A 72,089-nucleotide genomic window follows, 5' to 3' on the forward strand; every position below is an offset into this window, starting at 1 on the left:
TGTGTGATGTGTAATTGCATGCAAGTGATCAAGTGAGCATGAAAAGTGTGATAAGATGTGGATATTCGGTGATCCATTACGGGATCTTCCTAATTACACTATATTTCAATTGTTCCTTGCATGAAAAAGAAATGATGTGCGGATAATGGGCTGCTTACTCTTTCTCCTACTACATTATGTGTGACTAAAGGGAGGTGGAAAACACAAGTGTGCTAAGAAGACTTTCATATGCTAGCCCAGGTTCGCCTACAAGACGCAAGGGAAGCAGAGATTACTTCCGTATATGCACATCTCTTTCATATATGCACATCTATTATAAATGTGAAACTTCCAAATATAAACATATACGGAAGAAATGAACATATACTAAATAAGTGCATATATGTGCATATCTTCCGTATATACACGTCTTTTATGTATCTGCATCGTATATACATATATGGAAATTGTGCATATCTTCGGTATATCTGTAATTTTCTTGTATGTGCATATCTTCCGTATATGCACATCGTTTATGTATCTGCATTGTATATACGCAAATTCCATATACAAAAATTGTGCATATACGGAAGATATGCATCTCTTCTATATATACATAAATCTCATATATGCGTAAATTCCATATACAAAAATTGCGCATATACGTAAATTGTGCATATACGCAATATATGCGCATATCTTTCGTATATGTGCATCTTTTGTATATGTGCATCTACTGTATATGCGCAATTTCCGTATATTCACATATCTTCTGTATATGCGTAAATTTCTTATATGTGCATATTTTCCGTGTATGCACGTCTTTTATATATATGCATCTACCGTATATGCGCAACTTTCATATACAAAAATTGCGCATATACGGAAGGTATGTGCATATACGTAATATATGTGCATATCTTCCGTATATGCATAACTTTCTTATATATGCATATTTTCCATATATGTACATCTTTTATGTATATGCATCTACCGTACATGTGCAACTTCTATATATGGAAATTTTTCATATACGGAAATTGTGCATATACGGAAGATATGTGCATTTCTTTTGTATATGCGAAATTTTTTTATATGCACATATCTTCCAAGTATATGTGCAACAACTTCCGTATATATACATAATCTCCATGTATGTGAAACTTTAATATATATAACTTTTGTATATATGCATCTTTTGTATATGCGCAACTTCTGTATATGCACATATCTTTCGTATATGCATAACTTTTTTATATGTGTATATCTTCCGTATATGCATGTTTTTATATATGTGAATCTATAGTATATGCACAACTTCCATATACAGAAATTGCACGTATACAGAAATGTGCACATCTAAGAAAGTTATGTATATACAGAACATATGCACATATCTTCCGTATATGCACAATACGGAAATTGTGCATATACGGAAGATATGTGCATATCTTCCGTATATCCCTAACTTTCTTATATGTGCATATCTTCCGTATATACATAATTTTCGTATATGCGCAAATCCCATATACAAAAATTGCACATATACAAAAGTTGTACATATACGGAAGATATGTGCATATCTTCTGTATATACATAACTTTCTTATATTTGTATACCTTTTATATATGCACGTATTTTATGTATGTGCATCTACTGTATATACGCAAATTCCATATATGGAAATCGTGCATATATGCAATATATGCGCATATTTTTCGTATATGTCAATCTTTTGTATATGTGCATCTATCGTATATGCGCAACTTCCATTTATGCGCATATATTCCGTATATGCGTAAATTTCTTATATGTCCATATCTTCCGTATATGCACGTCTTTTATATATGTGCATCTACTGTATATGCGCAACTTCTATATACAAAAATTGTGCATACACGGAAGATATTCGCATATCTTCTGTATATGCGTAACTTTCTTATATGTGAATGTCTTCCATATATGTACGTCTTTTATGTATGTGTATCTACTGTATATGTGCAACTTCCATATATGGAAATTTTGCATATACGGAAATCATGCATATACGGAAGATAAGCACATATCTGTTGTATATGCGAAACTTTTATATATGCACATATCTTCCAGGTATATATGCAACTTTCGTATATGCATGTCTTTTATATATGTGAATTTACAGTATATGCACAACTTTCATATACAGAAATTGCGCGTATATGGAAATGTGCATGGTTCTCTTGGGCGTATAGGAGGGTAATCAAGTCACTTTTTCATGTTTTGACAATTAAAACCCCTAAAAAACTTTACTTGAGCATTCAGCTAGGCCAAAGGTCGTATAAGGAAAAAAATGTGCATATACGGAAGATATGCGCATATACAGAAGATATATACATATATAGAAGTTGTGCAGAACTCTAGTCTCCATATATGTGCATGTATTCCGTATATGCACTTCTTCAGTATAGGCACATAAGATATGCGCATATCAAAGCTGTCAAATATGCCTATATGGAGGATATGCGTATATACGGAAGTTGCACATGCACATGATATATACACATATCTTCTGTATATGTGTAGATTTCATATATACATTTCAAGTATATGTGCATATCTTTTAAATATGGGTATATACGGAAGATATGTGAATATACGTAAGATACCCCTATAAAGAGAATATGCACACATATAAAAGTTCTGCATATACGGAAGATATGTGCAAATAGAGAAGTTGAGCATATATATGGACTGTTGTGTATGCATATTATGGAAGTTGTGCACAACTTCTTTATATACTTAGCTTTTATATATGTGCATATACGGAAGTTTCACATATATAGAAGATATACGCATATACAAAATTTGTGCATATACGAAAGATATGCATAGCTTCCGTATATACGTAACTTTCATATATGCGCATATAAAAAAGTTGAGAATACCTTCAACCTTCTTATATACTCAACTTTAACCTCCATATATATGTGGATTTCTATTTATGTGCATATATGGAAGATATGCACATACATACAAGTTGTGCACATACGGAAGATATGCGATACGAAATATGCACATATACAGAAGTTGTGCTATCTCCGTATATAAAATTTATGCTTCTTTCGTAAATACACATATCTTTTATATATGTTCAAATCTTTCGTAAATACGCATAACTTCTGTATATGTGCACATTTTCCGTATATACGCAACTTCCGTATATGCGTATATATTTAGTATATGTGAAGCTTTTAGTATATCGTAATGATATGTTCATCCATGCATGCAACATCAAATAAGATATAAATATAAAAGTAACTTAACTTGTAAACTTGATAATTTGTAAATAATAAAAGCAAAATCCATTACAACTACATTAATCAAAAGTAAGGTTTTTAAAATTCAGTGAAGATGTTGTCATAAACACAAGTCTAAATTTATGTATTTTTATTCAAAATTGGTCCAACTATACATTTTTCTTTTTTACAAAATAGAACTTCATTTCCAACATAGATAATGGAATCTCATGCCCATAAATGACATAATGGAAAAACAACATCATGATCGATCTAAAGTATGGGTCTATAAGTCACCCTCGTCCCTCTTGCCACTCCCAGGTGGATTTCCAAATTGATATCTCTGCAAAAATTAGAATAATCAATTAGTTGTAAAAATTGAAAGGCATATAATCAATTTCATTAATTCATGATGATATTTTGATCAAATACTCATTCTCACCGTGAGAATCTGAGACAATGGAGAAGACAACTCTTCCTGGGTAGATGGTGGAGCACTTGGTGACGGATATAGGCATGGTTCAGGGGTGCTGGATAAAGGCATGGTGGAAGTGAAATAGGGAAAAGGTAGTGGGTGTGGGCGACGATACACCCCCACTGATTGTACGATAATGGGAATCACTGTAGGCCGAGGGATTAACCTGGGGGGAAATTGGAATGTTTAAGGGTAGACGATTAAAAAAATGAGAATGGTGGATGACTAAAGGGTAGGGGTGAGCATTGGGAAGGTATTATAGAGGTGGTTATAGGCATGGAAGAATTTATGAAGGAAAAAGGTGGTGGGTGTGGGCGATGATACATCCTAATTGGTTGTACAATAGGGGGGAGCACTCTTGCGGAGGATATTGGGATGTTAATGGCTGAAGCAGTGTTCCCCATGCTAGATCGTTTTTCAATATCATGTTCATCAAATAAACTGATTCGACAATTTGGAATGTTGTGAGATGTGGGTCCCTCAGTTGTAACAATAAAAAAAGTTCATATAGTTATACAAATGTATTGAACATGATAATATATCGCATTTAACGTAAAACAATGCATAGCATGAAATTTCCATACCAATATTGGGTATAATAGAATCTTGCATTATCTCAGGCGCGCGGTGCACATTTCTTTGTTTTTGAGAAGATAACTCCAATTGTTCATCCATTCTTTTTTTTCTTGCATGAACTCGTCCAACCCTTTCAAATTGTAGTTTATATGTCCTTGATTTTGACTTGCACCCACATCGCCTCCTTTTATTTACTGGACTCAAGAAACTATGTTTTGTCTTAGTAGTGATCTTGGATGGAGTTATAGTATTGAAAAACATTTTGTTGTATTCTTGACATGCTTTGTCTACCAAGTTGTTCAATGCATATGCTTGTTCCAAATTTGTAGGTATTATGGATCTCAATTTCTCATGAGTTGATGAGTTAACACGTTTCATCTCATCATCTTTAGAGAATGCACTATCTTTTCGTACATTGGTTGATTCAACATTATATGAGAAATTCTCTAAATCATCAATGCTTGTTTCATTATGATAATTCAGATTGGGAGGAGAATCAAAGCATGGCGAAAGCTCTGTTTGGATTTTTGGGCCCAATATAGGTGTTTCATTCAAATCAAATAAAATTCTAAGCCTTTCTGTAGTGGGATCAGTGACACCAAGTGCTACATTTTCACCCAAAATAGTGTTACTCACCAACATCTCAACTTTCAATACATGTTTACAGATATTTCCATTCAGGGCCCAATTGCAATTGCAAAAGTGTAGATTAGAACCCTTATATATGACATTGTACCCAATGTCACGAGTATACTTATTTTGGCTACAAACCCAATAATCATTACTCTTTTCATTAGGCACACAATCTTCATTTGGGATTTTCTTAGCTCTACACTTGGATGAATTCAATTGTTCCTGGATTTTTCTGGGTCGTACAAAACCAGTTTCTTTTAAACGGTGCATATGATTGTAATATAATACAACTTTTGTCAACAAAACATAGATTAACCAATCAACCCTTCTATGGCAGGCATTGTTCTTCTCACATAGGTACCTTTCCTTGATATACCGATGGTAAGATTCAATTGCATTGTTCGTATCTTGATTAGAATGAGGAAAATTTCTGTATGCTTTTTCCCACATATCCATAGAAAGAAATTTATTAGTTATCTATTAATAAGTATACATATGACATGAAAAATAGAGTCATTAAAACCAATAAGAAGCTTACATATTTTTTTGTTGGCTAACCAAGTAGTTTTAAAATATTCCAAAAACCTTTTTTGTTCACTGAATTCTTCAAATAAGATTTCAACTTTCTTTCTCACAGATTCATCATCTTTACACGTGTGCATGATTTCTCCTAAACCACTAAAAATGCGTATTTGGTTTTCCCTTCCTTGGACCTTGTTTTCAACATTTTTCAACCATGCACGACGAACATGCCACACACATAATAATACTTTACACTTAATTGAAGACATGAAATAACATAATTTTTAGAGAGATTATACATTAAAAATATTTTTTATGCCTCTTACAAAAATAATAAACACATCACCTCAACGCTTCAATTTCAATAGTAGCATCATCTGTGATGAAGGCAAGAACATGCCAATCTGGTCGCTCTTTGTTTCCAATTGCAAATAAGGCCAACATCCATTTAGAAAGATCAGCTATAGTATTGCGTGATGATATCACCCAAGCTACTAGAACTCCATTATGATGTTCATCGAAAACCATTAAGGTGTAAAGTTGATACTGCATTACAAAAAATGTGCATAATTATATTTATATAAGATACATGCATTAATATGAGGTTAAATAAATGAATTAGATTTAGGATAAATATGCACTCACTCCATAATTATTTGTACTAAAGGTTGAATCCATTGACAAAATATTATTGTGAGAGTATTTCAGCATCATTGAACACATCCACTTTGTTTGTATGCCTATGATAAAAGGGATATTTTCAACAAGATCTTGTCTTTGGTAGAAGAAAAAACTCTCTAGGTGTTCCTTATACCAGCGTTCTACATTGTTTGGATCACTTTGATCTTTAACATACTCTAGCCTTATGGTATCATTGTAAATGTTAAATATATATTTTCTTGTCATGTATGTATCTCGAGATATCCCTGTGTATAACTCACCAGATCCATCCTTCACATCAGAGATGAACTTGTCCCATATCATTGTAACATTAAAACCTCTTTTAATGAAATGTTGGACACTAGATCACATTTCCTTGTTAAATGTGGTGCATAATTGAATTTCATGGGCCTACCGATTGCATCTGTCCCATGACAAATAACATTGGATGTATCAATATGCCTACATGCAGTATATATTATTACAACATCATTTGGTCTCTTTTGAAGTCGTCGCACAAATAAGTGACATTGGCAACCAACTTTAATACTTTCATGTCGATTTTGGTTTGTCTTTGGATTTGATGATGCACTCCTAATTCTCCTTTTCGACCGTGGACCATATGAACACCAATAATTGTACGTAAAAAAATTACTACAAATTAGATATAATATTTATGCATATTGAAAAAATTATACGTATCTTGAAAAAGCATATAGAGACTCACACAACGTACTCCAAATATGTTGAGTAATTGGTGTGTTTGATATCCTCTATTTTTTTACTTCGATGATTCTAAAGAAGAAATTGAGTAGGTGCAATTTCATTTGATTCCTCTCCACTTATGAAATCATCAAGTCGACAATATGGAATAATTGCAACTTGGTCCCCATCAATCTCTGTCCATGTTAAGTCTTCTACTGAAAATTGTATCATATCTTCCAGGTCTTCAACTTCCAACTCGTTAATCCTCTCCCACTTAGTCATTCTTAAAATACCTATACAAATTGCATTGAAAATAATTTAGTTTGAGTAAATATTATGGTCCTGATCAATGCATGGCGTACTAATTATGGAAGTCTCATTTTTAGGTAAATATTTTATACTTTTCATGTAAACCACTTTGGGATTAAGTAATATTGAGGGGATCTTAGATGACATTGTACGATAAGTAAGATCATAAGATATTGGGTCATTAATAAGCTTAAATATTTCTGACAAATTTAGACTAACCATGTATGACATATGAATTCTTTCTGGAGGTGGTGCCACCATGTTATTGTCAAGGGGCGACTTGTGATGAGTCACTGAGCTGGAAGGGGTCAAAGGGAACTGCCTAACACTGACACATGAGATGGTGCGCTAATGGGTCCCTTCAAATAGGGATGAAAGGGAGAGACATAAAACCTCTCCCCAACAAAGCCCCCAATATCAAGAGTAAAACCACTAAAAAACTTTGTGAATTAAGACAAGAGGAAATCCCCTCTATTAAATCTTCTTTGAGAAAAAAATACACGGTGGTGGTGACTTAGTAATGTTATAGAATAGGATAGGGACTCAACTAGGATAGAATAGGATCAACTAGCTCAAAAAGACAAGACTCACCAAACCACACCTCATTTTGCAATCTAGTTCCTCTAGCTAGAAAGCCAAAGCCTATAACCATTGTCCTTGAAGATGGCATTGATTTTCATATATATTGATCAAAGAATTATTCCCCCTTAAAGCATCCAAGAAGTTAACCCTAGATAGTTTTTGGATACCTCCTTCACCCACTTTAGTATTAGAGCCAAAAGAGTGTTCAATGGAGTAATGTGAACCATACGCCTTGTTACATTCTAAAAATTCATCACCACCTTCAAATTTTGAAAACCAAAGTAAAATGAAGCCTTCAAAACTTCAAATAGTGCACAAGATTCAACATAATTAATTATTGAAATATCAAGAACCCAAAGAAATGCACTTTCAATTAATCCTATAGGATCTGTAATAACCCTTGTATCACCCACCAGCCCACTTTATAACATGATAATTAGTGAGTTAAGAAAATTAGTAGAGTTTTTAGAATTTTAATTGAATCATTAATAATTATTAATGGTAAGGATTTAATATTCTAGAATTTTTATGTTCTTTTTGTCTTTTTAATTAAATTGACTAATTAAAAAAAATGCCACATAACCAAGTGTGTTAGACTTGCCTTCGTTAATTTGCACCTAATCTACCCATTAGTACCATTTTTCTACCCATTAGTTCATTAGTTAATTTATTAATTTTCTAAGTAATAAAAATCATTTTTAAATAATAATAACATAATTCAAAAGCATAATATAGTTAGCAATTAAATATTAACATATAAGACCTCATGTGTGAGATAAACAACTCTTTCCATACAAAAATTTCACTACTTAATTTATAAAATAAAAGTATACATATCTTCCCCTCTTTTATATTCAAATATTAAACATATGAAATAAAAAAACACATAATGCTTAACCAACTTATTGGAGTTACAATTAACTAGTACTAATTTAATAAAATAATTGATTAAATATTTAAAATATTTAATTATTAAGGAGTTTACTATTCTACACTTATTCAATTATGTCTCAAAGGTGGAACGGTCCTTCATGCTAATGGACGAATTTAAGCATCTTTCATGAGATATTTGGGAACAATCACTTATACCAACAATTGATGGTCCCCAAAACTATAATTAGTACAATTTCCATCTTTTGTCATTTAAGAATGAAGCATCAAATGAATTTAAGTTAGTCGTCCCCATAATATCATTGCTCACCCTAGCTCACATACTTAACATTAAACAATGAACCAACTTAACATAAATTGATGCATCCCGCATCTTTGCTTTATTAGAAGCATAAGTTGAGGCTTATTTAGCCTAATAACACCCCACTTTTTTAATTAAGTAGATTATGGAGATTCCTTTACTAGATCTCAAGGTATGTGGTTAAAGATGATAATGAGTCATTGATAAAGGTAACTTTTAAGTGTAAACGCATAAGTTGACGCTTCTCGAGTCTAATAATACCCCTTTTTTTTTACATAAGTAAATTGGAGAGGTCTTCACCATGAGATGTCATGGGATTGAAAGTTGAGAATGAATTGTTCAAAAAGTAATATTAAGTTTAAGTTATTGTGAAACAATATATAAATTATTGTAGATATTCACCCAAAATAATTTATTATAGCCTACATTGTCGTTTTTGAATTTTTATTATTTAATTTATTTTTTGAATTTTAATTTTGTTTATTATTTTATTATTCAAATATTTAAAAATAATTTAAACAAAAAATAAGTAAATGGAAATATTATTTATATGATTTAATAAAAGATGTAATTTAGAAACTATAATATCAGAGAAATCTAATTAAAAAGCCGACTTATATTCTATTATCTTTTATTTAATTATGAAACTATACATACAAAAAAACGAGTATTTATTACAATGTTTTTTTTGACATTGTATTCTAAATGGTTCTTATGTTATGCTCTTAAATCTAACTCTGAAATGCTCTACTCAACCACGAGACAATACAATGCTAGAAAGATGGAACCCCCTCTCTTTCTAGTGACCTGGTGTTTAACATAGCTTGATAATGATTTTAGATTAGGGTTTTCACATGTCTCAACACTTTGTTAGTGTTAAATACATAGAAATATTGAAACCCATAAAAGAAAAAAATGTAAATGAATATAGAAATCATATAATTTAATACAAGATATAACTTGGGATGTCATATCAGAGAAAACCTAATTAGAAGGTGAGGCTTATAGTCTACTCTTTTTTATTTAATTAAAGAAACACAAATACAAAGAAAGGGGTATTGACTATCGAGTTGCCTATGACATTGTTGTCTATATGGTTGTTGCAAATTATCTTTCTCCTTTGTTTTGATCTCAAATCCCACTCCTAGATGTTGTGCTCAACTATGTTTTAATACAATCCTAAAAAGATGGAACCCCTTCTCTTCCTAGTGACGTAGTGTTTAACATAGCTTGGAAACTATTTAAGGTTTAGGGTTTTCACATTTTTCAAGCCACTATTAGTGTTAAGGTTTTGGACCTTTTAGGATCTTCTTGAATGTCCACACGTGACTAACTCCACATATTTAAGTAATGGCGTTGATGCAACATCCACTTGGTACCACCGTGTGAACAAGTTAGCTCAACTTGTGGGAGGCATAGCTTCTGCATATGAAATTTGATTAAGGTGATTTTCACATTGTTTGAAAGCTAGAATTGGTGTGTAAAATGACATCAAGAGGCAGAGAGCTATGCTCACAAAGTTTTCATTCATTTCATATCCCAAAATAACTTTAGAGGGCTTTAAATACTAAATCTCAAAATTAAAACATATCATAAAATATGTCACAAAAGATGATTCCTCCAATTTTTCTACCAAAAAATATCAAAATAAATAATAAATTATCCAATAATTCGTTCTAAATCAATTAAAAAAATGTTTCGTTTCAATTTTTATTTGTAGAATTTATTTTAATGTATATTCAGGTGAAACAAGAATAGTTTCAATTTTTATTTGTAGAATTTATTTTAATGTATATTCAGGTGAAACAAGAATTGGAATGTTTTGTGTAGCATTGTCTTGTTATTCTTAATATGAAAAAGTAAAGTATTTATGTATTCTTAAAATGGAATGTGTGTCACTTTTGTGGTGAGGAGAGGAATATGTATAAAAAGAAATTACATACATAAAGCAAAATGAAAAATAAAGTGTTATTTTTCCTTTAAGTTAAGCTATGTGATCAATCAAACAAGGAAAATAGTTTTAGTTTGTTTTGCGTATGATAAAAGGTCTTATGAAGACCTATTAGTCCTTTCCACTGTATAAGTAATTGGGCCTTGCGGAGATATCTTTTATGACGAGCACTGGGGCTATGTCCCGAAAGAAATGGTGACGCTTCCAGCAGCCAAAAAATGACGGGTACTGAGGCTACGTCTCGAAAGAACTGGTGACGCTTCCAGCAGCCATAAAACAATGGGTACTGAGACTACGTCCCGAAAGAACTGGTGACACTTCCAGTAGCCAGAAGAATCAACCAAAGTATTGAATGAGGCTTTAGTGCTTCCCACACCTCCACCTATAAGGAAAGATACCCTAAAATTTGGCCAATAGGATACCTCCGTCTCACGGAGATAGTAGAGTCTTTAGCTTCTTGGTAATCGGTTATCAGTACTGAATATTATATAGGTCGAGTAGCCCCATATAGTATTGCACGCACTGAGCCTAAGCCGAACCCCCTCTGAATTTGGTCTTTATGCTACCTCGGTAGTCTTTTCCATGGGATGATTGAAGAATTTGAAGCACCCTAAAAGACAACTTCTATGTTTCAAAATGTAACATGACCATGGCGGCTTATTGGATGCCTACCCCCAACAGTGCTAACCTAAACTATAAATTATTTTGTGGCCCATGTGGGGAAATTTAGTTTGTTCAAGTTATGATTGCTTTTAGGTGTCTTCCTTCACTTATGGTGTGAAAAATTAATCTTAAATAAACTAAGTACAAAAGGTTTTTATACTTGATTCCCTTTTTTCAAAGTTTAGAGTAGCTTAGTGTGTGTAGTAAAATGTGTGTGTAAGTGACAGAGTGAATATACAAAATTTGTAGTCATGTGGATATGCGATGATCCTTTACAAAATTGTCTACTTACACTAAGTTATGTTTGTTCCTTACCTACAAATAAAATAATGTGTGGTTGATGGGCCACTTACTTCCTTCCTATTACACTATGTGAGCCTAAAAAGGGAGATGGAAAACCGAGTGCTTTGAGAAAGATTTCAGATGCAAGCCGAGGATCGTCTAAAAGACGCAAGCGAGGCAGGGGCTACTCCCTTCCTTTAATAACCGTAGTTCCTAGTCCCAATGCTAATGAAGTAAAAATGCTTTGGTTAGTAAAAAATATGGGTGGATATTGGGCCACTTACTCCTTTGCTAATTAAGCTATGTGACTTAGGTAAAATAGCAAAACAAATTGAAAAATGTGTGGATTATGGCCACTTACTTTTCCTCTTAATTAAGCTATGTGTAAAATGTAAAAATTTTAAAGTAAAGGCTAAGTAATTGCCCTACTAATACTAATTATTAAAACAATCTGAACTATCTGGAAAAAAATTGTAGAGGTGAAGGCAATTCACTAAAGGTTGCTAGTCACCCACGAAAGAAAAATTACAATGATTGTTTTTGTTCTCTGTAAACAGTGGGGTTAGGCTCTGCACAAGTGAATGAACCGTGTGTCAATCTGCAAGAAAATGATAAGTGTTAAGCCAAATTATAAATATTAAGAGTGAAAATGATTATAAGCAATATGCATTATCAATGTTCTAAATTTAAACTTATATGATTAAGGAACAACGTATTTTATAAATGATACTATACTATAGATAATTTGACTAAAATTTACAATCTCACTAAAACAAATTAGTATTGAAGAACTAAAGGAAAAATTTATACCTTTATCAAAAATTCAATTAAATTAAATGACATCCTAAGCAATAACACAAGGCCCTCTGAAAGGAAATTAAAGTAGAGTATAAAGAATATCAAATTACTTTGCAAAATAAATGTAGAGATAAAAAATTATACTAATTATATGTTATTAGTCAATCCAAAATGCATTATGTAATATTTTTTCTCAAAATTTTGGAAATGAGTGGATATTTATGGTAAGAATGTAGCTCGAATACAAAAGAGGAATAATCAAGAAACCAAGTCTACTAGAACCATTGTCCACACCAAGTGAGTGTTGGGAAGAGGCCATAATGGATTTTATTACAATTATACCAAAGTATGAAGGAACAAATTTCATTATGGTTTTGGTGTTTTGACTCACAAAGTATGTCCACTTTTGTAGAAAAGAAGCATCAAAATGGTTTCTGAAGAACAATCTGCAAAGGAAGAAAATCGCTGTCAAAGTAGAAACCCACCATGAAAAGCGTTGCAGACATGATGAGCAGGAGACAACCTTTAGAATAGACTCATTCACCCCTTATTGCTCACTCAACTTTATTGTGACACAAACACGTAACGTAGAAATGTCAAAGGTAAGGCAAAAAGGAAAAAACGTAACGGTATGATGTCAATATATCCATAAAATTGATATATATATATATATATAAGATAACTATCTTCATAAATAAGGGAAAATTGGATAAAGTCACCATATAAGATGACTCATCAATAGTATAATGATATATCTTATATATCATTAAATCAATAAATCAGAACAAGATCCAATAAGGCCCATGGATGGTTGGTTCACTCATGTTAATTTTGAAGCAGAAAATATTCAAATAAAATAATTATATTTTTTGAGGCCTAGTTTAAAGAGATAATTTTTTAGTATGACCCATGATGAAATTGTAATGTTCCATCATTTAAATTATATATTTAAATATGATATAGATTTAATACATTAAATTTTTTATGATATATTCCATTAAATAAATTCAATAGTTTAAAATTATAATTATCTCAATCTGGGTGCGATCATACCAGTGTTAATGCACCGGATCCCATCAGAACCCCGCAATTAAGCGCGCTTGGGCTAGAGTAGTACTGGGATGGGTGACCTCCCGGGAAGTCCTAGTGTTGCATAATTATCTCAATTTCACACACTGAATTAAAAAATCTTAAAAAACAAAAAATATGATTAAATATAAAATAGATTTAATGCATCAGAAAAATTATGATGCATTCCATTAAATAAAATTAACAACTTAAAATTATAATTATCTCAGTTTCACAAATTGAATTAAAAAATCTTAAAAAAACAAAAAAAAACATCAGCATTAAACTACACTTCATGTTAAAATTTATAATGAATTATATAAATATCATTAAACTCATCATAGAATTTAGGTAAAGAATTAAAAAATTAAAAGAAGAAACAACTCGTAAAATTTAATAATTTTAATAATTACCTTTTTAATTTTGGACAATCTCTTGATAGTATTTAACGGAGGAGGAATGGCACACTATGAATCCTTAGTATTCTATCCATGTTGGAGAGGGAAAAAAAATAATTCTGTTCAAATTTCTAGCACTATTCTATTGATTGCTCCTACTGATGTGGATGAACAAAAATGAGTCTAATCCTATATCCAATATAATTCTATGTATAGTATTCAAAACTGATGTAAGAAGTGTATGTATGAATTTGGGGTTATACTTTAAAAAACTGAAGGCACTGTTCTTTGTCTTGTAAACTTCACTTGATTTGTCTGTAGATCTTCCAGTGTACCATACACCATAGTTATAGAATTTTAGTGTCAATAATAACCCAAAAATGTCTTTGTAACATCCACACTATGGAAATAAGGTGGTTCAAAATATATCTGACACAGGGCATCACAAGCACCTAGATATGATGAACCCTTCATTTCAATGCTACCCATGGCTGCTACTACTAGCTACTGATATGAGAAGAAAAACATTTTCACTGCAGCTTCTATTGCCTGGAAGGCCAACAGAACATGTATTGTTGCAGCATGATAAGCACCTGAAGTGCCATGTGAGGGAAGTCCATGTGAATGAAACAAATGCATAAGTGCCTCCTGGAGCCTTGGTCCACCCTTTGGATCAGCCTCAACACCCATGACTTTGGGTACCAGATGCCTTAGTTTCTTGCATACATTGTAAGGTCTCTGAGGGGGGTAGACCGAAGGCAATATGCGCCTGCAGGCGTACTGGTGCTGCTAATTGCCAACTGGTGTTTAAGGCGAAGGAAATCATCTGGGTCCATCACTAGAAGCAAATTCACAATTTCTGTGAGCATCTTCCATATCCTTTCAACCATCCAACAATCTGCGGATGCTCCTACGAAATCCCCAAAGTCTATTCTTTGATATATTTTGTGCAACAATTCTTGGCCTACAAATACCTAGGCCTCAAAGATCTGGAGGACATTGCAGAGTGTGGCATCTTCTGGATTATGGAATTGTTTATGTTGTTTTAAAGAGTGCAAATATCTTGGCTTGCAGATTCTATCATATTCAAGAATAGGCTTACCTGACAGATTTGGTTCCCCCAGACCTAAAGTGAAGGGAGTCCTCTGCATATGGCCTTCAATGGCAAGCCATATTCTAGAAACCATAGCTTCAGATCTTTTCCATGTACCCAAACGAGGAAGTAAGCTCTCTTCACTTGTTCTGCTAACCACAGGTAAAGCACCAGGTCTCTGCCATATCTCATGGGCAACTTTCGTAGCAAGAACACCACTACTTACTGACAACTGAATAGTGGGAACCTGCTTGTCATCTTCACAAATCATTGAAATCAACTCAATCTGGGAACCAATTAGGGATTCAAGCCTTCTCTTACATTCCTCTTTGTCAATGTAAGTCCTTGTGTCACAGAGGATAGATGAAACAAGCCGAAAGGAAATCTCCAATCACTGTAAGGCAGCGTTTACCAACCTCTCTCTAGACCAACCAGGCCATTCCTTAAATTTCCACATGGCACTGAGCTCGGGGAGATGCACATACTGCTCGTAACCCGCACACTCCATGGGGGAGGGCTCTATGGACTTTTCAACAAAGGCAAAATAGGATTCCATTTATTTACAGGACATTTTTCCCCTGCAAACAAAACCAGGAGAGTAAAGACACCAATGCTCTCCGCATACCATAATCTAAAATGGACGACATAATAATATATATACCTGCATATATGTGTCTAAAATACACACCTCAACTAATGGGTATATTAAATATATATAAGATTCCATTTTCTTAATATGCCTTGACAAATATGTGGAGAATTCAAAATGATGATTAGAAATGAACAAATAGCCGAATAAAATAACCTAGGGATATGACAATCACTTTTAGCAAAACTTAAAGTTGAAGAAAAGAGAATATGAACAACATATTAGCAGAGGTGTTACCTATACTTGTTGACATGGACAAGTCACTAAATCAATGTTACCCCAAATTAATACCTTAAATGCAATTTTATGGATACAAACCAAGATTTGGTTAAATAATTGAATAGAATGAACTATTGTGTACAAATACTATATCAAGATGACTACACAAATAATGTGTTGAGAAACTTAAAGTTGAAGAAAAGAGAATATGAATAGCATATTAGCATAGGTGTTACCTATGCTTGTTGACAAGAGATATATTCAAATTGGGATTTAAAAAACAATGCTTCATCCAATATATTTTTGAGTGAATGCATATGACAAGTGGATGCATTGTTGAACAAGTGTACAATGATTTTTGAATCCCCAAAAATTTGTAGATGTCCTTAGTCATGAGCAAGTGCAAAGTGGAGCACCGGACGAAGAGTAATAAGTTTAGCGAAATTATTTGTACCAGTCCCCAAACCCAATTGCAAGCTATAGATATGGTTTTCAGTTTGAAACAGAATACCCCACATTTCTGTTCTTGAGCAGCACCATCAAAATAGTCCCATGATATATTATGGTTTATAGCTTCATGGTCACTGATCGGACAAGTGATGCATTATCATCATCATGTATTTCATGGTATGCGATATAAAATCACTTTAATATATAAATTTAAAATAATATTCATTATAATTATTTTCTATTTTATTAAATTATGTTTTCAATTTATCATATTTATGAATTCTCATGGGCACAATTTCTTTGTACACAAAAAAAAAAAACAAAAAAACGAGAGGTTGGAAAAAAATCACCCATATAACAAATCCTAAAAGCTACACACCACTTCAATTTCAAGTCACTGAACAAAAATTAGTCTCTCATGTAAGTATTACCACTCAGTTTTACGGGCAAAGCAAGCTCTTATGGCAAAATCCTAGTTTACTTATAAGTATGTTTTAACTTTTCCCTTGTTTCTCTTAGTAGCACGATATTTATCTTTTTCATGGAGACCGCTTCCCTTCGTCAGGTATGTTTTAGCTGTTAGAAAACTAATAAACTTAAACAGCGATTCTGCATGCGGAAAAAACTGAAAAGAATCACTGAAACTTAATACCCAGGGATACGAGTTACCTCCAGCCATTGGTGATGTTTTGATGAAGGCCACAGTCCACTTGCCTGCTACTTCTTCTGCACTCCAGTTTCAATCCAAGCAAAAGAAAAAGAACACAACTCTGCTATCTCAGCTAGATGGTGTAAAACTGAAGGGGATTGAGATATGAGCTTGGGGACCAAACAGATGAACATATAGCTAAGCTTCCATCAAGCTTCTAAAAGCTATGTGTTAGAAAAACCACAAATCAAGGTAGAGATCAGATCAAAGTGATGGACCACTTTAGTAGCTCCCAATTATAAATTTAGTAATTGCAGTTGATTTTCTTAACTTAAGGAAACTACTGCAGTTGGTTTCTATAAGTTAAGAAAAGCTGCAATTCCATAAATCAAGGTAGCTTTTGTGTAAAATCAATGGAGCTTAACATTCTCCCACTTGGTCCATACTTCCAAACTTAATGTCTCAAAAACCATTGACAATTTGTATTAAGTAATAGATACATGAATCATGGCGATAAGTCCTCTTATGACGAGTATTATCTTCCATGTATTACTATGCATTTATTCTTATTATAATTTATGTGGCAACAATATCTTAATGAATAAACCTTATGTTTATTCTTGGTCCTTCTTAAATGAATTTTCTCAAATCAACTTAAAGTGCACATAAATATGAGAAAAAACATCACAATAATTAAGAATTTCATTAACATTGTCCATACAATGAAAAACTGCATAATGGAACCAAGTCCCATATTCAATACATGATCCTTGAAATTAAACGGTGGCATGCCCTTAGTCAAAGGATTAGCGATCATTAACTCAGTGCTGACGTGCTCAATGACCACTTTATTTTCTTTAACACGTTCCCTTATAGCTAAATACTTAATGTCGATATGTTTATTTCGACTCCCACTTTTTTAGCCATAAAACCAGCAGCTAAATTATCACAATATATTCTCAATGGCTTAGAGATAGAATCCATAATTCTAAGCCCAGAAATGAAATTATTAATCCATACACCATGTAAAGCAGCCTCAAACAGGATATACATAAGCATGTAGTCTTTGGTCCCTTGAAGGTACCTCATTACTTTCTTTGCAGCTCTCCAGTGGTCTAAACCTGGATCACTCTGATATTGTCCCAACATTCCCACAACAAATGCAATGTCAGGTCTTGTATATACACAACATAATCATTAGGAATTGCTGATCTCTTAGGTCTAGTAGATCTTCTTAATGTTGTACCATCATCTTCCTGAGAAGTATGTGGTTCAACTTGTTGTTCAAAAGTTCTTGGCAACTCTTGAACTCCTTGATCTACTGGAATATCGTCAGCAGCTTGTGGAACTTCAACAATTGGTTGTTCAACACCAGTTCGTACTTGAGGGGTGCTATGAATAATAACCAATCTATCACTTGAAGTGGAAAGTTGAGATTCTGAATGATCTTTCTCAGAAACTATGTTTCTGGTTTGATCGCTCCCACTGATCAAGTCATTTTCAAGAAACTTTGCATTTCTTGATTCTACAATCCTAGTGATGTGAGATGGACAATAAAATCTGTAAGTATGTATGATTTCTAATATGCCTGAATTCCTATTGGCACCTTTCTTTGACTTGTTGGTCTGCTTTCCCTTTATGCAGTCCACACAAGTCTCAAGATCAGTAAAATCTAGAATATTAAGTATTCCTTCATTTACCAATCTTTTAATTCTATCTATGGAGATATGACCTAGTCTCTGGTGCCATAATTTAGAGGAAAATTCATTAATAACACATCTTTTAGTGCCAGTGTGAACATGCATTGAATCATATGTGACATTGTTTTGTAAATTAATGCAGTAAAGACCATTAGACAAAATACCATTCCCAACATAATCAGATTTATAGAATAGACTGAAAGATTTTTCTGAAAAGTTTAAGGAATATCCAAAAGGTACAAGCCTTGAAACTGAAATCAAGTTTCTAGAAAAACTTGGAACATAAAAGGTCTTTTCTAACTCCAAAACAAAACCACTACTTAAAGCTAAATAACATGTTCCTATAGCTTCCACATGCGAGCCCATCTTGTTTCCTGATAAGATGCTTTGCTCACTTCCCACTGGCTTCCTTAGGTTCTGCAAACCCTGCAAGGAATTCGAAATGTGAATTGTTGATCCAGAATCAATCCACCATGTGTTAATATTAACGTTAACCATATTAGATTCATAACAAACAAACGAGATTAAATTACCTTTGTCTGCAAGCCATTTCTGATATTTGGCGCATTCCTTCTTTATGTGTCCCTTCTTCTTACAGAAAAAACACTTGGAAACCTTCTTGATATCGGCTTGGGGAGGTGCTTTACCTTTCCCTTTCCGATTGGCTTGAGATTTGCCCTTTCCACGCGTTGCCAGCATTGCACTCTCTCCCAGTTCCATCACCAGTCTCTCTTCCTCTTGAACACACATAGTCATGAGTTCATTAATTGACCATTTATCCTTATGTGTGTTGTATGAGATTTTGAAAGGTCCATATTGGTGCGGAAGGGTGTTCAGGATGTAGTGCACCAGGAAAGACTCCGATATTTCAACCTCGAGTTTCTTCAATTGAGCCACAGTGTCCCTCATCTGCATGATGTGCTCGCGCACACCTTTCACACTGGTGAGCCTCAGGGATGAGAACTTCATGATTAGGGTGCTTGCTAGTGCCTTGTCTGAAGAGACGAATTGTTCATCAATGGCCTTCAACAAGTCTCGGACCTTTTCATGCTGATCAATGGAACCTCGAATACCAGCTGAAATTTTAGTCTTAATGAACATCATGCTTAGACGATTGGATCGCTCCCATCGTTCATAAAGCGCGATGTCCGCTGCAGTGCTGGTATTAGTGAGTGCCAATGGTTCATCTTTCCTGATAGCATAATCTATATCCATCCACCCTAAATGAAGGAGAATCCTCTCCTTCCAAATCTTATAGTTATCTCCCTTAAGTTCAGGAATGTCACAACGAATTTCAGAGAAATTTGCAGGTTGTACTGCTGCATCAAAATAAAGGATCACATGCTTATGTTAAAATTGAGGCTTAATAACTTTCATGTTTTACCAATGTAAATCATGCAAAAAAGAATTGAATCAAATAACATGAAAATTGCCTGTGGGCTAAATTTTCAATTCAAACAGACTCAATAAAACTTTATGAACTTTCATGTTTTACCAATGTAAAACATGCTAAAAAGAATTGAATCAAATGACATGAAAATTGCCTGTGGGCTAAATTTTCAATTCAAGCAGATTCAATAAAACTTTATGAACTTTCACGTTTTACCAATGTAAAACATGCTAAAAAGAATTGAATCAAATGACATAAAAATTGCCTGTGGGCTAAATTTTTAATTCAAACAGATTCAATAAAACTTTATGATAAAACTTATTAATTCATAACTCCTGTGGGTAGGTTATGAAATTTTATCCTAATTAATCACATAAATATAATAAAAATTCCTGTGGGATAAAATTTATTATATTCAGTGTAATTAATTACAATTTAATGTCTAAATAATCTTTATGTGATCTTGCCAATCAATATATAATTTTATTTAATTAAAGATGTTGTGGCTATTATCTAATTAATTAAAATCATATGGATCACTAGACATTATTTTTGTTGTATAAACAAAACTTAACCAGAGAGAAAAATAATGTTTACTGAAAGGAGTAAGTCAAAATGACATTTTAATAAACTCCATATAACTGTAATATTTTTCCAGCAAAATCAAATTTACATTCCTTAGTCTAACTGTCCCATAATTTATTTAAGACTAATTCTTAAATTAATTACAAAATGGGCTCTAAACAATTTGCAAACAAAACTGCAAATTTGAAATATTATTTATATATATTTATATAAAATTTCATGTGAGCCTCCATAATTAAATATAACTTCAAAATAATAAAATAAAAATTGAACCAATATGGATTTCAACCTATTGTCATTACATTGGATATTCATTAGTAAATGAACTAATGTTCATTTCAGCATTATTGGAATTATTTGCAAGCAAATCCAATTAATAACAATTTATAATTGATGTAATTATAAGTCCTCCTTTCACGAATAACAATAGATCATAATGCCAACATTTGACCTGAGCATGTTTTTCTATCCAACAAAATCTTTACAGAAAACCAAAACAGTGAAATTTGTCCAAGATTTCCTAATCAAGGATTTTTGCATTCTAATTCTGAATGTTACTATTTATTATTTATTATGTTAATTCTAATTCTGAATTAACATACCTATTCGCTTCTTTGAGGTTTATAGGGTTGTAATACCCTAAATCCCGCTCATTATAGTTTAATAGGAATTAATCAGAACTATTACCAAATAGGCATGCCTCTTGGTAATGGAGGTTCCATCAAATTGGAGTCGACACGGTTTGTTTCAAAGCCATCACAATAATATCAATCATAAACCAAGAATAGCATCCATGACATGCGTGAAGAGTAACATGTAAAGAAACTCAAAATTATTTTATTTAGGAGGGAAGATCCTAGAAGCTTATGACATAACTTTCGAAACAAGCATATACTGGTCGGTCATTGTGGCTTTCGGGCATTCACCAAACAATAATGAAGGAAATGGAGTATGGGGTTTTATGTGCATGCAGCTTTAATGGAACTGGACAGGCTATATAGCGAAGTGAACCAGGTTTCCAACAGTGAATAACCGTCAATATATAGAAGACATTACAGAATCAACTCTCAATAATATCTCCACAGAGGATCCATATAAAACACAAGTGTGATGTTGGATCTCTTCATTAGCACTGTTCCAGAATAATAACCAAAATTGATAAATCAGCAAAGCCAAATCAAACCCAATACAACCAACCACGGGCTGTAGAGCAAAAGGCCTTTAAGCCCTAAAAAATTCAATTGATTTTCATCAAAAATAGAAGCTAAACAAAATACAATGAAAATGAAACAGAGCTAACCAGGATCAACTAAGTAGATTAATTTGGGCCTTGATGAAATCCAACGCAATCACCATTAAATTTAAACTAATTTGCAGCAGATGAATGGAACCTACAGACATATCTTTGATGAACAGAAAAGTACCTGGGAACCCACACTACCGGGCGTGCAGAAAAAAGTTTACAACATAAAAATGAATCCCTGCGCCTTCCTCTTCTCACACTGAAGCCCTTTAAAGCAACACACTCCATGAAACAACTAAAAAAAAAAACAAGATTGCTCAAGGGCACGATGCCAGAAAGATAGATTTCCTCAAATATCAAAAGCCAGATCTACGTCTGTGTGTGAGAGAGCATCCCGCAGCCATGAATTACAATCCACAGAATTAAGAGGGGAAGTATAGGCACGATTCATGGACAAGACGACGACGAAGAAAAATCCGAACTGACGCAGGTGTGAAGAATTCAACCTACGCTGGTAGAGGGCGTCGACAATTATTATTGAACCTAGACTCTATTTCAAAGCATTCGAATCGCACCAAGGCAGAGATAAACAAGATGCTCTGATACCAACTGTTAGAAAACTAATAAACTTAAACAGTGATTTTGCATGCGGAAAAAACTGAAAAGAATCACTGAAACTTAATACCCAGGGATACGAGTTACCTCCAGCCATTGGTGATGTTTTGATGAAGGCCACAGTCCACTTGCCTGCTACTTCTTCTGCACTCCCGCTTCAATCCAAGCAAAAGAAAAAGAACACAACTCTCCTATCTCAGCTAGATGGTGTAAAACTGAAGGGGATTGAGATATGAGCTTGGGGACCAAACAGATGAACATATAGCTAAGCTTCCATCAAGCTTCTAAAAGCTATGTGTTAGAAAAACCACAAATCAAGGTAGAGATCAGATCAAAGTGATGGACCACTTTAGTAGCTCCCAATTATAAATTTAGTAATTGCAGTTGATTTTCTTAAGTTAAGGAAACTAGTGCAGTTGGTTTCCATAAGTTAAGAAAAGCTGCAATTCCATAAATCAAGGTAGCTTTTGTGTAAAATCAATGGAGCTTAACATTAGCTACTTCCCTCTGCAATAGCAATAACAATTGTGTAAGTGTCAATTGTTTGCTTCCCACTGCAATAGCAATTGTATAAGTGTCCTTATAAAATGATATTTTCCTTTATATTGTGCTGTGTTCGAATTCTGGGTGTAAGCTGCCACTTGAAAATCATGTGTACATGTGTTATATGCTATAAGATCTGCAATTAATTCCTTATACGAGGATGACTTTCACCTTGAGTTGTGCTTAACGAACAATACATATATTTAAGAAATTATTGGCGCACGATAGTGTAAACGGTGCATGTGAAAATATACACTACAGGGAATGTTGAATGGAGCACTTAGGCAGGACATCTGATACTTGACCTCTGGTTGAGGGGGTCACCTACATTTTGAAGGCTTCAAAACTATAATTTGATACTGGATTGTGAGAACTACAATAACCATAAAAAGGTTGATCTAAACCTCGGTCATGTTACTGAATACGACTTCAAGGCTTAATGATGCGCAGAAGAAACAATAATGTGTAAAAACATAATACATAGACCATCATTCCAGTACAAGAATTCGTAAGTACATATTTTCAAGTATGTTGATTGGGATTAGAACCATCCTAAGGAACGTAAGGTCAAAAACTCAATAACCGGAGTTTCTCCAGCTGGAAGCACATATATTTGGTTGTTAGATTGTTTATGGGGTTATTGATGACCAAATTCATGCCAATATGGTGATATACAAATACATGAGTTCATTTATTGTTTCATGTAAAATATTTTTACAAACAAAATTTCCGGGTTGAAGATCGAAATGCAGAAAATTGGCTCAGATAGAGCTTAAAGTCAATATCCAAAAATCACAAATAAACTTGAAACATTAGATTCAACCTGAAAATGACGAAAAGAGAAAACAAAAATTGAAATAGTAGATTCTTCATCTCTGGATCAAAATCATCAAGCACGAGGCACAAGTACATGTGGGAAAATATAGGGTGCAGATTTTTTTTTTTTTGTAAGCTAAGGTAAAATTCTATTACTGAAATTGAAAACTATGTACATATACATATTGCCACCCGCCCAACAGGGAAACCGGGTGACCTCCTAAAATATATAACCGCCATCCAAAAGAAATAGAAGTTCAGTTCATCAAACCAGACTAAATATCCCGCTAATCTATCCAAAAACATACTATTAAACGCTGGAGAGAGATCCATACTGTTCAACACTGTTAACATTAAACTACTACTATCTGGAAAAGACACAAAAAAACTCCATGTAAAAACCTTTTGATGTCTTCAACTGCTGTAGCTACGGATGCATGGCATCATTCTTTACTGCATTTGCTGCATTTTCTGTCTTCACCGCGATTCCATTCTCTTTCAACAACTGTATGAGCTGATCCATTTTCCTGTCCTGCATTAGAAGGGTCATTTGTATATTTTTCAATTCTCTTTTGAATATTGGCATTCCCTGTGCAAGCTCAACCATTTCTACTGCTACTTGCTCCAGGGCCTTAGCAAGTAAACGCTTCATTCCCCAATATACATGCAGGGACTGCTTATAGAGGGACATCCGCCCTCTTGTATGTCCAGGGTCAGGTAAAAAGGTCTCCCAATCAGCCATCTCTGGATCAGAGTAATCTTGCAGAGCCTCTTCTTCTAACTTATCTATTATCCTGCGGATTTTGGAATTAGTTTCCTTGGTATAAGCGGCCTCTGCATCCTGTAATTTCTGTCGCATATCCTTCTTGCCCCGACCGCGAACACCACAACCTGAGCCCTCCTGAGAACCACGATTCTCTCCTCGCCCTGCATACCGCCCTCTGCCCCTAACACCTCCGCGACCCCTTCTCCCTCGACCGCGCCCTCGCCTTCCTTCGTCTTCCTCGTCAGCATTCTCAGAATCTATCTCCGTGTCTTCCGTGGCCTCCTCTCGAACCGAATGCCGCATCCACCTACCAACTTTTCCGCCGGAGTGGGTGGATCATTACAATATAAAAGATAGCAATCACTAAGAAAACATAATATTTGAAGTAAAGTATTTATAGCAGAGGAATCGAATAAACATAGCATTTTGTACAAAGATACTTCACAAGTTATATCTTCTGAAAAAAACACTAGAAAAACATGCAGATGAAGCTCTGAAACACTATATTCAACATAGGAAAAAACTTCTAAATTTAAATCAAGTGGCAAAGTTGGCAGAGAAAAACAAATTGGCAATGAGTTCTATGCATTAATTTAATTTAGAGTAAAACGCCTGAGGTTCAAATTACAAAGAGATTCAACTCGTATGAAACAAAATCACTGGACCACCATGTCTGACTATTATTTTTTTCTAATGTGTTTACTGTTTTCTAATGTTTTTACTGTACCAATCTGGTCCTAACATTACATAGTTTGCAGAAATAATATTTCTTTCATACGTTTCACTAAAGACAAAGGTTTTGAACGATCATGTCTTTTTCAAACTGCGCGACAACTAAAATTATGACCACCATTCATGGTCTTCCCTCTAAATATCAACATGAAAACGTAAGTACTTTCAGAGCGGGCATACACCATGTGTTACTTTCCAATTCTACCCACCATTCAGAGTCTTCGTTTTCATCTCTAGATAAAAATGTAAACATTGGTAGATAAACACATACCGCTTTTTTATCTTTTCAGTTCTACCCATTCCATAATTTGCTCTGTACTGTACCATTTCCAGTATCTTTGCTTCCACCAACTGTACAAAGATAATAAATATGTATTAAAGAGAACACCCAATTATCATACGAGAAAGGTGTCTTACCTGGATCTCAGAAGTCCCTGGTACAAACCGCCATGGCGTCATGGATTACAGAAATGGAACGATGAAAAGCTTTTACTTTGTGAAACGCAACAGATGCCAATTCAAATGATAAAATAGGAGTGAAATGAAAGGCACTCTTAGTCAGAAAGATATAGAGAGTAGCGTGTCAACAGTCTTATAAGTCACACCTCCACTGCAAAAACTTGCAGGCGTGCCACGCCACTGCCGTGTTTCATAGTCGATGTCCTTGAAACACGGGCGATGTGATGGATATGGTTTGGGCTCCTGATCTCTCAACGATTTTAATAATATATCAAACAGAAACTATTTATAAAAAACTCAAAACCTAAAAAAGAAATCGATTGCACTCTTTTTAAAATATCCAAATCACTTAGATTTTCTGGATGTTTAGATTTTATACTCTGACATGAATATTATTGTGCGACTGGCAACTGCGTCCTCGAAATTTGAAAAAGCTGTTGAATATCCAGATTCAACTTGCCATGAAATTTATTGTCAGGCCGACGACTGCGTACTCCAAATTTGAAAACTAGCGTACTCTACCTATTTGACAATTTGATTCAATGAATTTTGTATTAAATCTGTGAAGAAAAGGTTAAAATTATCATTTTGAATTGTAATTAAGTATGATTTGAGTATTTTGTAGGGTGTGAAAAGTTTTTTATATATTTAAATTATCCTGTAAATAATTAAAAACCAAAGTTTTTTCTTATAAAATTATATTATAAACAAGAAAATAATTAAAAATACAAACATCAAATAGCTAAATTGCGTATACATAAATGTAGACAATTTAAGGATTCAGAATGGGATATCATTAAAACACAGCGGGCTGAGAGATCATGTGAGATTGCAATGTAATTAAGTACATCTTGCTACAGAAACGCAAAAGAATAAATGCAAGTTGGTTTTCACAGTATCAACCCATGAAAGTGAGAAAACACAGGCGAGAGGTCGTACATGAATAGCAATGACCATTGATTTCGCTCGATATTGGAAATCGTGACAATGAAAACCTGATCCTGTGTCATTGTCTTTGTGACATCCCTATTCATACATATTTGGTACGGACATATTTTTATGGAGTAGTCTAATGAGGCGGAGGAATTGCCCGGATTCCATTCCCCTTTGGAAAATATTCCGGCTCCGGCCAGCATTCCTCCAACCCCTCCGACGCGCTCCGTTTATGATTTGATTGTCACAATTTGTCAAAATCAAAATCTTACGAACCCGATTGGTCACATCCTTCCTCCAGCCATGCGACCCTACTCAGCGCGTTAATGCAATGAATGTGGCAGGTGGTCGGCGTGAATTCCAAACCAGATACGAAATCGGGCAATTCCAGAACTCCTCAACCTCCCACTGCGCCAAAGCTCCTAGGTTTCATGTCATTTCTGGAAGCTACGAGGTCGTGAACATTGACTATGGCTTCAAGCTGCTCAACATTTTCGACCCCAAGATGTCAACCTGTGCTTCAATGCACAAGAGCGATGGCTTTTTCCTCGAAGAAGCCCACGCTCGGTACCTGCAGCCCACACCCGACAATGCCTTCATGCTGTTGGGCTGCTCCAAGGCCTCCCCGCTCTTTGAGGGCTTCCCCGACAAGCACCTTCCCTGGCGCAACGTTACAGGGATGGGCTACGACACCTTCTACGACTACCCTTCTTGGGTTGGGTTTGGCAAGAAGAGCAGAGCCACTAGGCCCCCGCCCTGCTGTGGGATCCCTTATTCCTCGATTGGCTCCATATATCTCTCGTGCCTCCAGTGCTACTCTTACGTCACTGTCTACAATTCGGCCCCCATCAAGGTCGCTAACCCTAGGGAATGGTCATATGGGATTCAGCTCAGCTTTTCTCTGCCAGAGGATTCAGACTTCTGCAGATCCTGTAAAACCTCCAAGGGCGTATGCGGTTATGATGTTGTGAAGGAGAATAATATTTGCCTGTGCGATGGCTGGAATTCAACCACTTCATGCAACACAGGTTGGATTTTACTCCACTTTGCAGATCTCATAAAAAAAATCCCACATTTGTGCACAACTCAAGTGAATTTTTTCTGCATTAGTGAATGATATCTTGGTAAACTGGTCCCTTTAACAAACTCATCTGTAAAAGTTAATGCATCTCATCAAAAAGAATTGGGAACCGAACCAAAAGATTCAGTAGTAAATATCTGCCCTGCTAACCCCCTGGACTACCTGGAAAACCCCATATTTGAGTGATCATTGATATTTTTATTTGGGTTTGTTGCAGGAAACCCTTCTGCAGGTGCAACTTACAATTACAGACCAGAGCTGCTTTCTTTACTGTTTGCAGGTTATTTTTCCCTCATAAGCTTCTCCTTTTTCCATGCTTTATATCATGTATTAGATCATAATTAATCCAACTATATCATAATTAATCTAACTACCTACAATTTGTGGTAGGAATGTTGCTTATCACAGCAATTTAAAGCCCAATCCAATGGATGATTTCAAGTCTGAACGCTTTTTTGCAATGGATATTTTGGGTCTGGAAGTGAATTCTCATAGATCAAATCTGTGATTTAGAAGCATGGAGAGGTTGGTTATTTGCCCTTCAAAATCATTCCATTCCATTGGAACAGAAATTCTCACAAAATGTAGAGAGATCTGAGTACAAAGGAGTTTTCTATCACTCCAAGATTTTGTAGTCTGCATAATGATGTGTGATTTTGGTTACATATACGGCTTGAATTCAGGTCCTTGAGTTTTAGAACTTAGAAGTAGTAAGATCACAATTTGGAAGATTCTGTGACACCCATTGGCTGCAAAATCTAGTACATATATTTTATTGGCAAATTATTCATTTGTATTCTTTGCATTCTCTTGACTGGTGATCCAAATACAATTAATATTGTAGACGTGGTCATGGTTCTGTTATTCATAGTGGAGCTTTATCAAGTTCCAATTTACCTCCTAGATCAAGAGATTTTAACGATGTTAAAATAATATACATGATAACAACACAAATGTTTTATATTTGTTGTTATAAAAAATGGTTGAGATTAACCTCCAGGCCATAATTCATGAATTTGGCAAGTTGGATATTGTTACTGAAACTTGAAGATTAACTTCTATTCCTTTGCATAGTGGAAGTGCCAGTATCATGAAGGGGCAGATTAAACCTCTATGAATTGTGCAATTTGTGTTTATTGATCAATTACATAGTTTGTTCAGATAATGGGCGATCAATTACACAGTTTGTTTAGATAATGGACGAGGTATCCATATTTCCCAGTATCTCTCGCACAATACTGTTCAATTTCATGTTCTTTATTTTGATTTGTTCATTTGCATTTGCTTTGATGGGGTGGTATTGGGTATATCATATCCGTGGCAAAGGAGCATAGAGGTTGTGAGGATATATATATATATATATATATATATATTCTTTTTATTTAAATAATAAAGAATTAAATAAGCCAGAACCTCACAAAGAGGTAAGCCAAAAGCATGAAGCATCGAAACTCTGAATTGATTTACTCAATTGTGACAACCTGATTGTTAAGCTTGAACCTCATAACCTCCTCAAAAAATTTGTCTGCAGTTTCTTGGCAGTGCTTCATTTGGAAAATTCGTATAATCAATTATTTTAGTTTTGGGTTGTATTTGACTAAGGACATTAATGTCATCATTTTTTGTTCAGCATTCAAAGGTGACCTCACTGTAATCAAAATATTTTCCAAGCAAGGTATGGTGAACAAGGAGTCCAACTGCAAGATAAAAAATACAATTTTAGAAGAAAAAATTAATACAAATATTTCATTAAGCTTTCCATTTTTCCAACAAAAACACTAACTAAAAAATAAAATGCAAAGATAGCAACCAACGTCCCAAACAATATGTTATAATTTAGAGATGAACAAGCTTACTTGTGCCAAGTTGTTTCTTTGTGACAGCGCAACAAACATGGCATCATGTACTTCAAAATTGGTTAATCTTGGATGGCTATTGAAAAAATCAACAAATTCCATCTCAGGAAAGGGCTGCAGTCTTTCTGCATTTCCACTAAACTCAATTTTCATTACCAAATGCTTCACATCAGTTGCAGATTGCAAAACTGTGTTTATAGCATCCCAACACCACTGCACTCCCCGAATGGATAGATACTCTAAATAATTCAACCTCATTTACTTTGCCTGGGAAATAAAACAATTTGAAATATTACAAAAGCAAAATAAGTGAGAAATAAAAATAAAAATATGCATTTAAAAGAAAATGAAATGAAACAAAAGAACTGAAAGAAAATATGTAAGAGCATCTAAAAACATAATCTGTAAACCTGCATTGTTTGCTATTGAAAATCGCCTTAGGGAGTGAATTCCCTTTATACGAATCCAAGCAGCGCCTTGTACTTAAAAGGATTGAAGTTTGGGAGCAGTGATGTTGACATAGAAATCACCTATACCATAAAAATCCAATTTGCATTGCTCTAGAAGCTGCAAATCAATGATCACAACTTTGACATCATCACAGCCTAGCAAAGCCAAACACTTTAGCATCGAACATGCATGAATGGTGCTAGATAAAGAAAAATCACGTGTACGAATACCAACTACTTCCATTGTATGAAGGCTCATGAAAGGGCTCCAATTTGGTGCTTGTAATAGATGAACACCCCGTAACTTGAGGCTTTCAAGATGAGGCAAGGAATAAATGTAATCAACCATAGTGAGAAAATTAGGGAAAATTAGGTACATGGCCTTTTACTAGAAGATTATCTAGCCGAAGTTCCAAGTGATTCAATGAATTGCATGCGTGTGACAACCAAGCTCGTAAGCTATTCCTAGAAAAATGGAAATAAACAAATAGCCCTTCCAATAAAGATGTTGAAAATACAATGCGGCTTACAACAACATCTGACACAATCAATCTCTCGTCACAAACACTTCTCAGAAAATAAAGGTTGTGAATGTTTCTCATTGCCTCTCTCCATTTTTTACTAACACAGTAACACATGGCCACATCTTTGGCATTCTTGACAAATGAGAGAATGTGTTGCACTACTGCATTAGGGAAACACATCCATAATCCCCCTCAAAGAATCACCATCGATATCCAGGTTGTCAGTCATTGCAAAGGTTGTTTGTTTCTCACAAACACCTATCAGGAATCTGACAATAACCCAGTAATGTCAACCTCCTAAAAACTAGTCCTTGGATTTGTACTATGGAAAATTTTCTCTTTAGGCCTTTTTATGAAATACTATTGAATTTCAAAGTTGTTATTAATGAAGACACTTTTTTCATGTATATAGAGAAAGGAACATGTTGGGAGATCCCCTCTCTAAACATTGTCTACCCATGGCTCCACGAGTCTCCTTTTCAGTAGAAATTTTGAATAATATAACACTTATTCACAAAGATTATCCCGATTATACACTATTTGAGGAATGCATGCATAATACATAACCTCCTCTACGTTGATCATCAATTTTGCAGAATTAAGAAACAATCGCATGCGCACATTGAAACATCAATCACACATATCAACACTGTATGTACTGGGGAAAGCATACAGCTGAAAATCTCAAACTATCTGTATATTATAATGATAGAGAACATGTAACAATACATATTACAATACTCCTCACAAGTACTCAGTACTATCTCCACCCGCTACACACAAACTAGCTCAGATCTGAATCAAGTCACATGTTCAAATCTCCTCCGCTGTTTGCCTGCCTCTACTGCGCAATCCAAAGTGAGAATAGGAATGATCCAAGCTCGTTTTCCTTGGCTTGTACTGCGCAATCCTCATTGGCAATCTCCATCATTGATTGTGCAAATCTCATGCACAGCTATAGTCACAACTGATAGTAGTCTCCAACTCTAACACCTGTCTCCATTGAACTGTCCATGCACTGAGTTAACTGATGTATTCTTTAGTTGCTTTATGAGTTAATAATTAGTGAATTAATTAATAATTAATTCACATCACTCATCACTAGTGTATTTGACAGTTAGACTAAATACAACTAGTTCAACTAAGTCAAACTGAACACAACTCCATCAACTCCTCAATCAACTCCACCAAACTCAATCACTTGAGTTCTAACTGAAGTCCATCATGCAATAGCTCAACTGACCCATAAGAAAAGCATATTTCCTTCTGGCAGCTGCATGTGCCACATCCGTAGCTCGAACTGAAGTGCTCGAAGAGGATAAGATAATGTTTATAGTCCAAATATTATTAAGAGCTAATAATATTCGACTGTTCTATTTTTAGACTGACAGTCTAAAAATAGATTCCGCCCATATGTCTAGAAATAGAAGTCCATCTATTTTTACCAACATGACCAATCATCCACAAATAGCATCCTGCAACTCATAGACCATGATCCATATGTCTAAAAATAGACTTTGCGCCAAAAATAGCCTGCGGGCCCACTTAGTGAAGGCGACTTCTTTTCATAAGCTCCATCATCTTGTTGCATTTTCAACACTCCCTCTCAGCAAGATATGGATTATCTGCAACCCCTATCCTACCTCTGTGGTATTCGAATTTTCTCCTAGTGAGCGCCCTCGTCAAGATATCAGCATCCTGATCCTCTGTGGGAATGTATGAAAGTAACATGATTCTCCGCTGCACACAATCTCTGATATGATGGTACCTGATGTCGATGTGCTTGGATCTATCATGAAATACTGGATTAGCCGAGAGTTTAATGCAACTCTGGTTATCACAATCAATCACAGTAGGCTCCAAGTGTGACCCGAACAATCCGACCAGGATCTTCCTCATCCATATAGCCTCGCATGCAGCAAAACTTGCTGCCATATACTCGGCCTCTGCTGAACTGAGTGCCACAGATCTATGCTTCCTGCTGTACTAAGAAACTACTGTCGACCCGACACTGAAGATCCCTCCAGATGTGCTCTTTCTGTTCGTTGGGCTCCCTACCCAATCTGCATTCGTGAAGCCACATAGCTTCACCTCATACTCCTATCTGTACCACAATCCATATCCCGATGTGCCTCTGAGATAATGCAATACATGCTTGCCTGCCTTCCAGAAGAGCTTGGTTGGCTTAACCATACCTTGTGAAAGCTGGTTAATAGCATAACATATATCGAGTCGTGTATTGACCAAATACATAAGCAACCCCACCAACTATCGATAAACAGTGGCATCCACTACCTCCGCTGAAGTAGCATCCTCCTTCCTCCAACCTCTAGGGAGAGGAGTATCAACAGGGTTGCAGCCATGCATGTTGAACTTCTCCAGTATCTCCCGAACATACTTACCCTGAGAAACAAATAGTCCATCACTGCGCTAGCAAATCTCCAATCCCAGGAAATAATGAAGGAGGCCCAAGTCCTTCATCTCAAACTCTCTAGCAAGATCCTCCTTGCATGAAAGTATCAACAGATCATCTCCTGTCAAAATCAAATCATCTACATAAAGTACAATTATAAGCAACTTACTCTCCACCACAATCTGGTATAGGTTAGGATCCACCTCACTCTTGGAGAATCCAAGTCCGGTGAAATAACTGTCTATCCGTGTGTACCAAGCACGAGGTGCTTGTTTCAACCCATACAGCGCTCTCTTGAGCCTGCACACATGCGACTCGCTGTTGAAGATCTCAAAACCTTCGGGATGCTTTATGTACACCTCCTCTTCAATGACTCCGTTGAGGAACACAGTCTTCACATCCATCTGATGAATGTGCCACCCCTTCTGCGCTAAGAGAGCAAGAATCGTCCATATGGAAGAATACCTTGCGACAGGTGCAAAGGTCTCCTCATAATCGATCCCCTCTATCTATGAGAAGCCTCGGGCAACAAATCTTGCCTTGTACTTCTCCACACTCCCGTCAGTTGCCTGCTTCCCTTTGTAGATCCATCTTGAACCCACCACTGATTTCCCTTCTGGTCTTGGGACAATCTCCCATGCACTGTTTCTGACAATCGAATCATACTCTTCCACCATGGCATCTACCCATGCGGGATCCTCCACAGCTTCCTCAAAAGAGGATGGCTCAATCACGACACATTTGCTCACAAGAGCCATGTATCCAGTGTACTGATCAGGTGACTGTCTCTGTCTGTGCAGTCCTGTAGGTGGTCCTACAACCTTCTCTGCATCTTGAGCCAGTCGCTCAACTTTTGTAGTGCGCTTTTGACCTCTGATGGTTGGCACTGCATGAGTGGTCTCTTCCACTCCGTGAACTTCATCTTGTGGCTGATCCACGTCCTGAAGCTCATTCTTAGGAACTAATAGCTCCTCATCTGCATGCAAGTGTGGCTCCCTCTCAAGCGAACACTTCATGGCTTTCTCCTCCTGAAATTTGATATCCCGTCGCACAATAGTCTTGCGACTGTCTGGCACATACACACGATAGTTGTGGGGCGTATCAGTGTACCCAACAAATATCCCAACCTCTGCAGTCGGCTCCAGTGTCTTCCTAGCATCCTTTTTCACATGCATGTAAACAGGAGAACCAAAAGTCCTCAAATGGGAAATATCAAGCCTCTTACCAGAATAAGCCTCCTCGGGTGTACTCATGCCAAGTATCTTGTGAGGACAACGGTTCTACACATATACTGCAGTATTGCATGCCTCCGCCCACAAGTGAAGGGGTAGGCCCTGATCATGCAACATCGCCCGTGCAGCACCCACGATCGTTCTGTTCTTCTGCTCAACAACCCCGTTTTATTGTGAGTTATGGGGAGCTATGAGCTCTCTTCGAATCCCTTCTGTGCTGCAGAAGTCCTTAAACTCGTCAGAGATGAATTCACCACCATTGTCGCTCCTAAAAGCCTTCACCTTCTTCACCGATTCCTTCTCGACCAGTGCTTTGAACTCACAGAACTTTGAGTATGTCTCGCTCTTCTTCTGCATGAAGAAGATCCAGCACTTCCGAGAGAAATCATCAACAAAGATCACATAGTACTTGTGCTTTGCTGTCGAAGCTACTGAGAAAGGTCCACACACGTCTGTGTGAATTCTCTCAAGGATCGTCGTGGCGCGACTATCCTTCTCGTGAAAGGTGGGTTTCACAAATTCTCCCAAAGTACACCCCTTGCACTGATCCGACTGCGCAAGAGTGCCTTTAGGAATCCCAGTAGAAATCTGCTGCAGTATCTTCAAGGCTCCATGGTGAAGGTGGCCCAATCTCCTGTGCCACAGCTCGCCATCATCCCGGCTCACCAATCCTTCTGCCTTGCATGCCATTGCTACACAGCCATCTACATGCAATTGATAAAGGTTCCTGACTCGAACCCCTATCTTCCGGGTTTCTCCAGTTGTCTTACTGCGCAGGAAAGCCTTTCCCTCGCTGAAAACAACATCATATCCCTTGTCTTCTAACATCACCACAGAGATAAGATTCTTCTTCAATCCTGGAACATGCATCAATTCCTTCAATACGAAGGGTTTACCAGACTCCCTCTCAAAGGAAATGGTACCGATACCGGTCGCACTGTATCTACCATCATCGCCCATCTCAATGTGCACTCCAAGATCTTTCTCATCCAGATCAGAAAACAAATCTCAATCTCCTGTCATGTGAAAAGACGCACCACTGTCCAAGAACCATACTGATCCCATCACACTTGATACCAAGCATGCGATCAGCGAAAAATCCAGCTCAAACTACGAGGCTAAGGCCTCTCCCGCTGCAGATCCAACAGCTTGCTTATTTTTCTTCTTCTGCGGACAATTTATGGCATAATGTCCGTGCTGGTGACAGTGAAAGCACTTCACCTTGGACATGTCCTGCTTCTTGCCTTTCGTATCGGAATGAGAAGATTTCTTGTTCTTCCCCTTCTTTGCTTTGGCAGCCAAAGCGCAATTTTTTTCATCAGATGCCTTTGATGAAGATCCATCCCTGGTATTCCGCCTGATCTCCTCTTGCACAAGATCTGACCAAAGTCTCTCCCATCCTAGCAATTTTTCCCGACCATTAATAGAGTCCTGATAGGAATTCCAACTCTTCGGAAGACCAAGGAGAGCCAAGCTCACAAAGTCCTCATCATCAACAGTCACCCCCACACTTCCCAGCTCATCCCGGCTCTGGGTGAACTTCGTGAGATACTTGGGCATATTGTCTCCTTTCTCACACTTAATGTTTTTGAGTTTATCCTTGAGCGCCAACTTCCTCTGGTCGCTCTTGCTTTGGAATAAATCTGTCAACGCTTTCCACATCAAGTATGGAGAAGCCTTTCCATGCAGGCTGGATACAATGTGATCCTTCACGCCCTCCAACAGAATCCTTCGACACTTTGCTGTCTTCTTTTGCCAAGCCTCAATGTGAGCAGCATTAGTAGGCTTTGGGACCTCAGCCTCTATGAATTCCTTCAACACATTGTCATCTAACACTGCCTCCATCCTGTCTTTCCATGCAATATAATTCGAGCTGCCTTCAAGGGCATACTCCAATCGCAATCCGTTGAAAGACATTTCAACTTCGACACCAAGAAAACGTTGCTGCAAATTTGAATTCCACGAGCTCAAAACTCAACCGCTTTTGATCTAAAATTCGTGAGAACAAAGTATTTCTCGTACAGAGATTGACTGTATGGGCTTTTACTGGATATCTCACCTTCCAAAAGAAGGATGAATCCAGAGGCTACCTGGCCCGATTACAGACTCTGCCTGAAGAAATAAAATGTGATCACTTTCTGAATAATAGATCTGATGATCAACTTCGCTCTGATACCATGTAGAAATTTTGAATAATATAACACTTATGCATAGAGATTATCCCGATTATACACTATTTGTGGAATGCATGCATAATACATAACCTCTTCTACGTTGATCATCAATTTTGCAGAATTAAGAAACAACCACATGCGCACATTGAAACATCAATCACACATATCAACACTGTATGTACTGGGGAAAGCATACAGCTGAAAACCCCCAACTATCTGTATATTACAATGATAGAGAACATGTAACAATACATAGTACAATACTCCTCACAAGTACTCAGTACTATTTCCACCTGCTACAAACAAACTAGCTCAGATCTGAATCAAGTCACAGGTTCAAATCTCCTCCGTTGTTTGCCTACCTCTACTGCGCAATCCAAAGTGAGAATAGGAATGATCCAAGCTCGTTTTCCTTGGCTTGTAATGCACAATCCTCATTGGCAATCTCCATCATTGATTGTGCAAATATCATGCACAACTATAGTCACAACTGATAGTAGTCTCCACCTCTAACACCTGTCTCCACTGAACTGTTCATGCATTGAGCTAACTGATGTATTCTTTAGTTACTTTATGAGTTAATAATTAGTGAATTAATTAATACTTAATTCACATCACTCATCACTAGTGTATTTGGAAGTGAGACTAAATACAACTAGTTCAACTAAGTCAAACTGAACACAACTCCATCAACTCCTCAATCAACTCCACCAAACTCAATCACTTGAGTTCTAACTGAAGTCCATCATGCAATAGCTCCACTGACCCATAAGAAAAGCGTATTTCCTTCTGGCAGTTGCATGTGCCACAGCCATAGCTCGAACTGAAGTGCTCCAAGAGGATAAGATAATGTTTATAGTCCAAATATTATTAAGAGCTAATAATATTCTATTGTTCTATTTTTAGACTAGCAGTCTAAAAATAGATTCCACCCATATGTCTAAAAATAGAAGTCCATCTATTTTTACCAACATGACCAATCATCCACAAATAACATCCTACAACTCATAGACCATGATCCATATGTCTAAAAATAGACTTTGCGCCAAAAATAGCATACGAGCCCACTTAGTGAAGGCGACTTCTTTTCACTAAGCTCCACCATCTTGTTGCATTTTCAACATTTTCCATGTATATAAAGAAAGGAACATGTTGGCAGACCCCCTCTCTAAGGATGGTCCACAGATGGCTCCAGGAACTTGGCATTGGTGGGACCATCAGGAAGGTTTCCTTGCTGAAGCCTTTTATTCTCTGATCTTCAAGTCTGAGCTGGTGCTGTGTCTAAAGATGGCTCCATGAACTTGCCAATGGTGGGACCATTAGGAAGGTTTCCTTGTTGAACATGATCCTTGGCTTTTTTCCTGATCGTTAAGTTTGAGCTGGCGCCATGATTACTTGTTGTCGTTTGCTTGTAGATATGAAATGGTTTATGGATGATTTGGTTACTGTTTTTGTGTGAAGCTAAGACTCAAGGGTCTCGATTTATATGGATAATTATATGATGTTTTGTCTCGGCCTCCATAAGGTTTCTTACCTGGAGAATCTATTTTCTAGTGTTATATTTGAAGGCTTATGTGGGAAGTTTCCTTTTTTATTTTTTTATCTCTTGGATTTCATTCCTGAATTTTGCTATGACAAGAGTAGTTTTTACTCTCTCCTTAAACACTATTTACTAGGTGCTGGAAGGCATCTATCAAATGTAATTTTTATTTTTTTTAGTATTCTGTGGGAAAAAAGGGCATCTAGCATTTTGGCAGTCCTTTAACCAGTTCACTTTTTCAAATTCATGATGAGGCAAGGAACAAATGTAATCAAGCTTAGTGGGAAAATTAGGTACAGGAAATTTTACTACAAGATTATATAGTCAAAGTTCCAAGTGCCTCAATGAATTGCATGTATGACAACCAAGCTCATAAGCTGTTACCAGAAAATGGCAATAAGCAATTAACTATAATGCAGATGTTAAAAATACAATGCGGCTTACAAAAAGATATGACACAGTGGATCTCTCGTCACAAACACTTCTCGAAAAATAAAGGCTACGAATGTTTCTCATCGCCTCTATCCATTTTTTACTAACACATCGTCTGACATTCTTGGCAAATTAACTCTCTCCATTTTTTACTAACACAACAACACATGGCAACATCTCTGGGATTCTTGACAAATGAGAGCATGCATTGCACCACTGCATCAGGGCAACACATCCACAATCCCCCTCAAAGAATCATCATCGATATCGATGTTGTTAGTCATTGCAAAGGTTTTTTTTCTCACAAACACCTATCAGGAATCTGACCATAACCCAACGATGTCAACCTCCTAAAAACCTTGGATATATAAATTTTATTTCTCTCTCCCCCTTCAATCATATATATGAAGAATTCCAATAAGAAACCTAAATGAAATCTCAAGAGCCCAAAAGGGCCTAGATTGCAGCTCGAAGAATAATCAAATCATAAACTTCATAGAATACATTGAGACTCATATCGTCAACGTATGAGGAAAGTTCAACAAATTCAATGAACCTTTTTTGAGCCAATACCTGATTTCAGTACCAAAAATATTTAAAATTAGAAAACCATCAAAATTGAAGCTTGAAACCAATGAAAAGAAACCTAGATCAGTCAAATACCTGAAACAATGTAAACTTTGAAACGAGAACTATAAACTCAAAACGGGAACTCTAGCCAAAAACGCCAAAAAAACATCAAAAACAGTGCTAAAAACGAAAAGTGTGTATACTGGAACGATGGTTTTTTTTTTAGGGACAATTTTGAACATGTTTTAAAAATGGCAGTGAAAACGAAATTTTCTTGCAAAATACAGCTTGAAAACGAAAAAGTGATGATACTGAAATGATGATTTTTTTTAGGGTCAATTTTTTTTTAGGGTAACTCCCCCCACCCGCAATCAGCCGACCACCCGCTCCCTCTCTCCACTCCCTACTCTACCCGCCGCCTCCCCATCCCTGCCCCTCCCTTGCCCCCCGCACCCCTCACCCCACGCGCCCCCTCCCCCTCATGCTCCTCCCCAACCTCCCCCACCTAGCCCCTCATGTCCCCCCACCTTACCTCGCCCTCACCCTACCCGTCCACCCCCTCACGCCCCCCTCGCCCTACCTGACCCTCATCCTACCCGCCCTACCCAACCACCACCTCACGCCCTCCCCACGCACCCCCTCACGCCCTCCCCACCATACCCGGCCCTTGCCCTAACGAATGTGTACCTTAAAATGTCGTTCCATTCCTAACCTTAAAATGTATACCTTAGATTGTTGTTTCATTCCTCAATATAACAATTGATCACGATGTTATTAATTTGTAACATGTTTCTAAGATTTCGTATATTTTGTAAAATAAATTGATGATGTATTATAACAATAATTTTTTTAATATAATTATTGAAAATAAAAAATTAAATAATTTTAATAATTTTACTAATAAATTATATAACATATTTCAATTTTCATTGTTATTATTGAAAATGATTGTTAATAAATTTCATGATTATATTTAAAAGAAATGATACATGAATTTTTATGTATATTGAAAAATGGATATGTTATGATAAACGATTACAATGCCTTTCAATTCTCTCCTACAATAACTTAGTAAAAAATTTGATCACAACATAAAATGAAAAAATATTATATTAAAGTTTATAAAAAATCATCTACAAATAGAATTCTCATTATCTCTCTCTAACAAAATATAATGCAATCATTAACTATCTTGACACTTTAATTGTATATTTTTATTAATATAAAGTTGTGTGTCTTTATTGTTTTTTACTCTAATTCAACTATATTTGAACTAAGAAAGAGTAGCTACTTTGTAGCCCTTCTAATTCAACTATATTTAAACTAAAAAAGAAAGAATAGCCACTCTGTAACCTTTTTTTTTAAATATACAAACCGGTTCTTACTTTTCAAAAATTTAAATTAAACGAAAAAACACTAACTATATTACCTTATTTATATTACAAATGTATAGTGTATTGTTATTATACATCAAACTTAAACTAAAATCTTGTTCTCAGCCTGAAAAGGTAAGAGAGGAAGTTTCCATATTTGAATTCCTTCTTGTCAGGTTCGACGAAACTTTTCAATGAAAGTTTAATTTAAATTTAAATTAAACGAAAAAAAACACTAACCATATTACCTTATTTATATTACAAATGTATAGTGTATTGTTGTTATACATCAAACTTAAACTAAAATCTTGTTCTCAGCCTGAAAAGGTAAGAGAGGAAGTTTTTGAATTCCTTCTTGTTAGGTTCAACGAAACTTTAATACGATTTGAGTGACGACGTGTCACTCTAAAACCGTGTAAATTTCGATAAAGATGAGTTGCCATTTCCTACACGGGTTGTCCACTTCGAGCGAAGGAAGTCGATACGCGTAAACTCTCGGTTTTGCCTTTTTGCAGCACGCCGTGTACAGCTCGGACAACAAAGGTTGCGAAGATTATCTCCACTCAGATCGCATGTAAATCATTTTTCTTTTCTGGGTCTTGTAAATCATTTTTTTTTTCCAAATTCAAATATTTTACATCAAGTTTAATTTGGTTCTGATGACTTGTCGAGCAAATTCAAGCAAATGAAAGGCGTTTAGAAATTGGTTTTGGATTTCTAAAATTTTTAATGATAATTGTTGAAATTTGGTTTGCTCATGGAATTATTAAAAAAATTCTAATTTTTATACACTTGTATGTTTGTAAATATATATAATAAAATTTTAAAAAGATTATTATGGAAGGAAACCAAAAAAAATTCGAAGCACGTGGAATTTTCTGTTCCAAAGGACGTGTTTTTCCTCGAATATGGAAAGAGCTATCCAGCCATATATTGGGTATTTAATGCCAAAAGAGGAGCACACAACTTAACGTGATAACACGGGAGCGGGCAATTTCGGCATTAAATAATATTTGCTCGCTCCCGTGTTATCGAGCTAAGTTGCGTGCTCCTCTTTCGGCATTAAATACCCAATATATGGCTGGTTAGCTCTTTCCCTCGAATATCATGTCTGACATGACGTTTTTATGGGGTTTAACAAATTTTATTCAGAACATTCTTATTTAACCGTCACTGTGTTAGTTCGCCTGGCAATTTAATGATCAGTGCACTTTTTCAATTCTTATTCTGAGCATTAATTCTTCCCTGGTAATTGAGTGATACGCTTGGGCGATTGTGCATTAATCCATTCGACTATAACAAATGTGAAGTGAATCATAAGAGCCATTCGACTGTAACAGACGTGAGGCAATTCATAAGAGCAATGGGGTTAGAAGAGGGAGCAACTGCTCTGAGAAAGAAGAGGCGAATGTGGAATAAGTTGAGGATCGCCATTTTCGTGATGAGAAGAGGACTGTTGAAGCGCAGGACATTGTTGCAGGAAGAATTGAGTGATACGCTTGGGTGATTGTGCATTAATCCATTCGACTGTAACAAATGTGAAGCAACTCATAAGAGCCATTCCACTATAACAGACGTGAAGCAACTCATAAGAGCCATTCGACTGTAACAGACGTGAAGCAACTCATAAGAGCAGTGGGGTTAGAAGAGGGAGCAATTGCTCTGAGAAAGAAGAGGCGAATGTGGTATAAGTTGAGGATCGCCATTTTCATGATGAGAAGAGGACTGTTGAAGCGCAGGACATTGTTGTAGGAAGATTTGCAGGTCTTGAGAAAGAGAGGATTTACAATTTTCGGTGGGCGGCGGCGCCACACCCCGCGCCACCCCGGCAGCCCGCCCGCCCGCCCGGGGTGGCTGGCCAATTCTGAGAATCGGCCGGGGTGTGGCGCCGCCGCCCACCCCGCACCACCCCAGCGGCTAGCCCGCCCGCCCGGGGTGGCTGGGTAGGGCGGGTCCGGTGAGGAGGGCGTGAGGGGGTGGGTGGGTAGGGCGGATCGGGTGGGGAGGGCGTGAGGGGGTGGGTGGGTATGGCGAGGGCTAGGTAGGGAGGGCAGGGTGGCGAGGGCGTGAGGGGGTGCGTGGGGAGGGCGTGAGGGGGTGGGTGGGGCGTGAGGGGGTGCGCGGGTAGGGTAAGGGCCGGGTAGGGCTACTAGGGTGGAGGGTGCGTAGGGTGAGGGTCGGGTAGGGCGTGTAGGGTGGGGAGGGTGTGAGGGGGTGGGTGCGTAGGGTGGGTAGGGTGAGGGCCGGGTAGGGCGTGTAGGGTGGGGAGGGCGTGAGGGGGTGGGTGCAGAGCGTGGGTAGGGTGAGGGCCGGGTAGGGCGTGTAGGGTGGGGAGGGGGTGGGTGTGTAGGGTGGGGAGGGGGTGGCCGTGTAGGGCGGCTAGGGTGAGGGTTGGGTAGGGCGAGGGGGCCGTGAGGGAGTGGGTGGGCGGTGTTGGGGGAGAGTAAGGAGGGGTGGGCCGGGGCAGGGCGAATGGGGGAGTGAGAGGGGGGAGGGGGCGACTAGGGTAGGGGAGTGTGGGTGGGAGGCGGGTGGGGTGAGGAGTGGGGGGAGGAAGCGGGTGGCCAGTCGATTGCGGGTGGGGGGCAGAGGAAGGGGCATGAGGCGAGGGGACGCGTGGGGTGAGGGGTGAGGTTGAGCGGGTGGGTAGGATAGAGGAGTGGGGCGGGGTTGAGTAGAGTGGACAGTGGGGGGCAGGGAGCGGGTGGCCGGCTGATTGCGGGTGGGGGGAGCGCGGCAACCTGCCTGCCTGCCCGGGGTGGCTGGCTGATTCTCAGTCGATTGTGGGTGGTAGGAGTGCGGCGACCCAACCGCCCGCCCTGAGTGGCGGGTAGGCTGGGTATGGTGGAGGGCGGGGAGGGTGCGGGATGGGTAGGGTGAAGGCTGGGTAGGGCGGATAGGGTGAGGAGGGCGTGAGGGGGTGGGCGGGTAGGGTGAGGAGGGCATGAGGGGGTGGGCAGGTAGAGTGAGGGTCGGGTAGGGCGGATAAGGTGGGGGCCAGGTAGGGCGAGGGTCGGGTAGGGTGGCGACGGCGTGAGGGAGTGCGTGGGGAGGGTGTGAGGGGGTGGTCGAGTAGGGTGAGGGCCGGGTAGGGCAAGGGGGGTGTTTTGGGGCTGGGTGGGTAGGGTGAGGTCTGGGTAGGGTGGGGAGGACGTGAGGGGTGTGCGGGTAGGGCAGGTAGGGTGAGGTCCAAGTAGGGTGGGGACGGCGGGCCGAGTAGGGGGTGTAGGGTGGGGAGGGCGTGAGGGGGTGGACAGGTAGGGCGGATAGGGTTAGGGTCGGGTAGGGCGAGAAGGGCATGACGGGGTGGGCGGGTTGGGTGAGGGTCGGGTAGGGTTGAGGGGGGCGTGAGGGGGTGGGTGTGGGGTGTTGGCGGAGGGTGGGAGAGGAGCGTGAGGGGGAGGGGCCGTGTGGGGTGAGGGGGGACGGGTAGGGTGGAAGGGGGGCAGGTGAGAGGGGGGAGATGGCGGGTAGGGTGAGGGAGTGTGGGGAGGGGGCGGATAGGGTGACGAGTGGGGGGAGGGAGCGGGTGGCTGGCGGATTGCGGGTCGGCGGAGGGGGGAGGCGGCGGGTAGGGAGGAGCGTGAGGGGGGACGGGCGTGTGGGGTGAGGGGTGAGAGGCGCAGAAACGGGGGATTGAGAGGGGGGAGTGGGCGGATAGGGTAGGGGAGTGCGGGGAGGGGGCGGGTAGGGTGGCCAGCCAATTGTGGGTGGGGGGACGGGGCGGTTGGGGTAGGGGTAAGGGGGTGCGTGAGTGGGTGGGGAGCGGGAGCGGGAGGGAGGGCACTGTGGGGGGAGGGTGCAGATTGGAGGAAGGGTGGGAGTGCGGGCGCTGTGTGAGGGAGGGGTGGCGGATAAGCTGGGAGGGGGCTGTTATGCGTTCAATGTTTGTAATATGTGATTTTCGCATAAATTTTTAAGTTAATCATTATTTTTTGAAAAAAAAAAGTGATTATTATTTTTTTGACATGAAATTCATAAAAAAAAAACTATTATTTAACTATTTTTAGTTAAAATTTTCGTATAAAAATTGTGATTTTCGCATGTCAATTGTATCAAAAAATTATCAAAACGCATAGTTTTTTAGTTATATTTATGTTAAAAATGGCTATTTTTATGTCCATTGTTAAAAAAATATTGTGTTTTAGAAACCATTATTTCTTGTGGATTGAAAAATTAGTTAACGATGTATAAATATGTAGAATATTGAAAATTCAAAATATTGATCTTCTTCTTTATATATGCAAAACAATAAAAACCTCACTACAAAAAAAATAAAATTAAAATAAAAACAAGAAAATATGAAGAAAAAGAACACTTCAAAAATTATTAAATTTACAAAATAATTATTTACATTTCACACATTAGAAAAAAATAAAAATAAAAAAAAAACCTTTTAAAAAAAGGGCCTGGTGTAGAATTACAACGTTTTTAAATCAGCATAAAAAACACTACCATTCTAAAATGCAATGTACATAAAAATATTTAGAGTGCCGAAAACTATGCTCTAAAAAACACGTGTGTTCTGCATCACCGCTTTTCAAAATCGGGTCACTTTTTTGCTATGTCTACAAAACGGGTAACAGTATGAGTTCCCGTTTCAAAGTTTACATTGTTCTGATTTCAGCAACAAAAATACTTAAAATTAGAAACCCACATAAAAACCATCAAACTTGAAACTTGAAACCAATGAAAAGAAACCTATATCGGTCAATGCAAAGGAAAAAACTACTCCTTTTCTCCTCTTTCAAAGTATATCGAAGGACTGGTTTTTAGGAGGTTGACATTGCTGGGTTATGGTCAGATTCCTCATACGTGTTTATGAGAAAAAAAAAACCTTTGCAATGACTGACAACATGGATATCGATGATGATTATTTGAGGGGGATTGTGGATGTGTTTCCCTGATGCAGTAGTGCAGCACATGCTCTCATTTGTCAAGAATGGTAGAGATGTGGCCATGTGTTGTTGTGTTAGTAAAAAATGGAGAGAGGCAATTTGCCAAGAATGCCAGAAATGTGGCCATGTGTTGCTGTGTTAGTAAAAAATGGAGAGAGGCGATGAGAAACATTCGCAACCTTTATTTTTCGAGAAGTGTTTGTGATGAGAGATCGACTGTGTCAGATGTTGTTGTAAGCCACATTGTATTTTTAACATTTGCATTAGGGCTAATTGTTTATTTCCATTTTTCTGGGAATAACTTACGAGCTTGGTTGTCACACATGCAATTCATTGAAACACTTAGAACTTTGACTATATAATCTTGTAGTAAAGGTCCTGTACCTAATTTTCCCACTAATCTTGATTACATTTGTTCCTTGCCCCATCATGGATTTGAAAAAGTGAACTGGTTAAAGGATTGCCAAAATGCTAGATGCCCTTTTTTCCACAGAATACTAAAAGCAAACAAACAAAAAATTACATTTGATAGATGCCTTCCAGCGCCTAGTAAACAATCTTCAAGGAGAGAGTAAAAATTACTCTTTGTCATAGCAAAATTCAGGGATGCAATCCAAGAGTTAAAAAAATAAAAAAGGAAAATTCCCACATAAGCCTTCAAATATAACACCAGAAAATAGATTCTCTAGGTAAGCAACCTTATGGAGGCCGAGACAAAACATCATATAAATCCATACCCTTGAATCTTAGCTTCACACAAAAATAGTAACCAAATCATCCATAAACCATTTCATATCTACAAGCAAATGACAGCAAGTAATCATGGCACCAGCTCAAACTTGACGATCAAGAAAAAGACCAAGATCATGTTCAGCAAGGAGACCTTCCTGATGGTCCCACCAATGGCAAGTTCATGGAGCCATCTTTAGACACAGCTCCAACTCAAACTTGAAGATAAAAAAAAAAAAAAGGCTTCAGCAAGGAAACCTTCCTAATGGTCCCACCAATGCCAAGTTCCTAGAGCCATCTGTGGACCATCCTTAGAGAGGGGGTCTACCAACATGTTCCTTTCTTTATATACATGGAAAAGGAGACTCCTAGAGCCATGGGTAGACCATCTTTAGAGGGGATATGCCAACATGTTCCTTTGTATACATGAAAAAAGAGTCTTCATTAATAGCATCTTTGAAATTCAATAGTATTTCATAAAAAGGCTTGAAGAGAAAAATTTCCATAGTACAAATCCAAGGACTAGTTTTTAGGAGGTTGACATCGCTGGGTTATGGTCAGATTCCTAATAGGTGTTTGTGAGAAAAAAAAACCTTTGCAATGACTGACAACATGGATATTGATGGTGATTCTTTGAGGGGGATTATAGATGTGTTGCCCTGATGTAGCAGTGCAGCACATGCTCTCATTTGTCAAGAATTCCAGAGATGCGGCCATGTGTTGTTGTGTTAGTAAAAAATGGAGAGAGGCAATGAGAAACATTCACAACCTTTTTTTTCGAGAAGTGTTTGTGACGAGAGATTGACTGTGTCAGATGTTGTAAGCCGCATTGTATTTTAAACATATGCATTGGAAGGGATATTTGTTTATTGCCATTTTTCTGGGAATAACTCACGAGCTTCGTTGTCACATACATGCAATTCATTGAATCACTTGGAACTTCGGCTAGATAATATTGTAGTAAAAGGTCCTGTACCTAATTTTCCCACTAACGTTGATTACATTTATTCCTTGCCTTATCTTGAAAGCCTTAAGTTACGGGGTGTTCATCTATCACAAGCACCAAATTGGATCCCTTTCATGAGCCTTCATACAATGGAAGTTGTTGGTATTTGTACATGTGATTTTTCTTTATCCAGCATCATTCATGCATGTTCGATGCTAAAGTGTTTGGCTTTGCTAGGTTGTGATGGTGTCAAAGTTGTGATCATTGATTTGCAGCTTCTAGAGTAGTGCATATTGGATTTTTATGGTATAGGTGATTTCTCTGTCAACATAACTTCTCCCAAACTTCAATCCTTTGAAGTACAAGGAGCTACTTGGATTCGTATAAACGGAATTCACTCCCTAAGGCGGCTTTCAATATAAAACAATGCAGGTTTACAAATTATGTTTTTAGATGCTCTTACATATTTGCTTTCGGTCCTTTTGTTTCATTTTGTTTTCTTTTAAATGGATATTTTTATTTTGATTTATCACTTATTTTGCTTTTGTAATATTTCAAATTGTTTTATTTCCCAAGCAAAGTAAATGAGGTTGAATTATTTAGACTATCTATTCATTTGGGGAGTGCAGTGGTGTTGGGATGCTATAAATACAGTTTTGATGTGAAGCATTTGGTAATGAAAATTGAGTTTAGCGGAAACGCAGAAAGACTGCAATCCTTTCCTGAGATGGACTTTGTTGATTTTTTCAATAGCCATCTAATATTAACCAATTTTGAAGTACATGATGCCATGTTTGTTGCACTTTCACAAAGAAACAACTTGGCACAAGTAATCTTGTTCATCTCTAAATTATAACATATTGTTTGGGATGCTGGTTGCTATATTTGCATTTTATTTTTTGGTTAGTGTTTTTGTTGGAAAAATGGAAAGCTTAGTGAAATATTTGTATTGATTTTTTCTTCTAAAATTGTATTTTTTATCTTGTAGTTAGACTCCTTGTTACCATACCTTGCCTAGAAAAGATTGTGATTACAGTGAGGTCACCTTTGAATGCTGAACAAAAAATGATGACATTAATGTCCTTAGTCAAATACAACCCAAAACTAAAAGAATTAATTATACGAATTTCCCAAATGAAGAAATGCCAAGAAATTGCAGGCAAATTCTTTGAGCAGGTTATGAGGTTCAAGCTTAGCAATCAGGTTGTCACAATTGAGTAAATCAATTCAGGGTTTCGATGCTTGATGCTTTTTGCTTACCTCTTCTGGGATGTTCTGGCTTATTTTATTCTTTATTATTTAAATATAAAGAATATATATATATATATATATATATATATATATATATATATATATATATATATATATCCTCACGACCTCTTTGCTCGTTGGCTACGGATATGATATACCCAATACCACCCCATCAAAGCAAATGCAAATGAACAAATCAAAATAAAGAACATGAAATTGAACAATATTGTGCGAGAGATAGTGGGCAATATGGATACCTCATCCATTATCTAAACAAACTGTGTAATTGGTCACCCATTATTTGAACAAACTGTGTAATTGTCAATAAACACAAATTTCACAATTCATAAAGGTCCAGTCTTCCCATTCATGATTCTGGCACTTCCACTATGCAAAGGAATAGAAGTTAATCTTCAAGTTTCAGTAACAATATCCAACTTGCCAAATTCATGAATTTTGCCCTGGAGGTTAATCTCAACCATTTTTATAACAACAAATATAAAACATTTGTGTTGTTATCATGTATATTCTTTTAACATCATTAGAATCTCTTGATCTAGGACGTAAATTGGAACTTGATAAAGCTCCACTACGAATAACAGAACCATGTCCACGACATCTGCAATATTAATTATATTTGGATCACCAGTCAAGGGAATGAAAAGAATACAAATGAACAATTTTCCAATAAAATATACGTACTAGATTTTGCAGCCAATGGGTATCACAGACTCTTCCAAATTGTGATCTTACTAATTCTAAGTTCTAAAACTCAAGGACCTGAATTCAAGCCGTATATTAACTAGAATCACACATCATTATGCAAACTACAAAATCTTGGAGTAATAGAAAACTCCTTTGTACTCAGATATCTCTACATTTTGTGAGAATTTTTGTTCCAATAGAATGGAATGATTTTGAAGGGCAAATAACTAGCCTCTCCATGCTTCTAAATCGCAGATTGATCTCTGAGAATTCACTTCTAGACCCAAAATGACTCAAAATCTCCATTGCAAAAAAGCTTTCAGACTTGAAACCATCCACTGGATTGGGCTTTAAATTGTTGTGATAAGCGACATTCCTGCCACAAATTGTAGGTAGTAAGATTAATTATGATATAGTTGGATTATTTATGATCTAATACATGATATGGAGCATGGAAAAAGGAGAAGCTTATGAAGGGAAAATAAACTGCAAACAATAAAGAAAGCAGAGCCAGTCTGTAATTGCAAGTTGCGCTTGCAAAAGGGTTTCTTGCAACAAATCCAAATAGAAATATCAATGATCACTCAAATATGGGGTTTGCCAGGTAGTTGAGGGGGTTGGCAGGGCAGATATTTACTACTTGGCAGGCAGATATTTACTACTGAATCTTCTGGTTTGGTTTCCAATTCTTTTTGATGAGATACATTAACTTTTACATATGAGTTTGTTAAAGGATTAAAATCCAACTTGTGTCGCATGAAGTGGTTGAATTACAACCATCGCACAGGCAAAGAATATTCTCCTTCACAACATCGTAACTGCATACACCCTTGGAGGTTTTTACAGGATCTGCAAAAGTTCGAATCCTCTAGCAGAGAAAAGCTGAGCTGAATCCCATATGACCATTCCCTAGGGTTAGCAACCTTGATGGGGGTCGGATTGAAGACAGTGACGTAAGAGTAGCACTGGAGGCACGAGGGATTCAGGGAGCCAATGGAGGAATAAGGGATCCCACAGTAGGGCGCAGGCCTGGTGGTTCTACTCTTCTTGCCAAACCCAACCCAAGAAGGGCAATCGTAGAAGGTGTCGCAACCCATCCCTGTAACATTGTAACAGGGGAGGTGCTTGTTAGGGAAGCCCTCGAAGAGCGGGGAGGCCTTGGAACAGCCCAACAGCATGAAGGCATTGTCGAGTGTAGGCTGCAGGTACCGAGCGCGAGCTTCTTCAAGGAAAAAGCCATTTCTCTTGTGCATTGAAGCACAGGGCGACATCTTGGGGTCAAAAATGTCGAGCAGCTTGAAGCCATAGTCAATGTTCACGACCTCGTAGCTTCCAGAAATGACATGAAACCTAGGAGCTCTGGCGCAATGGGTGGTCGATGAGTTCTGGAATTCATTCCGTGTCTGGTTTGGAATTCAAGTCGACCACCCACCACATTCATTGCATTAACGCGTCGAGTAGGGTCGCCTGGTTGGACGGAGGATGTGACCGATCGGGTCCGTAAGATTTTGATTCTAATGGATTGTGACAGTCAAATCAGAAACGAAGTGCGTCTGGGGGGTCGGAGGAATGTCGGCCGGAGCCGGAAGATTTTCCGGGCGGGAACGGAATCTGGGCAATTCGTCCGCCTTGTTAGACTACTCCTATTTTTATTTTAGTTTGCCATTTTGGTGAAAATCCCTTAATTGTTCATGTTTGGTTTGTATGTAGGATTTTATAAATTATTAGCAGTCAAATGCATACTCTGTGTACCCTGAAAGTATTAGGGGTGGTTTATTTACCCTATGTTTTTGGAGGTTTTCAAATTTTTAGTTAGAATGGGAGAAAAAAAAATTAGGTCAATTTTTTATATATAGAATTGTGGAAAAATTACAATTCACCTTAATAATTCCAACCAAGGAAATTAAAACAAAAAAATATATAAAATTAACACTACATTCCAACCAAATAGATTAAACCAAAAAATATGTTAAAATAAGCATTACACAGTGTTATCATGGAAGAAAAACAATCACCTATAATAAAATTAGTAAGATGGCTCGAGGCTACAAATTCATATTTCTAAAAAATTATCATAGAAGAAGAACAGTCACCTATAATAAAATTAGTAAGATGGCCCGAGGCTACAAATTCATATTTCTAAAAAATTTGGTAAGTTCAGTCCAATTATCTGTCACCATTGTTTTAACATTTTTGTTTCATCACACCTCCACAATATCACTGATTTCTGCCTGATACTCTTTCTCGGCAAGCAATATTTGCTATGCTATTGGGTATTTAATGTCTCTAAGATAGTATGTGACAGTACCAGATGCCATGCTAACCATACATAAAACCATGCTATGCATCCGAAGGCACATCTGAGATGTGACACGCTGAGCATGCATGTTACTCCATGTTTTCCGATGGCTCCATTTTTCTGAGCACGAGGAACGTGACACACTGAGCATGCATGTTACTCCATGTTTTCCGATCGCTCCATTTTTCCGAGCACGTGGAACTTGGAATTAATGCAATAAATGTACGTATGCCACGTAGCATTGGTTTGCCATATAACTGCATCTGCTATGAAATACGGACGACAAAATGCGAGATACAACCATACAAATTTGAATTTATATTTACCGCTAGAAATTTGAAATTATATATACCACTCAGCAAATGTTTTCTTGCAGTTGCTAGATATTTGTTTCCTTTATGCGAGACATTGAAATGGCTTAGGTTCCGCAGCAGGTCGAGCCCAGTGGGTATCTGACCACTGAGCCTGTTACGATTCGAGTTGTGCGCGCCATAGTGTCGGGCAGTGTCGGGCAACGAGTGAGAGCCGAAGGTATTTCACCTGTGAATCTGTTGTTGAATAGAACGATTATGCGCAAAACTCGGCCGGTCATGCGGTTGATCATCAGGTTCAAGATGTTTGAGCTGCGTGAAGGTCTTCGGAATGGGGTCGGTGAGTTTGGGACAGGTCGAGGTCCCGGAGTGCGGGGAGGGTTTCCAACTCTCGAAGAACCGGGTCACTCAGATTGTTTTTAAAGAGATACAACGAGTGAAGGCTTCGCAGTTCGCTTAATTCGACTGGTAGAGTCCCCGAGAGGCCTGAGGATGCAATGTCCAGGTATCCGATCTTGGCCATGTGGCCTATTTGGGAGGGGGATTTTGCTAGAGAAGGAATTGTAGACGAGCTCGACACGCTCCACATTGCGGAGTTTCCCCAATTCCGGAGGGAGAGCCTTAGTGAGATTATTGCCCGCGAGATTAAGAAATGTGAGCGTGGCAATCGAGCCGAATGAGGGTGGAATTCGTCCTTCGAAGAAACTCCCCGCTAAATTCAGACGTCAGAGAAGGGGCAGCTCTGCGAATTCCGCGGAAAGCGGACCGACGAAATTGTTGTTGTAGGCATTGAATTCCACTAGGCTTTTGAGCTGCGAGACGCCGACTGGAAAATGTCTGAGGAATTCGTTCCGGCTGATGTCCAGCGATTGAAGTTCGCTGAGATTGAAAATGGCGGGCTGGAACTAGCCTGAAAAAGGATTGGTGCTCAGATTCAGAGTCCTGAGGTCAGATAACAATTAAATTTGAGCTGAAATTACTCCGCCGAGTTCCTTGTTGGAGAGATCCAGGCCAGTTATCACATTGTTGCTGTGATCGCATATGATGCCTGACCAGAGGCAAGGATTCGACGGGCTTTGTATGCGGCCCCAGTCTTTGAGACTGTCGGATTTATCGATGATACCAGATTTGAGAGCCAAGAGCGCCCGCGTCTCAACATTGTGAACATTATTATTTCCTGAAATAACAAACTGCATTACACAGAGCACAAGCATCACAGCAATAGCCAACTTTAAAGCAATCATAATTTCTGCTCTTCACAGAAACTACTGCCGACGGAATCACAGTTCTTTTGTGTTCACCGCAAGAGTGAGCAGGTTCTTTTGTGTTCAGCGCCTCCACGTGCAAATGCCAACGCCGCAGAGGGAGAGGCGCAAGTTGATTGCTTTGACTGTAAGCAACTGGTGCATATCATGTATATATTCTTCTCCATCGCATTCATTTGAATGCATTTCTTCTTACTCACGCAAATATTGCAATTGCAATTATTCTGGTCCTCATCACTGACCCAGAGTAAATTAGTTTCAATCTCTTCATAAAAGCAATGGATGTCAGGGCTGCTACTGCCATGGCCAAAGTTAGCGGGGTTGTCCATGGAGCAGAAGGTCTGTGTGGGTTATTGCGCCCTCTGCAAACAAACTTCGGAAGATCAGTTCATGGGACGTCAAAAGCTAATTCCCAAATTCAGTACAGGATCATCTTGAAAAGAACTGCTATTAAAGCCGCGAGATCTAGTGACAACCAATTTTGCTCAGGTACTTTGATGTTTGATCAGATCATCTAGAACTTTCCACTTTTCATAAATAAATATCTAACTAAGCATTACTTCCATGTCTATCCGTCTGTGGGTATGAAATCCAGATTATAGTTGAATTTTTATTTTCAAAAACACTTCCATTACCGGTGGTCGAAGTAGAGTGGACGCGGAGATGATAGTGTTGAAAAAATGGATTCAGGAGTTGACGATTTAAGAAACAAATTACTTGCCTCCACAACACTGGATGAAGTGGGAGGAGTGGTCCGTTACTTATGCTTCAGATGTTTGTAAATTTCTGCTATGGTTGCAGAACATGTTGATTAACACCAGACCCGTCTTTGCCATCATTGCTTTGGATCTGATATTGTTGAGCCTCCTTATATTTGTGTTGCTTCTCCTCTTTCTATTCCTTCAAGTATCGGCTCCTCTGATCGCATTGGCTATGAAATTTGTGACCAAATTATTACATGTGTAATGCTGGTATACAAACATGTATATACATCATTCATATGTTTTGTGAACACCTGCTATTGGTATTGATCTAAATCAGTTGGCCACACTGGTTTTCTCTTTGCAAAACACTGTCTATTATGGAAGTTACAGAAATACCGAGAGACTCATGATAGGGCTCGTATTTTTCAATATTATGCAAAAATTTCGGATGGATGACATACAATATCTGCATAACGACTGTAGAATATCTTAATTCTGAATTTATAAAAGGATTGAATGATGAAATCCATTGACGATGGATGCACGCTTATAATCTCTATATATCACTGTACAATCTGTCTCCTATTTTTTAACGGTATACTGGCTTAATTCTGAATTTATAAAAAGTTTAATGATCAAACCCATTGACGATTGACGCAGGCTTGTAATTATTTCTTCATATCAATGTTATGTGCCTCTGCACAATCATGCAATACTTCTATATTTTCTTTTGATAAAATTTATTTTTATTTTTATTTAAAACAATTTCACATGAGAGGTGTCATTGCTTTTCTATGCACAAAATAGTGACATAGATAAAGATTTCAACACCATACATACTTCATGCTGTTGAATATTATAAAGATATTTTTGGAGGATAAGGGTCCTTCAATTTTCCATGGAGGATAAGGGTACTTCAATTTGCCCGATGCAAAGAACTCCATTTCCTTAATCCCTTAGCACTTGCTAGATTGGAATTTTAAAGTGGAGGAATTGTATAGGCATCAAATTTCAAGAGAAAGTTCACATTTCAAATTAAAAGATTAATTACATTTTCGCTTTTCAATGTTCACAAATTAAAATAAATTATTATTTTCATATAAAAATGATAAATATTTTAAAATTTTGTGTATATCTTAAATATCACAATTTGTATTGTGTTAAATTGTGAAGATCTACGAATCTTTCTTAAAATACAAATCTCGTTTAAAATATGAACTTTAAGCACATTTCAAGGATCTTTAAAATATAAACTTTAAGTACATTTCAAGGAGTGCACATAGATGACATTGGTTCCCCTGTATTACAATTTATATAGAAATCATATCTATTTGCTTAAGCTCTACACATAAATCAGATGGGGAGAATTTCATTGGATCATTTACTTATAATATATATAGGAAACATATGGAGGAAATTAAGTAGAATCAATTACCTTTTCATCTAATATGGATATCATTCCTCAATACAATGAAATTGTTTTTCTTTCTTACAAGACTCAATCATTCACATAATTGCAATGAGTTTAAAAAAATAGAAATAAAGATATAGTATTATTTTATAGATATCATTGTAATCTCCAAAAAAAAACAAAAAAAAAACAACAACTATTTAAAACCAAACCAACAACCACAAAATTTTCCATAAAATAAATATAACTTACTAGAATAGTTTTCCATAAGAATTATGGAGTCAATGATTAGTGCACATGTGCATTCCTATGCATGACACTATTTGTAAAAGAACATAAAACTGACATTATTTTTAATCAACAAAAATGTATGAACATTGAAAATGGGATAACAAGGAATCATAGCTGCATTTAATAAAACTTGATCTCAATTGTTTTTTGTCATTTCTTCAAAATAAATCGGCATAAATAAAACATGTTGGTGATATTCATAAATGCAAGAAAGCTAAGAAAGTAGTAAATGCAATCAAAGAGTAGGATGTAAGACAATTTGCATTTTTAAATCCAAACACTAAGAGGCTAGGGTGTTGATTGGAATTGAAATTGTTTTTATCTACGGATAACAAAATATTTCACCACCACCAAAGTTTTGATCTTCATTTCCCTTTGATAAGACACAATTGTAATAAATTATCAAGATATGGAGAGAAACTGTTAGAATTCATTTTTCTAATTGTTTATATATATATATATATATATATATATATATATATATATATATATATATATATATATATATATATATATATATATATAATACAAAAATAATAACGGGTAAAACATATTATAAAGTAAATTTTATCCTTCAACTGAAAAAATTAGAAATGGTTTTCTTTGGAAATTTGATAAGCAACATTTTATTTTAATTTCATTTATATGGGAAAAATTGTATACCCCTCTATCAGAGGCTAAAGGGTTCTTAGAGGGTAATGATGAATTCAAATTTGAACCCTATATACATACAAACTCGAGTTTAACTAAAATCCAATGCTAGTGAGATAAACTAGAAATACTCTAAAGGAGAAAAAATTGTGGAGAGGAGTTCAGAATTTAGAAATATTTATGGTTGAGGTACTGAAGTATCTCAAGGTTGAGCACAAAATAAATTATACATTTTCCTCATACTAGCCTATTGAATGTGTGTCTCAGTGCAATAAAATGGATACATGTCAACTAAAGGTTGAACACCCAAAGAATTACACATGTAGCTCATAATAAAATTAATTGTAGTTTATTTTTTATTTGTAATTATTTTTTTTCAAGTATAAGTTTCTTCTTTATTTCTAATAACTATAATAAATTGAAATATGTCTTGGTCTTCCATTGGGGAAACTAAGCGAGGCATACAATTTCATTTTCTTTAAGAGCCACACAAAAATTTTAGTAATAGTGTACCAAAAACCAACAACTTTGTCTTAAATAAGTGGCCTCTAGGGTTATACTCAAGCAAAAAAACAATGTAAATAGGACTTGATAGTAAATAACCAGATAACATAGTTAACATTCAATATTTTTTAGAGCCTGAGGCTTCCACATGGATAGGATCCCCATTATCTCTTGGAGAACAATCTAGAGCAGGGGGCAAGTCAAGGCAACCTTCAATTTTCTCTAGTCTTTGGTCCATCGAGTGCACTAACACCTATAATTCATTCAATTAAAGAAGCATCTCTTCTCTAGAAGTGTTCCTATCCACCAACACATAGCCGAACAACAACTTGAGGTGTTAGTAAAGAACAACTATAATGATTGAGGTGACCCCAAGAGTGGCCTATGTTTAGAACTTTCCTTTCTACTTTGGCAAGCACCTTAGAGTTAGTAATGCATTTTTTCTCATGTGAAATGTCACATTCCACATGGGAAATTTCTTCTTTAAGGCTTGTATTATTAGGATATTCTGACACATAGGAAATAGTTAAGTATAACTTGGTCTAGTGTAGAGTTAGGTAAAGTGTGTTTCTTTACCATGTACTTTTGTAACTTACAATCTAACAGTCACGATATGTAGTGATCTGACGGTTCATTCTTTCCTCGGTATTACTGACACTTGATCCGTGGCTTAACACCCGATTGGTCCATGATGTATATTTAAAGAGCATGGAGGGTCATTTCTAGGGTAACCGTTCATGACAGAAGCTTATGTAAATTTTCATTCTTTTATTTATAAATTGCCTGAAGTGGCCGCGTTGGCTCAGGCCGTGGACTGTTTCTCTCTTTGAGGGTTTTAACCACATCAACAATATTAGTGTATTGATCTGTGATTTGTTTGTGAGCGGTGTCCATTGGTGTTCTGTCTGAGGAACTTACCCTGTAAATTCCTACATGGTATCAGAGCTATTTAAGGGCCGCATCCGTTGGTGATCCAAATCTGAAGCCGGTAGAACTACATCCGACTTCCGTTTACTAGATCTATTGTTTCTGACTGCTTTCGGGCCGAGGGGACTGTTCTATTGTGTTAGGAGCATCTGTTCCAGTGAGGAACCACTTTCGTTTAACGAAAAAAGGTTTCTGGTAGCCCTAGCTACGTCATTTTTAAGATCTGGAGGTATACAATGTTTATTTGCAGGTTCTAGTTATTTTCTCTTTGTTTATTTCGGTTTATTTATCTCTTTGTTTTTTATTACTAGATCTACACCTTTCATTTCTGTGTATGCTCTTTGCCCCGTAACTCTGTGCGATCTGGGCAAATCAGAAACAGAAAAGAAGTTTTTTTCTCATGCGTATGCTCTTTTTTGCCACGCCTTAGTGTGATCTCGGAAAATCAAAAGCATTGACGAAAATTGTTAGTTTCCGGGTAAAGCTAACTTCAAACCATAAAGTTTGTTTTTTTTGCATGTGTGTTTTTGGTTTTGTGGTTTTTGTTTTGCAGGCAAAAAAGAGCTTTCTCAAGTAAGCACACACCCCAAAGCTTCGGTGACTAAAAAAAAAAAAAAACCCCTTCCTCTTTTCCAAAAATTACTAACCTTTTAAACTAGCTCACTTGGTCCAAAGTTACTTTATGAGAATAGAGGTCTTGAGTTCAAGTCTTTCTCTTTGTTGAGCTAATTAGATAAAGTTTGGAAAGGGGGCGGATTTTTTTTTTAAATATAACATTATCATTCATTTCTGCACATTCCTGCACTTTTTCGGCATCTTCAACAACCTTTCTTCAAAAAGCCATAACTTCTTCATCCGGAAGCCGTTTTCAGAGCCGTTTTTTTTAATCAGCCTAATTTTTCGAGATCTTTTCATTGGAACACTTAGTTTCAACATCTATAGCTTCAGTTTCTGTTAAAATGAAAAGTCCATGCCAAGTTATTCTTGATAGCACCAACTACTTCCAATGGTGGTCCTACACTGTGGATTTACTTAGAAGTAATGGTCTTTACAGAATAGCCTCAGGCCAAGAAACCATACCGAAAGATGAAGATAAGGCAGCCAAATGGGAAAATAGGCAAGATCAAGCACGTGGGTTGATAGGGATGTCTATTTCTCCAGACCTTATATTCCATATCATAAAACTTGATACTCCTAATGAAGAAATGAAACATATCATTAAAGTTTTTGGAATTAAAAATGAACTTAGATCCCATCAACTCGAAAATGAGTTGCTTACATTGGACCCCAATAATTTTTTTCCATTGAAGATTTTTTGTCCAAGTTCAAAACACTTAGACTTCTCTTGGAAGGTGTTAAGGTTAAGAAAGAAGATGGTAACCTTATCTATTCCATTCTTACTAAGTTGGGACTAGCCTACTCTGTGTTTGTTTCCACCTTCCATTCTATAAGAGAAGCCTTCATTTCTCAAGGACAAGACTACAAGTCCCCTTCCTTTGATTCCTTTTGTGATTCTTTAATAAGAGAACAAGAAAAACTCTTACACCTTGGTCTTCTTAATCTTGGAAACTCTTCTAAGAAAGTGTTAGCCGCCCAGCAGCAACAAAATTCAAAGAATCCTAAGAAGTCGTATCCTAAAAAGAATGGTCCTAAACGAAACAAGGGTCCTAAGCAATTTCAGCCTCAAAATGAAAAATCATTTCAACAAAATGATAAGGCAAATAAAAACAAAGGGAAGAAGACTGATAGACATTGCCACTTTTGTAATCGAGATGGACACTTAGAATCCAAATGCTTTAAGAAGATGGAAGCCTTGGAAGCAGCAATGAAGAAGCATAACATCCATTTGGAGCACTCTTCAACTTCAACTTCATCTTCAGGAATAACACTTTCTGCATGTAGTTGTCAAACATCTCGGTCTGGATATGCACTAAATGTATCTTCTTCTTCTAATTCTCATGAGTAGCTCATTGATTTTGGAGCTTCTTATCACATGGCCAAAAACAAAGCGATGTTTTCTTCTTTAAATGATTGTAACACCAAAAATATATATGTTGGTGATGATAGATTTCTTAGTGTTATAGGGACTGGAACTGTTCATATAGACAATGGCCAATTTAATGATGTATTATGTGTTCCAACCTTATCCTGCAACCTTCTATCTGTATATCAGATAACTCATTCAGGTGAAGGTAAAATCGTTGAATTTTCACCTAACGATGTTGTAATTAAGGACATAAGAGATCGTAGACATATTTTAGCTACTGGCATTGCTGATGATTCTGTAAAGTTGTATAAGTTTAACAACTTTGGGTCATCAAATCTTCCCTCGGTATTTGTTGCTCATAATGATGAAGTGAGCAAACTTTGGCATGAGCGATTTGGTCACTTAAACTATCGCTCCCTTCAGAATCTATGTAAAGAAAATATGGTGACGGGTCTTCCAATGGTATCTTGCAGAGATGGTGTTTGTTTTGGATGTGTACTTGGAAAACATGATCGGGATAGTTTTGAAAAACGTGCCTCTTGGCACGCCTCAGCCCCTTTACAACTTGTGCATAGTGATTTATATGGTCCACTTCCAGTTGTTTCATTCTTTGGCTATAAGTATTTCTTAACTTTTATTGATGATTTCTCCAGACGCACTTGGGTATACTTCTTAAAATTCAAGAGTGAAGTATTTAACATGTTCTTGGCCTTTAAGGCCTTTGTTGAAAAACAATTTGGACATCAAATTCTTAAGCTAAGATCTGATAATGGCAGAGAGTATGTTAACAACAAATTCATCAACTTTTGCACTGAGAATGGAATTCAAATGCAACATACTGTTCCATATACTCTACAACAAAATGGTGTAGCTGAAAGGAAGAATCGCACCTTAAACGAAATGGTTAATTGTATGCTTCAATCTAAAGGACTTAGTCTTAATTTTTGGGCAGAAGCAATTAACTGTGCAAATTACATAATAAATCGCACTCCTACAAAGGTTTTAAAGAATATCACTCCATAAGAAGCATGGAGCTCAATTAAACCAAATGTAAGTCACTTTTGTATTTTTGGAAGTGAAGCATGGGCCCATATTCCAGATGAGAAACATAAAGATTTAGAACCTAAGAGTGAAAAATGTATTTTTGTTGGATATTCTGAAGATGTCAAAGGATACAAAATTATTCCACCTAAGTCCAAAAATGTTATAATTGTAAGAGATGTAAAGTTTTCTGAAAATATATCGGCCTACGAGCCTAGTTCAGCGCATGTGCCACCTCTCTCTATCCCTTCTACTTTTGAAAATATTTCTTCTTCAAATGATGACAACAAGGATGACAATCCTCCCCCACCTTCTCAGGATCCTCCTTCAACTCCTCAACTTCCAAAATGGGTCTGTGCTACTCGAGATGCAGCAGGTGCTCTTGCTGGTGATCCTACAGATCAACGATGTACACGTTCTCAGTTTGATAGAGCCTCTTCTTTACTGGCTCAAGCTTCAGCTAATTATGATCCTGACAACTTTGCAAAAGCTTTAGGCCATACAGATTGGGATGCAGCTATGAATGAAGAATATCACTCATTATTGGCAAATGATACATGGGATATTGTTCCTCTACTAAAGGGATGAAAACTTGTTAGATGCAAATGGGTTTACAGAACCAAGTATGGACCAGATGGAAAAGCTGATAAACATAAAGCTTGTTTTGTTGCTAAGGGTTTTTCACAAGTAGAAGGCATTGACTATACCGAAACCATCTCCCCTGTTTCCAAAATGAACTCTATCTGTCTTGTCCTTTCCCTTGTTGCGTCTTTCAAATGGTAAGTCCATCAGACGGATGTTAAATCTGCCTTCTTACATGGGAAATTGCATGAAGAAATCTATATGGAACAACCTACTGGCTTTATACAAACAAACTCCAGCCTTGTATGTCGGCTTTAGAAATCCCTTTATTGTCTCAAGCAAGCCCATCGAGCTTGGTATGCCAAAATGGATAGCTTTCTTTTAGAAACTGGTTTTTCTAGGTGTCATTCTGACAATACTGTCTACACCAAGAAAGCGGGAAAGTCCCTTATTCTTGTTCTTTATGTTGATGATCTTATCCTTACTAGTAGTGATCCCAACCTTATAAACCATGTGAAGTCTAGCCTTGAAAAGAAGTTTGAAATGACAGACTTAGGACACTTGCATTATTTTCTTGGTCTTCAAGTCTTGCAATCCAAGCAAGGTATTTCCCTTTCCCAGTCCAAGTATGCCTATGATTTTCTATGCCATTTTCACATGGAAGACTCTAAGCCAACCCCTTCTCCCTTTCAACCTGGAGCCAAACTTTCAGTCACTTGTACTTCACCTAAAGTTGATGCTACCTTATACCATCAACTTGTAGGAAAACTTTTGTATCTGACCCTTACTCGTCCTGACCTTTCCTTTTTTGTTGGCCTTATTGCTCGGTTTATGAAAAACCCACTTGAAAGTCATTGGAAAGCAGCTAAAAGAATACTTTGTTATGTTCGAGGTACAATTCAGTTTGAGATTCATTACAGTGCCGAAGCATCTCCTCTATTGGTTGGTTTCACTGATTCCGATTGGGCTAGTGACCCTGATGATCGAAAATCTACTGCAGGTTATGTGTTCACTCTTGGTTCAGGACCTATTACATCGGCTTGCAAGAAACACAGTGCCATTTCTCTTTCTTCAGCAGAAGCAGAGTATTGTGGTGTCGTAGAAGCTAGTAAGGAGGCCCTGTGGCTTCGTTAGATCCTATCAGAGTTTGGCTTTCAGCGGTAGCATCCGACTACACTTTGGTGTGATAATCAAAATGCCATTCAACTATGCAAAGATCCAATCCAACATCAGTGTAGCAAACACATTGAAATACACATGCACTTCATCAGAAAGCTCATTCATGACCATGTTCTTGAAGTGCAATATTGTTCAATAGATGATCAAGTTGCAGACATCTTTACAAAGGCTCTCACAGAGGCAAAGTTTACTAAACTTCGATTTATGGTTGGAGTTCAGGAAGCTGTCATTAAGGGGGGATAGGCTCTAATGCCTCCTTCCGTCTCCTATTGTGTCATATTTGTACATCCTTCAATCCTATCCCAATTTGTTCTTAAGGGGGGATTTTAGGATATTCCGACACATAGGAAATAGTTAAGTATAACTTGGTCTAGTGTAGAGTTAGGTAAAGTGTGTTTCTTTACTATGTACTTTTGTAACTTACAATCCGATAGTCACGATATGTAGTGATCCGACGGTTCATTCTCTCCTCGGTATTACTGACACTTGATATGTGGCTTAACACCCGATTGGTCCATGATCTCTATTTAAAGAGCATGGAGGGTCATTTTTAGGGTAACCATTCATGAGAGAAGCTTATGTAAATTTTCATTCTTTTATTAATAAATTTCCTGAAGTGGCGCGTTGGCTCAGGCTGTGGACTGCTTCCCTCTTTGAGGGTTTTAACCACGTCAACAATACTGGTGTATTGATCTGTGATATGTTTGTGAGTGGTGTCCTTTGGTGTTCTGTCTGAGGAACTTACCCTGTAAATTCCTACATGTATTATTAAAAAAAAATTGTAATATATGGTTTAGTTTTTTTTGAAAGTTTTGTAGTGGTGAGGCTATATCATGGTCATATACAAGAATAACATTTAAACAGAGCGGGGAATTGAATCATTGTCTTAAACATCTAGGAGTACTTTAACAACATAGTCATCACATCCTATCCAAAACCCGTCAACATTTTTTTTGTTTATTTTTAAATTAATTTATAATTTATAATAAAATTTTATTAAATATTTCTTAAATTATTATAAAATATAAATAATAAAAAATCTAATTATTAATAATTTTTAGTCAAAAATGTTCTTAACTTTATTAAAACTATGTTAAAATATTATTAAAAAAAAATCAATTTATTGTAATGAAGGACATATATTAAAAAACCTAATTATCATATAGATGTGATCATTTATTATTTATGAATAATATATATAATTATATTTGAATATAAAATATTGGCGTAATTTAACTATTTTATAGTGTAGCTCACACATTGTAGCTTAATTAGTGATCATTCTATTCAAAAGTATTATATAAATTACTTGATTAAAGGCTCAAAGTCCCAGTGGATTAAGCCAAAAATAAATAAATAATAATAATCATTATTTTTTTGGTATATTTTCTAATCAGTTTTTCATAAGTATTTGTTAGGGATTTATTAGTATTGAAACAAAAATAATTCCTCAAGTAAGAGATCTAAATCTAGAGGAAGATATACTCTCCACGAAAATTTGTAAAGGTATGTTGGAGATGCAAAAAAGAAGACATAAAGAAAAGGATCTTATGATACTCCTTTATAGAAGAAAAAATATTTAGATGAAGTAGGGGATGTGTACTTTCCTTTATCATGCACACATGTAGATCTTGAGGCATGGTTGGTTAACTCAATTGAATCTTCTCATATGACTTGTCACAAGGAGTGGTTTGTGCGTATGAAAGGTACGATGGAAATGACATTTTCCTAGGAGATTTATCGACAACCAAAACCATAAGACAAGGAAAACTCACATTGAATCTCATGGATGGAAGGATTAAAACACTTTTTGGTGTGCTACACATCACAATATTGACCATATATTTGATTTCAATAATCAAGATGAGTGATACAGGTGTAAAAACAATGTTTGAAAAGAAAATGTATAGAATAGTTCAAGAAGCAATGGTATTACCAAGAGGAGTTAAGCTTTGAACTCTATATAATATATTGAGAAGGACTACTAGTGATGGGTGCAACAATCCCTTTGTTCCACATAAGGGAACTGAAGAAGGAAAAAATCCTATAGTATTTAGAAATAATACTATGCTATGGAATAAAAAACTGGGACATACGAGAAAGAAGGGCCTTCAAGCACTACATGGTAAAGGTATGGTAGAATGTATGTATAATTACTCTCTATATTTTGATTTATATGAACATTTCCTATACAAGAAACATAATTAGATAATATTATCCTCTAGCGGTATGGCGAAAAAAAGAAATATTGTAGTGGATGCATAATGATGTGTTCGGAAATGTGTTGACTCAATCACTAGGAAACTATATGCATTATGTCTCATTAATATATGACTTCTCAAGAAAAGCATAAATTTATTTTGTCAGGAATAAATTTGAAGTGTTTGACAAATTTAAAAGTTTAAGGCTCTTGTGGATAATTAGACAAAGAGGAAACTAAAGGCAATGAGGATGGATAACAATGGAGAATTATTTGGGAATGAATTTGAGGAGTTCTAAAAGAAGTGTGATATAACAACACATAAGACTACTCCATATACACCTTATCACAAGAAGAAAATCTGTTTTGGGCCACAAATCTAAGAAGCAGACTTTAGTGAAGATTAAAGGATCCATGGGTGATCTCTAGTGACTGTTGAGGGCCGTGTTTTATCTGTGGAGGAGGCACAGACTTGAGGGACAAGTTTGGGTCTATTTGTGCATAGATTTGGTGGCATATTTCCTATTTTGAGGGGCTGAGATACTCTATATGCAATCCAAGGTAATTTTGGGCAGATTGGTATGATATTTGTGTGTGGGCATATCTCTAAAAGGAGTCGCAGTCTTGTACAATAGTTAGATAGGAGGGTCATAGCCCTGTACCTCAGTTAGAAGGTGGTCGAAAGGCCTAAACAATGGATGGAAACACCTTAGATAGAAAAATATGGCAGCAATATCACAAGGGAGAAAGTTCACAGTGTTTAGGAGGTTGTTAGAGCATTTTGGAGAGGGATAATAGATTGTTGGAAGCCCTAAATAGGAGCAGAGGCTATAGCAGAGAGACACCAACCCTAAGGTATGTATTGATGATGTGTTTAAGGATGATTCGTTACTAGAGGATAGAGTCTATATTGGACATTTGTATTGGATGCTCATGGATTATTGGAGGGCAGTGTGAGAGTGGACCAAGTGTGGCCTAGAGTAGCACCTTGATCGACTAAGGTGGCTACTAGAAGAAGTAGAATTGGAGTAGCATAAAAATCAACTTATGGAGGGTTGCTTTAATCCCTAATGAACAAGTCTCTTGAAGGACTAAGATATTATTAGAAGTGGTAGAAGAAGAGATCACAAATTTGATAAGCTAGGAGCAGTTTGTAGCCCTAGATTTGTCTTGTGGAGAAGGACATCTACAACAAAATTTGGTCAGTTCTCCATGCCCTAAGTTCATTTCTGGAGAAGGACATTCGATAGTGATAGAGGGAAGCCCCCAAGGCCTAAGTGTGTCTTCATCGGGCAACACAAAAAGACACTAGTGGGAAGAAATTCCCAAAATAACTTAGGAGTAGCAGTGAGAAGTTGAGAGTTGTTCACAAATGGACTTGTGAACAACTCGAGAGAAGTATCGATGTGTTGATGCATTGAAGGATTAAAAATAAAGTAGAGAGCATTTGGAGTTGAGTTCAGTGACCTAATGGAGTTGGTTCATTGATAGAGGCATATTAGAGTTGTTGCAGATCGGGATTTAAAGGACTGAGCAGATGTGTACAAGGTATGACTAAGGGAGTTGTGAGGAGTTGTACATTAGCTAGACAGTCAGAGTACTTTGTAAGGGTAGATTGATTGTCAAAGGACTAACACCAAGCCCTAGTTGTTGTTTTCTTATATCAGTGGATGTATGATGGCCATTATCACTGAAACATGAACCATAGACTATTGTATTATTAGTTTGTTAATATAACAAAGTTGGATTGTAAAAAATTGTATATGCAAAGTAGCCTTGTTGTGATACTTGGATTGGTAACATCAGTGATTTAAGATTCTATCCTAGACTCTAGTATCACGTAAAAACAACATAGTATCAGAGCAACTTTGAAGGGCCAGTGAATCAGAGTATGCATAGTGAAGCAACTCAAAGGGAGCTAGATTATATAAAGCATGGATCAAAGGGTTTAAATGAAGTCATGGATATGTGGTCTTGAATAGCTTGGAAGTGAGATTGACTGGGAGTTTTGGTGGATTAGTGGAGAACCTGGTGAAAAATAATTTTTTGTAGGATAGGTGGTTGATCATGAACTTCCTCTGACTTTCCATGGATTTTTCGGAAAGCTCAAGGATTTATTTGACATGGATGATATTGGTTTGATCAAGATTGCTTCATGTGATGGAATGGAGATTCGCAGGCTAGTTTCTTCATTAGATCATGATGTTGCATATCTAAGAGTGGAGGGTGTGCACAGGTGGTGTTTGATCCAGGAGGATGAGTGCTAGTAGGACTGAGTTGGGTCGACGATGGAACATGTTCCACCGCAACTTAGACTGGCCTTGTAGGACATGAGTAGAGTAGTAGATTAATTCATTGGAGACCGTGTATACTCAGAGGGAGTAGCCCTATGGAAGTGTTGAGGTCTTCAGGTTAAGATGAGATGATGCAAAGGAACTATCGATATTACAAGGTTAATTCTACAGAGTATACTGCAGTGATGGATTCCATATGGGCTAGCGTCATCGGTGATGAAGTTGATGGAGACTTCCTAGTGTTGGAGGTACCTCCCTCGCTAAGAGGAAGTGTTGATATTTGTAGCTTGAGAGGTACTCCAAACCCTAGGATAGTGGGTTTTGGAAGAATTGGCACACAAAAGTGACTTGTGGATAAAGAACCCAAGACTGTGGGCTTTGTACCCAAGCTTGTGGGTGTGAAACCACCAAGAGAAACCATGGTTTGACATAGGGAGATGAAGGGGAAACCCTAGAGGAGCCAGGGGCCACTTCAAGCACTTAAAAAGGATGTATCAAAATGGATTTGTGAATTTTTATATGTGGTTGTGGGTTAATTTTTCAAGGAGAGCAGGTCGGTTAGGGCTAGATTAGCCCTCTTGATAGTTCATTGGGAGCCACATGTTCGCGACGCTCCTAATGAAACTGTAAAGCTTTGAAATATTAGTATATACAAAGCCCTCATTAAAGAGAAGAAGCGGTCATATATTAATAAGAGACAAGAGCATCTTATTCACCTTTCTAAAGTTGCACCTAGAAAATTTTGGCAGAATGTGCTTGTTCGTAAATCTAAAGATAATCATTCGATCCCCTTAGAAAAGTGGGACATCTATCTTAAGACATTGTATGACTCCCCGGACACCATGGGCAACATCGTTAGCACTCCTATTAAGGAATATATATTTTCTCTTGAGGACTCAAGAAAAGTGCGACATCTATCTTAAGACGTTGTATGACTCCTCGGACACCATGGGAAACATTCTTAGCACTCCTATTAAGGAAGATATATTTTCTCTTGAGGACGTTGAGTCTGGGATTAATAATCTCGCTAGGGGGAAGCTAAAGACATTGAAGGATACCAAGCTGAGATCTTAAAGTTTGTAAGACCTATCCTCATTCCTCGTCTCCACAAGCTTCTCAATTTGGATGTAAAGCATGGCTTCCCTAAACCTTGGACATAAAGCCTTATTGTGCCTATCTTTAAAAATGGGGACAAAACCTTTCCCACTAATTACAGGACCATTATGATTAGCCACATCTTAGCTTAGCTTTATGGTCTCATTTTGGAAAAGAAAATTAACCATTGGCTTGAAAGGAATGGTAAAAGAGCTAAAGGGAAAGCTAGTTTTAGGAGATACCACTCGACTATCGACCACCTCGTCACTCAGGATCATTGCCGAGGAATGTCGCAATAGTAAATCTAATATATTTTGTTACTTTGTGGACTTTAGAAAATCCTTCGACATTGTTCCTCAAGATAAGCTTTGGAAAATACTTGATGAGATCATAATTATTCCTCCTAAGTTGAAGATTGCTATGATTCGCCTCTATGAGATGGTTGTTGCCAATATTAAAATCACCAAAGGGTGGTATAAAGATACTAAATGCAATATTGGGGTTAAGCAAGGGTGTCCCCTTTCCCTACCCTTTTTGTTATTTACATCGATAGGTTAGAGGAGTGTTTGGAAATCGAGGGGTGCAAAGGAACTGAGCTTGCTAGTATTACCATCACTCTTCTCCTCTACACTGATGATATCGTTCTTCTTGCTAGAAGCCATTAGGACCTGAACAAGAAACTTAAGACTCTTCATGACTATTGCTCCAATATGGGTATGGCGGTTAATACTGACTCTATTATATTACAATCATATGCAACGTTTAAAAGAAGCTGGTTTTGTACGACCAAGAAAAATTGAGGAACAGTTCAATTCATCCAAACATAGAGATAACTAAATACCAAATGAAGATTGTGTGCCTGATGAAAAGAGTAACAACAATTATTGGGTTCGTAGCCAAAATAAGAATACTTGTGATATTTGGTACAATGTCATATATAAACATTCCAATCTACACTTTTGTAATTGCAAGTGGGCCCTAAATGGAAATGTTTGTAAACATGTATTGAAAGTTGAAATGCTCGCGAGTAACATTAGTTTGGGTGAAAATGTATTGCCTAATGTCACTAATCCTACTACAGAAATTCCTAGAATTTTATTTGATTTGAATGAATCACCTATATTGGGCCCAGAAATCCAAACAGAGCTTCTGCCATGTTTTGATTCTCCTCCCAATCTAAATTATCATAATGAAGCAAGCATTGATGATTTAGATCATTTCTCATATAACGTTGAGTCGACCAATGTACGACCAGATAGTGCATTATTTGAAGATGATGAGATGAAACATGTTAACTCATCAACTCACGAGAAAGTGAGATCCATAATACCTACAAATTTGGAACATGCATATGCATTAAACAACTTGGTAGACAAAGCATGTCAAGAATAAAACAGAGTGTTTTTAAATACTATAACTTCATCCAAGATCACTACCAAGACAAAACATAGTTTCTTGAACCCAGTCAATAAGGAAAGGCGTTGTGGTCGCAAGTCAAAAATAGGGAAAGATAAACTACAATTTGAAAGGGTTGGACAAGTTCGTGCAAAAAAAAAGATCTTGACTGAACAACTGGAGTTATCTTCTCAACAACAAAGAAATGTGGACCACATTCCTGAGTTAGTGCAACATTCTATTATACACAAAAATGGTATGGAAATCTGATGTTATGCATTTTTTCATGTGAAATATGATATACTATCATTTGCAATGCATAGGCATAACTATATGAATTTTTTTTGTTGTTACAGTTGGCAGGCAAACTTGTCGACTCCAATTATTTGATGAGCATGTCGGTGAAAGAAACTATAGCATTGGGAACACTTCTCCAATCAGTACCATCCCAATTTCCTCCCCGAGGGTGCTTCCCCCTATTGTACAACCAATGGGGATGTATTGTCGGCCACACCCACCACCTTTTTCCTTCATAAATTATCCCATGCCTATAACCGCCTCCCCAAACCCTTCCCAATTCCCACCCCTACCCTTTAACCATCCACCCTTCTCATTTTTCCAATCATCCACCCTTAACATTCCAATTTCCCCCCCTAGGGTGATCCCTCGCCCTAGGGTTATTCCCACTATTGTACAACCGATGGGAATGTATCATCGCCCAAACCCACTACCTTTTTCCTATTTTTCTCCCACCATGCCTTTATCCATCACCCCTGAACCATGCCTATATCCATCACCAAGTGCTCCACCATCTACCCAGGAAGGGCAATCTTCTCCATTTCCTTAGATCTTCATGATGAGAATGAGTAATAGATCAAAATCTTAACATTAATTAACGAAATTGATTATATGCATTTTGAATTTTACAACTAATTGGTTATTGAATTTTTGCAGCAATATCAATTTGGAAATGCACTTGAGAGTGCTAAGAGCGGCGATGGTGACTTATACACCAAATTTCTAGATTAGTCGTGAGGGCGCTTTTCCATAATGTAATTCATGGGCATGAACTTCCATTATCTATGTTGGGAATGAAGTTCCATTTTGTAGAAAAGAAAAATGTATAGCTAGACAAATTTGGAATACAAATACATGAATTTGAACTTGTGTGTATGACAATGTCTTCATTGAATATTAAATTCATGATGTGGATTTGATGTTATATTCTATCAATGTTACATTAGTTTGGATGAATGTAGTTAGAATGGATTTATTTGTTTCATTTACAAGTTATCAAGTTTGCAAGTTAAGTTACTTTTATATTTATATCTCACTCAATGTTGCATGCATGAACAAACATATCATTACCAAGGAACTTTTCTTAGTTATAATAATAGATGTATCATGTACATGAAGAGACCATATATATGGATTTATATTTATTTTAATTTTTAATTTATGAAAAATAAAAGTACACTATACATGCCTTATAACAAAATTTGCAAAAATAGATAAAGGTTTGAGCCTTTACCACTTCAATACTAACATTTAAAGATGAAAACTTTATTGATAAGTGATGTAGATTTGAGCCCCGTGACCTAATGGCTTCACAACATAATTCTTTCGAGAGGCCTGGCCTACTTTGGGTAAGGATATCTTGGAAATGGTTGAAGAATCTCGGCCATCTCGGAAGGTACATCCCTCTCTGAACTCTACTTTTATAGCCCTGATTCCAAAAACAAATCATTCTGAAGACCCTCAGGGATTCATACCCATTGCTCTATGTAATATCATATATAAAATTATCTCCACCATTATGGTTAGTCGTCTTAAACCCTTTCTTCTTGCCCTGATTTGCCCTGAGCAAACCAGTTTTGTCCAAGGCCGTCAAATTATGGATGGCATTGTCACTACCCAGGAGGCAATTCACTCTCTCGAGAGCCTTAAATCAAAGGGTATGATGATAAAATTGGACTTATCCAAATCCTATGATCGCCTGAGTTGGTCCTTTTTTATGAACATACTGAAAGCCTTTGGATTTGACCAGCGATGGATCCAATGGATTTCTTCTCTCATTTCCTCCCCAGTATTCTCGATCCTCATAAATGGCTCTCCCTCCCGCACCTTCAATGCGTCCAGAGGCCTCCGTTAAGGTGACCCTATTTCACCCTTCCTCTTCATTCTAGCTGTGGAAGGGCTGGGAAGATATATAAAATCAGTTATTCAAGTTGGCCATTTAAAAGGAATTCATCTATGGGGCAATGACCTTCCCTTATCCCACCAACAATTTGTGGATGATATAATGTTATTATGTCAAGTCTCCCTTCAAGAATCCAGGGCTCTAAAAGCCATACTGCAAGACTTTATGCAAGATTCTAGTACTCAAATCAATAATGAGAAATCCAATATCTTTTTCTTCAACACCCTGATTCCTTCCCAATCTTTCATGGCCAGGATTCTGGGATTTTGCATTGGCTCCCTTTCATCCAAATACCTAGGAATTCCCCAAGTGACTAACTCTCTTAGGACTTCTTGTTGGAAAACCCTCTTTGAGCGAATCCAATCCCAGCTTCAAAACTGGTCTTTCTGATCCCTAAACATTGTTGGGAGAGTGGTTTTACTGAAGGTCATGCTACAAGATCCCAATATATTAATTATCGAGTCTAGCTGCTCCTAAAACTGCTTGCTTTGATATGACAACTATCTTCAAAAATTTCCTATGGTAGGGGACTCAAGAAGCTAAAAAATGGGCACTTCTTTCATGCAATCAGTTGACTAAACCTAAAATGGCAGGGGGGTTAAGTCTTCGGGATCCATTTCTACTAAACCAAGTGATGGGGAGGGGGGGACTCTGGTAGCGATGGATTCAA

At 37.1% G+C, this 72,089-nt stretch overlaps 1 protein-coding gene and 3 pseudogenes across 1 annotated transcript; 2 read left to right on the top strand and 2 right to left on the bottom strand.

The window, feature by feature from the left end:
- Window positions 1-5,802: 5,802 nt before the first annotated feature.
- Window positions 5,803-26,171, bottom strand: LOC149253253 (uncharacterized; annotated as a pseudogene).
- LOC149253254 (5S ribosomal RNA) lies at window positions 13,642-13,760 on the top strand (annotated as a pseudogene).
- A 1,022-nt stretch (window positions 26,172-27,193) lies between the features above and the next one.
- On the top strand, window positions 27,194-28,336 carry LOC149253255 (uncharacterized). Its single transcript, XM_089454411.1, has 2 exons — window positions 27,194-27,938; window positions 28,209-28,336. The coding sequence occupies exons 1-2, from the start codon at window positions 27,242-27,244 to the stop codon at window positions 28,334-28,336; spliced, it is 825 nt and encodes a 274-aa protein (XP_089310537.1). The 5' UTR covers window positions 27,194-27,241.
- Window positions 28,337-29,454: 1,118 nt separating this feature from the next.
- On the bottom strand, window positions 29,455-38,895 carry LOC149253256 (F-box protein At1g10780-like; annotated as a pseudogene).
- Between the last annotated feature and the right edge of the window lie 33,194 nt (window positions 38,896-72,089).

The sequence above is a fragment of the Pinus tabuliformis genome, chromosome 7 (genome assembly GCF_031772625.1).
Source record: "Pinus tabuliformis cultivar Carrire ecotype Pingquan chromosome 7, CPIR1, whole genome shotgun sequence".
NCBI classification, from domain to species: Eukaryota; Viridiplantae; Streptophyta; class Pinopsida; order Pinales; family Pinaceae; genus Pinus; species Pinus tabuliformis.

Bases quoted from the DNA above. Each gene is read 5' to 3' on its own strand.
- LOC149253255 (XM_089454411.1), top strand. From the start codon at position 27,242: ATGAATGTGGCAGGTGGTCGGCGTGAATTCCAAACCAGATACGAAATC. The intron at 27,939-28,208 runs GTTGGATTTTAC...GGTTTGTTGCAG, and splicing joins AACCACTTCATGCAACACAG to GAAACCCTTCTGCAGGTGCA.